This window comes from Lactuca serriola, chromosome 1 (genome assembly GCF_051521515.1).
Source record: "Lactuca serriola cultivar US96UC23 chromosome 1, Lser_US96UC23_V15, whole genome shotgun sequence".
Lineage (NCBI taxonomy): Eukaryota > Viridiplantae > Streptophyta > Magnoliopsida > Asterales > Asteraceae > Lactuca > Lactuca serriola.
The window spans coordinates 81,014,619-81,086,707 of record NC_136408.1 but is presented as its reverse complement, the minus strand read 5'-3'; the positions used below and the strand labels follow the sequence as shown (position 1 = coordinate 81,086,707).

Below are 72,089 nucleotides of genomic sequence, written 5' to 3'. Positions count from 1 at the left end.
CAGAATGTTATGAATGCGTTGTTTGTTGAGAAGAATATTGGCATCAAGTCTTATTCTTGTTGACAATATGCTTTCTCTCTTCCACTCATTGCTATGGATGCAAGAAGAAACCATCAATACAATGAGTCTAACTTTCATGTACTGACTCATAATCTGATAAACCTCTAGTACCCTCATATTGATCATGCCCTATCGATGGTTACACAAAATAGAGCTTGTTAATTCATAGGTTACAAAGACTGGTTCCAGTTCTTGTCTTGCTCTTAGTGAACATAATGCTTGGAATCTATCTTCAACATCTCAACGATTAATGGCTTCATCACTCTTGGTTTGTAGTGAGTTGTATTGTATATTAATATGTTTGTTCTTGGTTGTGTATTCTTTTATAGCCAGAATTGAAGGATAGATATCTCAAAGAAAGGAAATTGATTAATGAGTATTTATTTTAAAAGATCTCTCTCTTTGTGATTCTACTCAAAAGATTTTTTTTGTCTTTATGATTCTAGTGATAAAGGGCTACGTCCCGGTCTTCTGAAAAAGCTGCAAAAATATTGCTTTTAGAATATTTCCTTGTTTGACTCACTCTTTTTTTTTACTCTTATATTATTTTTATTTTATCTATTGCCATTTTAAATGAATTGACGGTGAACTTCAAAGTTCTAGACTACAACTTAGCTCTATGATACAAACGTTTAACCACTTCTTATTGATAAGTTGATGTCGTTATGATATACCACACACTGATGAAAGTCTGAAACTCTATGTTTATGGTTAGTCTATGTACCGTAGGCTATCACATGCGCCAACCCCTTCTTGCTATAAATTATTTTTTAAAGATTTATGATTCAGCGTAATGTACCATACGTTGATGAGAGCTTGAAAAAATATGTGTTGATGATTAAGCTAAAACACAATAGCTTATCATACGCACCAACCCATTCTCACCATATATTCTTCTTTATAATTTTATGAATCGGCATATGAAGCCAAACGCTAATGAGAATTCGAAAAATCTATGTTGACGGGTATATCATTGTCCATGATATATTACACACACCTACCTGTTCTTTCCCAACAATTCTTCTATTAAAGAGGTTAATGATTCATTGTATTTATTATAAACTAATAAAACTTCGAAACTTTATGTTAATGGGTACATTTCATACTAGAATGTATTACACACATCATTCCATTCTTGCCCTAATTTCTTCTAATAAAAGTGGTTAACGAGTTAGCATATAAAACCATATGCTAATGAGACGTTGCAATTCTATGTCAATGAATGGTAGTTTAATGCCATACTATCAGGAGACATCACAAACTCACTAGATTAACAGTTGCAACTTTGATATGCTGATCACTTTCTTTAGTACCATATATGTTGCTGATGTTAAAAAGGGGGAAAGGCATTTATTTCACATTTATCTGATCTAAGGAGGTGTTATATATGACATGAAGAAGAGCTAAATTTAAGGGGGGTCATATATCTACCGAGACTCATGATACACTTGTAGTTACGTAGATGGCTTCTATTATTACTGCTTACACTGGTTGTTACATTGGTTGTTTATACTGCTACTACTACTGCTGATTACCGAAATCTGGGTGGTTATATATTATCTCAGGGAGAGCATTCGTTGAAGATAAAAATTTCTCAAATGATGACCTTGATGACTTCGTCAAAGATTAGTTTTGACATCATCAGATAGGGGGAGACTGTAAGGTCACATCTTATGATCTGATGAATGAAACACTTTACACGTTGACCACTAGCGTCAATGCCAACATCAACACCAGCGCCAACGCCTCAAGACCTTATTAGCGTTAGCATGAAGATTATGATCTTATGTAATATTTGTATATTAGGAAATTATACAGATATCCATAGCATAGATAGCATATCTGATATCTTGATGATACGAATAAATTCTTATTATAGATTAGGTACAATCCCTTGATTGAAGAGATTAGCTAGAATAGTTTCGTATATATTCACCATTAGGGTGAAACCCTAATGTAAGTCTTGTTGAATGTCTTTATGACTTTTGTTCTCTTGGTTAGAACACCCCATTCCGGGTGAAATACATCTTTATGATTACTCATATTCATTATTTTTCTGTTTGATCTTTGTTTAGTTAGTTTTTTCTTCATTAATTATACTTCAAGTGTATCCAATCGATACAAACCTTTAGCTTGTTATTAGTGAACGACTCAAATTCCAATTTCACACCATTTATAAATGGGGTTTCGACGTTTCTTGTTTAGATTTTCTGAATTCTTTTATCTGAAGAACCCTAACCCTAAATATTCAACTTTTTTGAAAAATTCATATGCTCGATTTACCATCATGTCTCAAGCTGATTAGTTCAATACTACTGATGAAGAAACTTTTTTTCATTCGATGAAGATCCAATCCAAAAATATTTTGTTTAACTCATATATTAGTGCTTATCTAGAAGAACTTGAAATGCTTCTACAGTGTATGAATACTTTTGTTCTTCATCATGAATTAACTTCTTCTTTTGCTATACTGTAACACCCGAATTTTTAACACAAGGTACACCCAAATTTTTTCACTTTTTAGTTAATAAAATGCATTGGTGTACGCTTACATTAACAATCCATCAAAATAGTTATCAATAGGGTCGGTTCAAAGAAAATTAAATACAATGATCCGAGTCGGATATCACAAACTCTTTACTTATTTCCTTGCTTATATAAATTTACCTACAAAACAGACATCACAAAATGCATAAGCTACAAAGAGCTTAGTGAGGAATCCCTATTTCAATTCACCATATAGTTCTAACTTGACCATTTTCTTTAAATACAATAGTAATGGACTTACAACTACTCAAGCTGACATTTGACTTTCTATATAAACATACTCTACCTTTCACAAACTCTATACTTATACTCTATATCTTTTATTGTATCTATAAACTTTCTCTCTCTATCTCTCTCTCTCACTCTCTCTCTCTCTCTATGACGAATAATTCATACTCTATATCTCTCTTTTTATCTCTCAACATCTCTATCAATTTATCTCTTCCATATCTCTACTACTATCTCTCTCTTTCGATATGTGCATCTATATCTCTATCTCCATCTCTATCTGTCTCTCTCTATGTGTGTCTCTCCCTTATCTTTATGATCATCTCTCTCCCTAGCTCTCTCTCTCTCTCTCTCTCTGTCTCTCTCTCTTTCTCTCTTGTTCTCTCCCATATCTCCATCTCTACATCTCTATCTATTTCTTTCTTCTTGTCTCTACATCATTATCTCTTTCTCCCTCTCCCTCTATAAATCTCTATCAACTTCTCCATCTTACTCTCTACATCTCTAGTTCTATCTATCTCTCTCTCTCTCTATCTGTCTCCATCTCTCTCTGTCTTTCTCCATATCTCTAACCTTTGTCTCTCCACATCTCTAGCTATAACTCTCTCACCCTCTCTACATCTATATATCTATCTCTCTTCCTATCTTTGCATCTCTATCTCCTTAACTCCTATAGTAATATGTAATTATACATCTCAACCATGATCACATACTAACACATCATTGAATACTCGATTTCATATCTAAATTCTACACGCTAAAAATGTAATATTTTACTATGCATATCAATTATACTCGTTTGTTGACATAAATTGTATTAAAATACTACAATTTCCAATTACTCTATTTAATAACTTGTATTGTATTAAACAATTATGATTTTCAATTGTCATAATTACTTGACTTATATAATATTAAATATTAACAATTCAAATATTATACTCTGAGTACGCACAATTATTATCATGTATCTAAATAGTAGTAATCTAGAGAAAGATAACGTTATTCATTTGGTCAGTTATTGTAGACTAACTGTTATTCTGGCATCCACCTCAACGTTGCTTTCTAATCTCATCATTATATCCATAATAGTGATCAATTACCTGATCACTAACCAGACTCGGTAACTAACGTCACCCAAACTAGTAACGTTTTCGAATATAATTCACTAAAGACTTCACCCTACAAGTTGTTAATTAAATTGAAAAATCTCGGTAAATCAGGGTATTTATCTCGAAATGACCAGATTAACATTTAACAAATCATTGGGTTCACAATAGCACCACATCATGAAATCCTGTAACACGTACTCGGGTCTAACAACTCTTTACAAATATCACCTAATGTGACAACCCGAAATTTCTATTCTGTACAACCCTTCACTTCAATAGAAGTCAGAACAGTTTCTGCTAACTTTCAAGCTTTTTGGAATAAGTTTGAGTATTTTAGGATTAGCACTCTAGGAGAAATCAGGAGAGAGGATGCCTTAGGGTTTATTGTGCAACAATAAAGTTCCAAAAACTCCAAGAGTTTGGAGTTTACGGCCCAAATGGCTTTTGGACCGTAAACCACAAGGGTATATATATGGCAATTAGCCATTTAAATCACTTTTTCACTTTTCAAGATCTAAACTCAATTCTCTCTCAAGTAGCTTCGAATTTTCCTTCTAGATCTTCAACCTAGTAAGTGTTTCTAACCATTTTAAGTTTATATATCACTTAATCTAGTGTTTTAACACACTTCTATCCGAAAAATTTGTCCAAAAGGCTTAATCTTCAAGTTTCACCAAGAACACACACTAGTGCTCTTGGACTTTTGGCTCATTTCAAGCTTCTATATTGTAAGTACTTCTATCCTAGAGTATCATATAGCTTATTATACTTCCATAACTCAATAAAACACAAAGAAACACCAAGATCAAAGGTGTTTACGGTCCAAGAACTCCTTGAACCGTAAACCCTTCTTAAGGGGCCAAAGTGGCCCTAGTCCCTTCCTTCCCTTTGGAAACTAGTCTAGACTCACTCCTTAATGTGTATAGGACTTGAAAACATCAAAGTACCATGATCCATGAGGGTTTACGACCGTAAACCCAAAGGGAAATGGTCTTAGGGCCGTAAACTCCTCAAAGGAGGGAAATGGTGCCCTAACTTCTTCCTTAGGCTTATACATCAAGTAGAAATGCTTCTAGGGACTTATAAACCTTCAAATCAACAAATAGTCAAAGGAGTATGAGTTTACGGCCATAAACTCATGGGTTTATGACCGTAAACTCAATGAGTTGAGGTCACAAAACCGTAAACTCAAGAAAGGGGTTCTCTTGAACCCTAAACCCAATAGCTTTGTTCTACGACACTTAGATGCAATCTTTGGGACTTATAACACTTATATAAGGTGTTTATCATGCCCTAGGATGTCTTAACTTCTTTATTTAGTTGTTTAAATACTAATTGGTTGCATATATGTGATATTATGTGTTAACTAGGATCATAGAGTGTGTACAAGTCTTCACTTGACACTTAGCATCCTATACAGTCTGTTCATCCCAACCACTTGCTACAGGTGAGTTCATGCCCCTTAAACTGACCTTTTAATGCTTTTATGGGGGGGATACAAGTTGAATCATTCTAGTTATTATATCAATCACATGTGATTAATAAGTAGCATACAAATGGATTTACTACTCTTTTAGCTGTTTTACCAGACAGAATACTTCAAATGGCTTTCCAAAACATTTTTACTTGTTTAAAAATCTTTATCAAACTGTCTTACATACTGAATGTTTCTTTTCAAACTCTGTTACAATTGTGTTTTAAAACAAAGGTTTCCTTATACTTTAAACGGTTCTTATCAAACAACCTGTTTTCAAATCGTTTTACAAACTGACATCAAGTCATCTTTTCCTAGTTATAAAACTTTTCAAAGGTTTTACAAAACTTCTTTGATACTTTTATATTGTCAATTGCATGCCTATATATGTATAGTTATATAAGTAATGTTTAAAGGACTTAGGAAGGCTAGCTCGCTTTACCTCTTTTTCCTCGTTGGGATGTGGCTTTAGGGCATCGGTTATCCGTCCGAAGGTCGTCTAAATATTAGTTGTATATTATGTATACATATATAGACATAAAAGTTCTATCAGTTAATTCAATACCCTTGGGTAGCAGGGGTATACTTTCATGTTCATACGTACCAGTTATATTACTAGTAGACTACAATAGGCGTAGTTTAGGAAGTTAGTAATACTATTACTAGAACGTAGAATCATACCATGAGTCAGTTCATTCATGAGTCAATACTTTCTAGACAGAGAGAGAGAGAGAGAGCAAACATTACAGCTAGTACACACAGTACATTACTATAAATGCTAGATAGAGAGAGAACACACATTACAGCTAGTACACATAGTACATTACAATACTATACAGAGAGAACATACAGGCTAAACAGAGGGAGAACATACAATACAACTAGAATACATTACATATACATTACTACAGTTATGTGAGCCATTAAATGGGGCATGGCACTACCTGCCATGACCGTTTTTGTATCCAGAATCTCCTTAATTGGGGAGCGTATGAGTTTGTGTATAGATCTATACTGGATTGACTATCCTACACCTTGCTACTCGCTACAGTGGGACTTGCAAGTCTACGGGTGCCAAATGTCATTTTTCTCCGACATCTTACATTGCCGCGTACTATAGTCGGTAGTAGGATACAGGCCGGTCACATGGTACTTTAAATTCCAATAGATTTAAGGTAGTTAGTACGGTTGTAGTTATTTGATACTACACTATAGTACTATTTCATTTTCCCATTACATTCACTTCGTAAACATTCACACAATGCACGGTAATGTAGAAACTATATTTTTGGTTAATGATAGTCATATTTGGGAAAATACACACTCTTACAAGAGACACAGTCAGATACTAGATGCCTTGGTAGAAGGCTACTTTCAGTAGGAAGCATAGGGTTTTCTAGGATATTCAAAACTTTTACATAATCATGCTTACAAATACATTCTTACAAATACAGACACTAAAATAATTATGATCTCACCAGCTTTAAAGCTGATACTCTCTTTCAAAATAACTTGTATCCTCAGGTAGTCAGTAGACAGGTACCGATGCAAGGTTTAGAGAAGATGGAGCTCGTTCAAGACTCATCTTTCATTTTGATTTATACTTTAGTGTCTATTATAATTTGACAGAACACACTTGTATTAAAATTATATTATTAATGCAATGGATGATGTTGTTGCTTGTTTACTACTATTCATTGTTGTGATACTGTACATGACGTCCTCCGCCCCAGAACGTTTCTGCCATTCATGGTTTTGGGGTGTGACAGCTAAATGTATTTAAATCAAACAGGATAATATACCTTCGTTGATCTCATAAATAAATTCATGCACTCCTATAAACTAGTATAACTTCACCGATATAATCTCCAAAGAAGACTTCTCGAGCAGCATCTCCGATTGAATGTGTCAAAATCTCTCAAATAAAATGAGAATCTTATATTTATACTCTGCAATGCTCACTTCTTGTCAATAAAATGAATCCAAGTTTCACATGTGTCATAGTCTTTAGTTAAGTGTCCCGGTGACTTGCCTGATTTCATGTCGTGACATATCTACTATGATGTCGTTAAGATTGAATGGACTCTATCTCGCTACGTGTCACTCTCTAGTTGAAACATGTAATTACATATTCACTAAACATACCCCCATGTCAGGGTGGTCAAAAGTTGATTGTTGACTGTGACTTCCATTGACTTTCTCAAAATAGCAACATACTTTCATCTCGACTTCAAACGACCGTAACTTTCCCATACAAACTCTGATTTTAACAAAATTTGAATCCACCAAACCTTCTTAGAGCGAACTATCATTATCTTTCAAAAAAATTTGTTTTAATTCTACTCATTTTCTGATATAATACAATAAGTACAAGATCAGACGTATTAAATCACTAAATCATCATCAATTTACTATTTTAATTTTACTCAAAATCAAAGGTATACCAAACACATACTTTAACTCATTGTATGAGATCTTTAGGTCAATACAAGTCTAGTAATAGTTCCTATTATGAAAACAGGTGTTACAAGTTCTCCCCTCCTTAAAAGTATTCATTCGTTGGAATCTCTTCGGATTCTCAAGTCACAGTCACATTTTTTACAACATTTTTTACAGGACTCATTAGTCTTTTCTCAAACACTCTTTAAGTCTCTCAACCTAGTTTCATTCTCATTTTATAACTAAATTTTGAAGTGTCTTAAACACTCTTACTCTTTTTTTTTTATACCATATAAAAATCATAGGCATTTTTATTTCTATTTCTCTTAAACTTTCTCTAATTACTCATTAATGATTTATCTCTACCATAATAGTACCTTAATTAAGTCCTGTATCGACTCATCATGTCGATTACCATAAGCCTACTATAGTACGTTGAAAACTCTCACAATTTGTTATAATGTAAGATTTTCACATGTATCTCAAACATGTTTATAATTCTCCAACTTTGATCATTAATGATCATTCTTATATTAAAAGCATATTAATTGCTAAAGTGATTTTCAAGATCTCAATGTATGTGCTCTCTCTAACTTTAACTGTCTCTACTGATAGTATTTTACTTACTACCAATCAAAAATCTGAACTCTTTTCAACTAATAGTATTCCTTTTACTACTTTTAACAATTGACTATAGAATTTAGCTATTCTCAACCGTAGTATTTCTCTTATTATTAGCAAAAAAAATTAAACTATGATTTCCTTACTCCTCTTAGCTCATCATCTGATTCTCAATAAGTCATAACTCATACTTCTATTTTAAAAGGGCTCAATACCATATTTCTTTTATAATACTCATAATAAGTACAAAAGATATTAATCACGTACACTTTCAACTCTTAACTCAACTTTGTATCATATAATAGTCGAATAACTCTCCGATTCTTAATAATGATATCAATCCTCTGATGATATCATATTCTCTACCATTCTCTCACACAAGTTTTAATTCATTTCTCTTTATATTTAACCAATAGCTTGTCTTCCTCCCACATCCATGACTCTCTTTTCAATCTCATTTTTCTCATGTCATATTATTCTTTTTTATTTACTAATCTAGGTGTTTTTCCCACACTCTAATTTACTTACTCTTTCTTAACCATTTCTTATGTCTCTTATGAGTTTAAACAACTCACATATTTATGTTTAAACACCTCTTGTGTCTTAATTTACCATTCCTTTCATCTAAATCTTTGGTAGCGATTGATTTTAATTGCTATAGAAAGTGGCCTCGACAATTACAAATCGAAACTTTTCACTTAAGGTGTCATCAAGTATAGACTTCTAATTTAATATCTCTACTCATCCAGTTACTCTAATTCTAACTTAAGTATATCCATTTCATCTTTTATTATCACTATCTCTAGCAACTACAATTTCTCATCTCACTTCCAATTCAACACGTTTAATATACGCTTCTCAACTCTATTAAGCATCATAATTTATTAGTTATACTAATTAGATACAAATCATCTCATATACAGTTTGTGTATAATGTAGTTACACAATACATCAAAAAATATTATAAATTATAAGTTATTGCACTTATTCTCACATATCGGACGTCACACGAATCTGCTCTATTCGTATCGTGATATTCTAAAATATCTTGCTTCCCTTAATTCTACTATTATGATTGTACTTTTTACAATCAAATTTCATTATTAAATCATATTTCAGATATCTAGAACACATTCTCATTAATGCTAGTTTTAAGGATATTAAAATTTATTCACACATTCATGGAAATGACTAAATCACATTTATAGTGATATTTGTCTTTCAAAATCACTAACACATAAAATACACATAATTATAAGCAACAACGCTATAATGCTGAAAACACATTCATAATGATAATAGTTTTACAGCTACTCAAGAAATCATTTTGAATTAACAAACCTCGGAAATGGACTTACAGCCACTCCAACTACCATTATAATCATCACAATATACTCACTATGTGACATCAGTTCTCTCGTTACTCAATATCACAATAAACTCAACATGTGATATATTTAATAAATCTACATCATTATGCACAATCTCGATTCTCTATTATCAATATATACAAGAGCTATAGTCAACTCTTTACATTATATAGCTGTAATATATTTAAATCACACTTACTCAAATTATTTTACCAAAAAATACTCATTATTTGATTTACAATACTCATTATTTCTACTCAAATAATATTGTCACAAAAATCTCATATTGTGACTCACCATACTCTATTATATTAATAGTTAAAACTCTCACTCTTGTTACTCAACTCTTACATACATGACATCATTCAATTATAAATTAAGACATGAACTCCACAAAATTCTCTACTTACATATAACAGTTAACTAACTTAAACTCGAATACACGCAGTGGCCTGATCCCATCTACACCACGGTCTTGTCTCCATAATTAACCATATAGCAATGTACTTTCATTTCACGTCGCAGGAAAGCTCTATCGCGTCGTGGTATCTCTAAGTATGCTTTATATATATATATATATATATATATATATATATATATATATATATATATATTGTTTGGTCAAAAAATGAATAATCAATAATCAACCAAATTATATGGGAGGCTGTGATGTTCGAGGTAAAACATGTATGAAATGGTAGACAAGGTTACACAATTGTATACAAGGAAATCCCTTGATCCTTGCTAGGATCTTCGACACAAAACCTTGGGAGGTGATAATGATCACTTGCCTGGATAATTTTATTGATGTAAAATGTTAATTACATAGATGAATGTGTAAATGCCAATATAAGTATCATAGATGAGCTAATTGTGTGTCTAGTTTGTGTAATACAAGTGTTATTTCTACTATAAACTAAGCAACTAGAAGTCTGATATTCTCGGGATCCTCTGAGATCAGCATAGAAATGTTGTTCAACTTGGTATTCCGGGGCTTAAGCTTAGTTGAGATGATTCTATGTTGAGAATAAGTCTTTCATGGACTAATTATGTACACGTTTCAATAAGAAATGAGATTATAACCATTATATGTATTAGTAAATAATGATAATAATAATAATAGTCGGGAGCCTTAACAATTGCCCCCAAAAATATTCCCGCGGAATATTAACGTTAGTTTATCCAATAATTAAAGGGGTAATTTAAAAAATAAATAAATGAGTTAAGAGATTTGAATTTCAAACCCTAATTGGAAAGGATTTAGCCGATCAATAGTAATCATCACGCAGTCAAATCATATCCTCTTTCTTCTATCACTAGGTTTAATAGGGGTAATTAACTGATTTTCTATACATTCCCCAAAATTTCTTCCAATCTTTTCCGGTCATCTCCAAAGGTAATTTCTTTTTCCCCTCTTCCTTTAGTTATTCTTTTCCAATCATGGGTAAGAAGGCGACTCGTTCTCGTGCCAGTATTACTACTCCTAATGAGAATGACTTCGTCGATCAAGGGATCCTAACCTATGTGAGGTCTATTCCTTTGCCGATGAAGATATACAGTTCCTCAGAATTGGAGGAGCTTTTCCTTCTAAAGTAGTTATTAGATCCTTTGAAGTTTCCATTCAGCCTGATTTTGTTTCGTCTTCTTGGGTATGTTTCCCTGAGTATCCCTTTTCTTTGGGTTTGAAATATCCTTTCTCGGGCATTGTTTCTGAGTTTTTTCAAGGCACTCAACTCTCATACATTCAAGTTATGCCCATTGTCTGGAGGATATTATCTTTGATTGATTAAGTGAATCATACCCATAATCAAGAGATAGGTCTTCCTGAGTTGGCTTTTGTTTATGAACTTTCTACCTTTGGAAATTCTCGTTTCTTTCCAATCAGTCTCCTCTTATCTTGAAATTAAAACACAATGATAGATCCTAGAATGAAAATTACTTCTTCGTGAGGCGTGATTCAATCGTTGGAGGAGATCTTTTTCCCAAAGCTTAGGTTAGAAAGGGTAGGATCTATTTGTTGATTTTGAGCATCCGTGGATTTACTTTTCTTATTTTATTTGTTCCGATGTAGGTTTAAAGTTTAGAGAATCTTTTTCCATTGCTGAAGATACTGAGGATAAGGTCTCGAGTTTCCTTGTTTAACCTATGGATGTTCAATCGTTCAAGTTCGAGTGCCCTATCCTCCAAGAAGGTTCATCTACTACAGCTTCAATGGCCACCGGTAAGGACCCTTTCTAGTTTATCTATATGTTTTATAATCTTGAGCTTATAAGGACCCTGCATAATTTGTAGGATCTAATTAAGCTACTCGCTCCAGTGCTCAGTTTGCTTTGGATGATCTTAAGGATGATATGTATAGTGTCCTACTTGTTGTGAAAAAGGAAAAGATCCCTCCCCTTCTCCCTCCTAAGAGGACTCAATTTGATCTTGTTGTGAAACCCCCCTGCATCTTGCAAGAGGAAACCCTCTGACGCCTGGGATCTTGAGAATCTTGGAACATATGAGGCATTAAGGAGGTTTATCTCTTTCTCTCAATCTGTAAGCGCTTTTCCCTGTTTGATTTTACTTTTAACTTTTTACTTATCATCATTTTTCTCAGGTTGCTAACCACGTCTCCCGTTCTACTAAGGATCTCAAAGTCAAGCTTGCTCAAACTGAGCATGTTTTGAAAGAGCAGGAGGAGATCAACAAGGAGCTCTTGGAAAGGGTGGAGAAGTTATACAAAGAAACAGCTGAGAGAGATGAGGAACATGAGGCTGAGATGGATGAGGTCACAACTCAGGTGAAGGCTAGTGTCGTGATGGCTGTTTGGGATGCGAAGATAAAGCTTTCGGAGGATCTGTGGAACACAGGATCCTGGAACGTGGCTGGGTGGCGCGAGGCCCTGACCAAGTTAACTGGCAAGCCTGTGAAAGACATTCAAGATCCTGTTCCGTAGCCGAAGAAGGGAGGAGAGAAGGATAACACGAAACTGGCACCAGGTGATGGTGATCAATCTACAGCTTAAGATTGATTTAGTTTAAAAACAATTTTAATAAATTTGGGCATGTAAGACAATATTTTACTCTCTTTTTTGTGGGTTTGGTGGACAACCCTTTTAATCTATGGTCTCTTTATATTTGTATCTGCATTGTTGACTTGTTTGAGGGACATATAGTATTAGGATCTTCAAATAATTAGGATCCTTAAAAGTTTAGTTCCTACAAATAATCTTAGGAAATCACTAGGAATCTGATAATTATGAAAGATTAGATTTATCAAGTAATTCTTAAATTAATTTTTTTTTCAGAAAGTATCAATTTAAAACTTAAAAATCCGATAACGAGGAAATATTATTTGTTTAGGATCTTGAAGAGTTTGGGATCCTCAAACTTTATTTACAAAAGTTTAAATATTTCTCAAAAGTTTAAAAAAGGGATAGATAGAACCTGGTTGTTGCCCTTTAAGTTTTTTCTTATGCTTCATGTCACTTCCTTGTTGTTTTCCTTAGAAAGGATTCTCAAACTTCAGCTTTAGAATTCAATAGGAATTGATACCAACTTAGAAAAAACTTAGGATAAGTTCTTTATTTTCGTGGTGTCTTTGATAACTTCTGATGAGGGGATCCAAACTTTAGAGGTTCATCAGTAAGGATCCTCGATTAGCCATAGCTTGGTGATTTTTGGAAAGGATTTTTAGTTAGAAATTATCTTGACTCAGAAAGTATCTGAGAACAATGATAATTTTGTATGCCTTGCACACTATCTGGGGATGATCCCAATTTAAGTTAACATTTTGGTGTTATATGCCTTGGTAAATTACTGGGGAGAATCGCAATTGCGTGATAGCATGAAAATGTTATAAACGTTAGGTATTTCATGGGAAGATCCCAACTTGAGATAACATGTCAATGTTATAAACCTTAGGAATCATCTGGGGAAGACACCAACTTGAGATAACATGTCAATGTTATAAACCTTAGATTTTAACTTTAGGATCTTAACTTATGTTCAAAAATAAGAGGGTTTCCAAGTTACTACAGTGTGAAATGATCCCCTTATTCACATCCCATAGTTAGATAATGTATGTCCAAGTGACGCGTAGAAACTTTAACTCGTATGAAAGAGGTAAATACCTCTTTAAACCTTAGAGGGGATTAAGTACCCTTATTCGTAGGAGAGATGATAAGTCTCTATTATTACTTACTAGGATACTTGCGTATTGCAATATTTAAGAATCATAGAACGTTGTAGCTATAGGACTCTTAAGTGCTAGGATCCTCAAATGTCAAGATCCTTGTATGTCTAGATCCTTGAGACCCTGTGCACAACAAACATTAACTAGGGGTGGGAGTTATTCTAGCTAAAGCCCCTATGATGCTTAAGTTAGTAATGCATTCAAGAAGAGTAAATAATAATAATAGTTAAGGTACAGATTACATGCACATTGAGTTTGTTGAAGATGACTGATCTTACTTACATATGATATGATTTAAGATATATAGCACTCAAGGATCTTGGCAAGATATTCCCATCGAGAGTAGCTAATCAATATACCCCCTTTCTTGCTTCAGCACCTATGAGATATGGTCCTTCCCACTTAGGTGCCAATTTACTTGCACTAGGATCCTTGGTGTCTTGGAATGTTTTCCTTAATACCAAGTCTCCTATCTGGAATCTTATGACTTTTATATTCTTTTTGTATGCCTTGGTGATTCTCTGTTGATGAGCAGCAATGCAGGTATTGGCAAGATCCCTGAGTTCATCGATAGTATCAAGATCCTGGGCCAAGATCTTGTCGTTGTTTTCTTGACTTTAAAGTAGGTATCTTGTTGTCGGTATCACTGCTTTAGTAGGGATCATTTCTTCTACTTCGAACACCAAGGGATATGGAGCTTGGCATGTGGCTACTTTGGAAGTGGTCTTATATGTCCATAGGACGAAAGGAAGTTCTTCTGACCATTTTTCTTTCTTTTCATCTAACCTTTTTTTCGAGTTATTGACTATGATTGTGTTGATAGATTATGCTTGACTATTGAGTTGAGGGTGAATAGGAGTGGATATTATCATTTTGATTCCCCAACTCGTGAAAAATTCTCTTTTCCTTTTTTATGAACTGGGATCCGTTTTCGCATATGATTTCAGCAAGGATTCTAAACCTGATCAAGATATTGCGTTTAATATATGAGACTACCTCTTTGTCTCTTACCGGAACAAAAACTTCAACTTCTATCCACTTCAAGAAGTAGTCGGTCATCACTAGCATGGCGACTTTTTCTCCAGGAGCTACCGACAATTTTCCCACTATATCCATCCCCCACTTCATGAATGGTCAAGGGGAGATGATGGGATGTAGAGGATCTGTTGGTTGATGTAGGATGTTGCTCTGTCTTTGATAAGCATCACATTTTTTATCAGGTAAGAAGGAATCTTTCTTCATGGTTGGCCAGTAGTATCCTGTTATCAACACTTTGGAGCATAAGGATCTGCCCCAGTGTGATTTTTGTAGTCTCATTCATGTATATCCTTTACAACTTCTGCAGCTTCATGATCTTCTAAGAATCTATGGTATGGACCTGGCATGGATTTTTTATATAATTTACCTTGGATTATTAGAAACCTTAAGACCTTTTTTCTGAATGCTCTGATTCTTTTTTCCTCTTTGGGGTCCGTACCATTCTGGATCTATTTTATAATAGGTTGGATCCATGATTCTGGATTTCTTTGAGGATCTTGATCGTCGTGATCCCTTTGAGGAGGGATATGTGGGTCAGGATCTCCGATAGCTGCTATATTCATTGTTCGGTCAAGTTTATTTGGTTTCTCGGAGGGATCTTCTATTTCTGGAGTTAGTATGTGGGTTATAGGGATCCTCATTCCTGGTGGGTTCCTTAGAGAAGACACTAAGTTATCCAATGTGTCTACTTCAGTGTTTTATTCTCTAGGAACTTGATCTAGCCTAAAATTTTCAAATTCGAAGGCTAGGTTTTTTAGGATCTCAAGATATAGTGCTAATCTTTCGCCTTTTACTGCACAGGATCCATTAAAGTGATTAGTCAATAATAACGAATCCACGAATACCTAAAGATCCTTGATTTGGAGATCCTTAGCTAATAGCAATCCCATGATAAGTGCTTCATATTCCGCCTCATTATTGGATTCATTGAATTCACATCTTATTACCTGGTGTACGATGTCCCCCTGTGGCAACTTTAGTATGATACCTAGTCCAGTTCCTCTTTGGTTTGATGCTCCATCCATGAATCGTGTCCATTTCCCCATGGTTTCTTCTTCTAAGAGCTTCTTATCTTCTACTTCTACTTTAGTTTGTAGATGATCACCGAAGGCAACCACAAAGTCTACTAATGCTTGAAATTTTATAACGGATATTGGCTCATACTTTATGTTGAATGTGCTGAGCTTCACACACCACCTTGCCATTCTTCCTGACATTTCTAGTATTCTCATCACATTCTTAATAGGATAGTTAGTCTTTACATGTATGGTATGTGTTTCAATGTAGTGTCTTAATTTAGTGGAAGAAAATACCAATGAAAGTATTAACTTTTCGAGATGGGAATACATGGTCTCAGGATCTAGGAGAATTTTACTTACATAGTAGACGGGATTTTGGTCTGCATTGAGATCCTTGGCTAGGACAGCACTCACCAAATTTGAGGATACTAAAAGGTAAAGGAGGAGTGGTTCCCCATCTAGAGGTTTCACCAATAGTGGTGTTGAACTTAAATATCTTTTAAGTTCATGGAAGTCTTCTTCGTTCTCCTGGATCCATTCGAATATTTTATTCTTTTTCAAGATATTGTAGAAACATTTGCATCTTTCTGAGGAACTTGAGATGAATCTATTGAGGGCTGCTATTCTTCTAGTCAGCCTTCGAATGTACTTTGTCGAAGATGGAGATTTTAGTTTGATTATTGCTTTCATCTACTCCGGACTTGCTTCTATCCCTCTTTTGGTTACCATATATCCGAGGGAATTTCCTAATCTCATTCTGAAATGACACTTGGATGGATTCAACTTCATGTTGATTCGTCCAATATGTCGAAGGCTTCTTTAAGATCCCTGAGATGATCTTCGACTATCATAGACTTGACCACCATGTCGTCGATATAGACTTCCATGGTGTCCCCCGGTTTCTCCTTAAACATTCGGTTAAGTAACCTTTGGTACGTTGCACCTGCATATTTAAGACCTAATGGCATTGCAGTATAACAATATATACATGTTGTAGTTATGAATGTCGTATCTTCTTAGTCGGATGGTTCCATCTAGATTTGCTGGAATCCTGATGCAGCATCCATATATCTTAACAACTCGTTTCCAGCTGTAGCCTCTATCATGGAGTCAATATGTGGTAGAAGGAAAGGATCCATAGGACAAGCCTTGTTAAGATCTGTGTAATCTACACACATTCGCCATTTTCCATTCTTTTTTTTGTACTATGACCATGTTGGCTAGCCACCTTTGGAATTTCACTTCCTTGATCATCCCTGTTTTGAGGAGTTTCTCCACATCCTCATGGATAATTTGATTTCTTTCGGGTGCGAACTTCCATCTCTTTTGGTGTATTGGTCTAAAAGAAGTATCAATTTTAATTTTGCGAGTTATAATGCTTTTATCTATACCTACCATGTCTTCATGTTTCCATGCAAAAGCCTTGCTTCTAGTTATGAGGAAGCTCAACAGTTCTTGTTCGATTTGTTTGGGTATCGATGATCCTATGAGGACTTTGGCTTTAGGATCCTCAATGTTCAGGGGCACTTCCTTTATGTTTTGTTGTCTTGTTTCCAGTGCGTCTCGTGCTCCTTGCCTTAATTGCTATGCTTGCTGTGATTTTGTCATAGACTTCATCAAGGCATCGTAGCATTCTTTTGATTCTTGTTGATCTCCTATGATCTTCATTGTTCCCTATGGAATGGGCATCTTCACACATTGCTGGTATGTTGATGGAACCACCTTCATCTCGTGAATCCATGGTCTACCTAGTATAACATTATAAGAGGATAATGTTTCAATTACGCAAAAGTTTTGCATTGAGTTTATCTGTAACACCCAGTTCCTGGTACGTATTTCAATTCAAGTAATTTTATGTTTTGCTCTGGGACTCGGCGAGTTGGAGACCTAACTCGTCGAGTAGACTCAATTTTGTCCGGGTGGTTTGGTGACCTACTCGACGAGTCGGGAGACCGACTCGACGAGTAGGGCTGTCTGGATGAAACCCTAATATTTAGGGTTTGCACCCTATATAAACAACTTATCTTGCCTCAACCCAGCCTCCATTGTCCCTCCTAACTCAGAAAAGCCCTAGATTGAAACCCTAACCTTATTTGAGTGTTCTTGAGCCATTTTTGTGTGTTTGTGGTGATCGTGATGCTTGAGAAGGAAGAAAGAGCTTGGACGTTCGAGTGGAAGCTAGTAGATCTAGAGGTTGTGCCCCATTCCCAGCTCACTTGAGGTATAAATTTGACAACTTTACCATCTATCTTTTAGATCTCAAGTTAGGGTTCATTTCTACCTTTTCAAAGCCTTGGAGGTGCCATACTCCGAATTTTGTGGTTCATTGAGAATATAGCTTCAGATCTGGAACAATTGGAGGTTCTTATGGAAAAAAGGTGCCAACTTTATTGCCATAAGCACCACATGCATCTTGTAGACTTCATTCTAGAGCCATTTGGGCCAAATACCTCATGTATTGACATCAAGTCTGGAACTTTACGTATAATATGGACCCTAGGAGGTCATAACTATGGTTTGGATGCATTAAGGCTGATTAAAATCGACTGTATAGTTTTGGAAAAAGAGGAACTCAGTGACTCGCTTAGGTGACTCGGCGAGTCGGGTAGCAGTTTCCGCCAAACGTCTTCTGGAAATGGTCTTTGGTTGAGTGGAAGGAAAACTCAGCCTATTGGGGTCTGTTATGGACTTAAAGATCAAAGGACTCGACGAGTTCAAGGAAGAACTCAGCGAGTTCAAGGCAATGTCCCAACCACATGAAGACGGACTCAAAGAGTTCAAGGAGAACTCGACGAGTCATAGAATAAACACCTTCATACAGATGAAGATGAACTCAACGAGTTCAAGGATGAACTCAACGAGTCAGTTGAAGAAGGTCCTGATGTTTTATTGAAGGAGAACTCGTCGAGCTCTTGCTAGGCTCGACAAGTAGGGACAGGATTGTAGCATTTTGTGGACATGGGGACTCGATGAGTTGGTGGACCAACTTGGCGAGTCTAGTCAACCAAATGTTGCCTTTGACCAAAGTTGACCTTGACTATGGTTTTGACCTTGACTTTGACTTGGTCTTGAGTTGACCCTTGTAGGGGTTATGAGTATGAAATGGTAATGTAGAAAGGATGTTATGTAGGGACTGAGGAGTCAAGAAGAGGTTATTTCCATACTAAGGATAGTGAAAACACTACACAACATTAAGGTGAGTTACCTTCCAGTAGAGGTGGGTTTACGACCACAATGCTGACCCACCAGCAGGGAATATTTTTAGATGATTTTCTTTGTGATAATTGTCTAGGTTTGCTACTACCTGATGTGTTCTATGTGCCAGTATGTTATGTTATATGCGATAGTGGTAGTAGGAGGGGAATAGTCCCCTGATTCGGTCGTTAGGACCGAAGGGTAGGTCGGACACCCCAAATATGTTTGGCAACATGATTTTGGTATGTTATTATGTGATAGTGGTAGGGGTGAAATAGTCCCCGTGACCGGTTGAGATAGACCAGAGGGTATACAGGCACCCCAGAACGATCTGACATGGGTAGGTCAGCACTCCAGAATGGCTTGACATGTGTAGGTCAGCACCCGAGAATGGCTTGACAAGGGTAGGTCGGGCACCCCATAATTTCCCAACATTATGTATGATTGTATGGTATGTGGTATGATGGGGAAACTCACTAAGCTTTGTGCTCACAGTTTTCAGTTTGATTTCAGGTACCTCTTCTTCTAAGGGGAAGGAGCCGGCAGGGTAGCAGGGCTTCGCACACACATGATTCCGCATTTGAGATTTCTAGGATTGTACTCTAACATTATTACTATTTGATAATATGGTTTTTGAGACATGGAGCTATGGTTTATGAATTAATGTGATATTAGTAATATTTTCCTCAAACAAATTTTATAAGCAATATAATTAAAACAAAAATTTTTGGTCTCGATTTTTGGGATGTTACATTATCCCCTCTATATATAGGTAGCTTTATATCTCCGACCGTATGTTTCATCTTGCCATTGAACCCTATGAGGATCGAGCATCTTTTGATTATTTTAGACTCTGGGATGTTTATCCTTTTCAATGCATCCAAGAGTATGATGTTGATTGAGGATCCTCCATCAACAAGAATCCTTCTGACGAAGTGGTTGGCGATGTAGAGTATGATTACTAGTCCATCATGGTGGGGATTGAGGTACCATAAAGGTGATCTCCTTCTCGTTTGTGATTGAGGTATTCTTTCGTGGTCTTTCTTCCTTTTCTGCTTTCAACACCTTGGCGTGCCACTTAGGTTGAGAATAAGAGGTATCACAAATGTTAGAACCTCATGAGATGACGTTGATTATCTTGATGTCTGCAGGAGGGGATCCTAGTTTTTCTGGGATCTTGTAACCATCTTGACTATTCTCCTTGGATTTTTCTTTCTTTCTTCCAAGGATCTCTTTGAGGTGTCCTTTGGTCAGGAGGTAATTGATTTCCTTCCTTAGCTATGCAATCTTTTGTTATATGAACGAAGTCTTCGTGATATGCACACCACTTAGACTTTTTCTTCCAGCTGGTGGATTTGTCTCCATTCTACGACCATCTTGCATTATCTCCATGATCCTGCATAGCATATATCAGACCTGAAACATTCATATAATAACAATAGTTTGTGATCTTAGGAAGCTCTTGTTCCTCTCCTTCATCTTCAAGGGCATTAACCCTGTGATGATCAGGTTTGGAATAGGGCTTTGATTAGTATGCTCTTTGAGCCGAAGAGTCGGCCTTCCTGTTGGGAATCTTATATGAGCTTGGTCGGTTTCTCCTCTTTTAGATATCCTTGTCTCCTTTGAACCTTATGAATCTTAGTACTCTGCTGGGGATACTCAACTGCAGTTGCCATGTCAATGTTGGGGATACTCAGAGCTTCCCTACCAAACTTGTAAACAAAGTCTATAAGTTGTTCTTTAGGATCCTGAACCACCCGATAGAGATCACTAGTGATCTTCTCGAATGTTTTGCTACAAGAAAATTGATTATTAAAGATGTTAACTAAATGTGCAAATGATGTAATAGAATAAGGAGGGACATTTAACAGCCATTTAAGACCTAATATTGTTAGGGTTGAACCAAATCCCTTGTATATCAAGCTTCCTTCAAGTGTGTCGGGATGGGAATGATCCGTAGTCCCATTATAACGCTTTATGTTCGGAGTTTGGAAGCACTTTGGAACATCGGTGTCAGCTATTACATGAGAAAATCTCGAGATCCTGTGGCTTGTGGGAGACGCGTCCGGTATAGGTTGAACTACCTCGGGCACACTTGAGATCATTTTCCATAATTGCTGAAGTTCCTTGGCCATAATTGGACTCATTCCTACATCAAGGTTCATAGAGTTAGTATTAAAAGTATTGCTATTTATGAAGTTACTAGTATCGAGAATTCAATTTATCGAGATCATGGATCATAGATGTTCGATTATTTGGAGTTGTCCCCCAGGGTGATGCGGCAGTTGCAGGAATCGTATTCCCATGTTGGTTCCCTGAGGATCCTACGATATCAAAGTTCAGGATCTTTGGCTGCATGATTGTCAGTGTTGTCTCCTAGGATCTTTGGATCTCGGCTTTAATCCTCTCTACTTCCTTAAGTAGAGTCATGTTTTCCTCCTATTATTATGAGATCTATTGTGTCATTTTCCTCATCATGGCGAGGAGCTCAGTATTGGAGGCCATAGTAGGAGGATCCTAAAGTCCTCCGGATCCTAAACTTCCTTGGCTGGCGACCGAAGAGGTGTTTCTCTTAGAAGTGTTGGGTGCTTTCCTCTGACTACGGGTCTGCTCGGAGGAGGTGTTAGGTTTTTGGTTGTATTAGTAGGAATGGAGGATGAGGATAAGGTTGGTTGAGTAGACATGATTTTCCAAAGGTTACAAACACCATGGCCCTACAGTGGGAATCAAATTGTTTTGGTCAAAAAAATGAACAATCAGTAATCAACCAAATTGTATGAGAGGTTGTGATGTTCGAGGTAAAACAAGTATGAAATGGTAGACAAGGTGACACAATGGTTTATAAGGAAAGCTGTTGATCCTAGCTAGGATTTCCAGCACAAAACCTTGGGAGGTGATAATGATTACTTGCCTTGATGATTTTATTGATGTAAAATGTTAATTATAGAGATGAATGTGTAAATGCTAGTACAAATATCGTATATGAGCTCACTGTGTGTCTAGTGTGTGTAATACAAGTGTTATTTGTAGTCTAAACTAAGTAAAAAAAAAGTCTGATATTACCGGGATTGTCTGAGATTAGCATAGGAACATTGTATGACTTGGTATTCCGGGTCTTAAGCTTAGTTGAGATGATTCTCTGTTGAAAATAAGTCTTTCAAATACTAATCCTGCATACACGTCAATACGAAATGAGATTATAACTACTATAGGTGTTTGTAAATAATGATAATAAAAATCATTAGGATCCTGAAGTGGCTTAGGATCATAAGTGCTTTTTGAGATCCGAGATCCTTAGAGGATTTAGGATCTCACCTCTAACATATATATATATATATATATATATATATATATATATATATATATATATATATATATATAGGGCTAGATTATTTTGTTTCTTACATTTATTGTGTGCTAGAATGCACCAATAGGAGCTTAGTAAATTAAATAATTATTTAATTAAATAAATATAAATATTAAATGATTTCCATAATTTTATGTATACTAAATGATATCTATAATTATAATTCTTTTTTTTTTATGGAAACTAATTAAATCTGTCATTAATGTTAGCAATAACATTCTTTGAGAATGAATTCGTATCTAGGTTTTTATATACGAGTTTGTATTTTGTTTCAGGACTCACTCACTTAAAATACAATAATGTTGCATGGAATATGAAGAACAAGAGTGTATTATAATATAATACACTCTCATTCTGCTGGAATACACTCTCATTCTGCTGGAATACATTCTCATTCTTCTAGATATCAATTTATTCTGAAAAAATATTATTGTTGACATTAATGACGAATCTAATTAGTTTCCATAAAAATGAGTTATCAGTATACATAGCATTTAATATACATATAATTATTACTAAATTCTTATTGGTGCATTCTAGCACACAATAGATTTGAGAAACATTTGAACCTACCTCTCTCTCTCTCTCTCACTCTCTCTCTCTATATATATATATATATATATATATATATATATATATATATATAGCTCTTGTTTCCCATATATTTTAGAAGATGAACCACCTCTGCTATTTTCTTCTTGAAATTTATTATCATGTTTGCTTTTTATGTATTTATAAACATTATTTTTCTAGTCTATAAGGTTTATAATTTATTAATTATTTGAAGTGGTAGTCAGGTCACTATTTAATTATATAGAAGAAGATGATATTGAGAATTCAACAAGTAAAAAACAGTACTCTAAAAGGTAAAACAAAGGGTAATAATGTAAGTAAGAAAAGGAAAACTGGTGTACTAACAGTAAAGAGAGGACTTACTAAGGAAGAAAAAGTTCATTTGATGAATGAAAAGAAACAACAAAAGGAGGTATGTGTTTAGTTATCTTAAAAAAATATAAAATTGTATTAATAATGTTTTATGGATATGTAATATGTATATTAAGTTGTTGATAATGCATATTTACACATGTTTAAGTAAGATAAGTTACAAAATAAACAACTAGGTTAAAGTCTTATGTTAATTATAAAGAAATTAAAGTTGCAGGTTGTTGAGGAGAAGACTACTACCAACTAGGACAAGTGAGTTCTTTATCGACCATTTTGATACATAATTTAGTTAAATTGTATTTGGATTTACTTAATTTCTTTCATTTTAAGTAGTTTTTGGTATGAAGGAATCATAAAAGGGGTTGATGTAATTCAAAGTTCTTGGGTGGTACCCTGCAACTGTGTTTTGCTTATAAAGGCGATTGAATGCAATCATAGAACGGCCCATGGAAAGACCTAGAGACCATGAAGTTTAGACTTTAACTTCCTTCCCAATTAAAAATATTACATCTTTTTAATAAATACTATATATGTTGTTAATTATGGTGTTGTAGATGGTATTTAGTAGACACTAATCTCGTTTTCATCAACTATAAAAACATTGCTTCCAAAAAAGACCCTGAATCCAACAAAAAGCAAGAAGACGGCAAACAACCAAGTCTCCTTCCATTGTAAGAAAAACTAAGGCCAAATTGGTTCTCCTAATTCCATGGGATTGAATGTGAATTAGATTCCAATTCCATTCTGATCCTTCTTTTATATGCAAGAAATCAAACAACACAAATGTATGGAAAAATGCAAAATATGAGAGGAAATTTAGAATTATGGTACATTATACTTTGAAATCAAATATCAATCAATGTTAAACTTTGATATTTGATGTTTATGGATGTTTTGGTAAACTTTGATGGTTAAATTTTTTTGGTATTTTAATGTTAAAGTTTGGTTTTGGACTGTATAATTATTGGATGTTTTTGGTATTTAAATGTATATATTTGGTTTGGATTATATAATTATTTGATGTTTTTGGTATTATTTTGTTTTAGATTCATAACAAACAAAAATTTGATATTATGAATTAGCGAGGGATTAGCTACAGAAAGGAAAAAATTCACATCTTAAACTTGCAAGGGGTTAGTGACGGAAGGAAAAAAATCACATCTTAAATTTGTGAGGGATTAGCGACGAAATTAAAAAACAGATAAAGCGGTTTGCAAGGTATTAACGATGGAATATTATTATTAGGTTTTGTCGCAAATGTCTTGAATAACAGTATTAAGTGTCAACTTGCAATGGATATTTTGTCACTAAGTTCGTGGCATGTGGCATGAGAAAACTAATATCTTTCTAGATCCTTCGCTAAGTCATTAGCCATGCTTTAATTGGCTATGGAGTAAGTCTGTGGTTATCCGTGGTAGATGATCTTTAGCGACGGAATGGCGACGGATTCGTCCATCTCTAAAACTCATGTTTCTAGTAGTGCCCCCCCCCCCCCCCCCCCCCTTGCAATTTCATCTTCAATATCATGCTAGTCGGTGCTCAAAGGGTACAAAATATTTTACTTTGCTATGGTAATTCTACTAGTTTTTGGTGTTAAGAAACTATCACTACAAGAAACACGAGCATTAGCGGTGACAGACGTCGCCGATAAAAGCTAGGTATGTCGCCGCTAAATCCTTTTGCGACGATGTGCCGTTGTTGTTGCCTCGTCGGTGATGTTGTTTGGGTCGTCGGTGTGTTGGAAGCTTCAAAATTGGTTAAAGATCATCGCAGTCGCAACACTTTGAGTTGAAAAGGAAAATGGAACGCAAGACAGAACGGGGAAAGAAGAAAGGGTATTATCTGCGAAGCATTAGCAACGACGCATCTTAGCGGTGATGGCTAACAATTGCGGTGACGAGAGGCGTAATAACAACGGAGATGTGTGAGCATTAGCGGCGAAACACATTTTTATCGGCAACAAGTAATGCGAAAGTTGTTTGTCACCATTAAATGTATGCGTGGCTATTAATCTCATTCCTTATAGTGTATCATGGCATCATTTTTTAGTTAAAAAAATCATGTAAAGATTACTTATTATAGCTTCCCTCTGTTTAAGTCGGTTAGCTAATCGTTTTAAAAGCACCTCTTTTTGGCTTTGTCCACTATATAACCACGGGTTTGCCTAGCCCCTTGGTAGTTTGCTAGTTCTTTTTTGATATATTGTTGTTCAAAAAAAAAAAGTTTGTAAGTAAATTTTATCATTTGTTTGTTAGTATTTATTTATTAATCTTCGGACAAAACATCTATTAAATACACATGCTAAACGTCTTTTTTATTGCATAATATAAATAAGTTCTAATCAATGAAGCAAACTTATTTGAACAACAAAATGACATCAAGATTAAAAGATAAATAAAGAAAAGTCTGTGAAACCCTTTTGGGTTGCATTATTGCGGAGCTGATAAATTTCATGATTATTGTGTGTTTTCTCCGGTGTGAGTCAGAGTGATGTCAGCAGTACTACAAGCACTCAATAGGACCATGCACCCCACACAGAAATGTTAAAAAGCAACTCCAACAATGGCAGCAAGCAATGTGACATGTTGATCAAAGTCGCGAACAGCTACTCCTTTGCTGGCAAATGTTTCCATGCTAAATTATCAATCTAACAAGATATGTTTTCTTCGAGTCTTTTCACTCATGTCATGTCTCTAGAGTTTTGATGACTTAATGCTGTATTCATCTGTATCACGTTCTTCTGATTGGAATTTGTTGGTTTCAAGATTCCTGTTTGGACAATGGATAAAAGGTTTCCAAGAAACAAAAAAAATGAAAGATATCGCACTTACGTAGATCAGCAATCTACATATATATTTAGGTTTAGGAAATTAATATTATTTTCTGTAATGCGTAGTACACTTCCAAGATGAAAGACAATTCTCATATATGCAACACTGAACTAAAAAAAAAAAGATGATCATCAGTACTTGTATGTTAGGTACATACACATGAATGCATAATTTTCATCAATAAATGAATATATATTTTTTTTTACTTTTTAGAATTTTTTGTTAGCACATATATATATATATATATATATATATATATATATATATATATATATATATTTGTGTGCAAGGGGGAAATGGATATGACCAAAGCGCTTTAGGCTAGCGGTGAACAATGACTCTCTCAAATGAGAAGTCATGACTTCAAGTCTCACTAGGAGACATAGGTGGTGTTTATGATTAGATTAGGAGTATGATAATCAAAACATGTTTTACAAATATCTTTTTTTTTACAAGAACTTATGGCAAATCAATAACATTTTCTTTACAAATTTGACTTTATTATGAAGTACTCCTACTTAATTTATATGATTTAAGCATATATAGTTATTACTATTAGCACTTGATGTAGTCTGTACGGAGACCTATGTAACCACACATCAAACAGGTGAGATTGTTTTTATCACATCCTTGTTCACTAAAAGTACTATGGGTAAGATATACATCACTAGGGCTTTTAATTAGCAAGTTAGTTAATATGAATAAGTTAATATCAAATTTACTTATCACATAAAATGTAATTTTCCTCATCTATATATGTTCACTAATCCCAGCATTCTCAAGTTGTGCAGATTATATATATATATATATATATATATATATATATATATGATGTACTAAATCTGCATCGGTTGCCGTATTTGATCATTGAGTCATAGCTCAAAGCCAAATGACAACAAATAATCCTAATTATAGTTTTTGTTATCTCAAGTTGTCTAATCCTAATGTTAGATGACTAGTTTCAACAAGATACATAGAAAATTCAAATCGATCGATTGGAACCCTGAAAAAAAAGAGACTCCTGATGATGATATTAACTTACCAAATGAACTCGATTTTGTTGTGTATTATGAAGAACCATAGTTTCATAGCTAGCTAGGAGTACATGGCCTCGAATTCCCAAACCACATTTTGTTGATTATTGGTATGTGTTATTCATAAGATGTTAATTTTGTTGTCTAAATTTACCTGTAAGAAGAACAATCAATCATAGATCTGCAAAAATAGTTCAAGTACAGTCTAGTGTGCCAACAAAGAAAGTAAAGACATGCATCAGCAGTTTCGAAACTACAAATTTTGGACTCTTTTTTGTATAAAGATTGCTGAAAGGATAGACCAATCTTGTGGCACAGTGAAAGTTACAATCTTTACTAATTAAAGAGAAACACACACAGAAAACAAGAACAAAATACCCACCTGATAACCAGTTTTGGAGATTTGGAAACTGACACATTTGATGAGTAAGTCAGCTACCGATACCATCTACAATGCAGAGAGTACAACTCTTGACGCCATCTAGCTATTGCACAGCCATTTTATTGCCGATGCAGCATCATCAAGATTCTCATCCTCAAAAAGCTTTTGCTTTTGTACGTGAATCTTGATGATGCCACGCCGGAAAACAACGACTTTAGGGTTTGATCGGAAAAATCCCTTGGCGGCTGATAGTAACCCTTGAAGAAGAAGAAGAATAAGAGTATGTCTTTTTTTTCATTAGAGAGCTTTCAGATGAAAAAATGGCAGAAAAATCAAACTTCGGAGGGGGTCTTCATGGGGTCACTCTTAATAATTAAGGCCACGAGCGAAGATGTGATGTGGCACCTCAAGATTGGTCGAATTCTAAAGTCACTAAGGAGAGGTACCACATAAAACCAAAAGATCTACTCCAATAGCAACTCCTTTTCAAACAAAAAAAATAAAAAAATATAAAAAGAACAAAACCCTATTTTTCTTTTCCGATCTCGCATACGCTTTGTTATTGGTCGGAATCTAATGCGCGGTTGTGATCGGATTTTTCATTTCCGATGCAACGAAGGGACATGATCCACATGATCATGTGTTCAGATTCTGACCTAACAAACCGATGATCTGATGTTCAGAAAAAGAAATTAAGACGGATGATCTAGAAGACTTAGGCGGTTACATCTACGAATACGAAAAGAGAGAGTAGATTTGATCGAAACCAAAATCAGAAACCTAAGTAAGAGATCATCAAAACAATATAATCAACTGCATAAGCAGATATGTAAACGTTAGATATTTCGGATACCGGAAAACAGATAAAACTCTGAAATCAACCGGCCGGAGGGAGATCTGAGTTTGGTAGGAAAAAAACATGAATTAGATCTTCAAGGAGAGGATAGAGATGAGGAGTAGGGCACTCACACAAATAGTGGGAAATGTGGCGTTAAAAGACACATACAATAATATATATATATATATTCTTAAAACCATCACCTCTCGTTAAAAAAAAAATGCAATCACTTTATTCATATCAATATCAATATAATAATATCAGCATTTATATATATATATATATATATATATATATATATATATATATATATATATATATATATATATATATATATCCGTTGTGAAACTTATGTATTATATAAGTTAATTTAAAAAAAAAAAATTCAATATAAAAGTCAAAAAATTTAAGAATTTTAAATTTATAAAAAAATAAGAAATATAATGATTTATTATAATGAAAATGTTTTTTATCTTTTAAATTTAAATAAAGAAAAGAAAATCATAAGTTTTAATTTTAAAAAATTTGAAATTAAAAATTAAGTTTACTACAAGAAATTCAGTTTTTAGCGGCGACATGAGTCTTTAGCGGCGACTAATGAAATAGTCCCCGCTAAAGAAATAGTCGCCGCTAAAGACCAACGTCGCCACTATTGGTGTCGCTGCTAAATGCTGAATGATACGGATCCGCTCTTTGACGTTCTGGTAGATACGAACCATCCAATCGTGGTTATAATCTAACGGCTATCGTGCTCGTGGAAGGGATAAAGGAAATACCAGCGACTTATGTCGCCGCTAAAGATCGAAAAATGACGCGATAATAATTTTCCTCCTGATAGTCGTCGGTAAAGGCGTCGCCGCTAAAGGTCGACGCACTTAACCCCATAAACGTCGATCTTCTCCCATTTTCTCTTCTGTTTCACTGCAAATCCCATTTGTTTCTCTCGTCTGCGTCGCTTCGCTCGTCACTTTCGCCGATTAGAGTGAGATATTGTCATATTTATCAATTTTGGGTGAAGATACCATTGGTGGGCCAGGATTTTTCGGTGAGGACCAAGGTTTTTCCGGCGAGACCAAGGATTTTCCAGCGAAACCAAGCTTTTCCAGGTCAATTTCCAGTCCTTTTTCTTTTGTAATATTGATTTTAAGCTTATTGGAGTGGTTAATTGCAAAAAAATTTCAATTTCAGTTTTGTTGATTATGTTCCTGACCACCACCCACCACTACCGCCACTACTGGACCACCACACACCACCACAGGTTCTATTACTCATATCTATTGTGAAATATTAGTTTAATTGCAAAATATATGTAATTGTATCAATTATTTGAAAATTGTCATATGTACGCGTATTTGATATTTGTATGTGATTATATGTAAATTTGGTGTGTATAAGTCAATATATGCGTGTTTAATGTATATGTGGTATATGAGTATTTGGTAGAAGTGTCACACCCCAAAACCGGAACGGCGGAAACGTTCGGGGGTGGAGGACATCATGTCAAGTATCACGAGATATGTATATGGTAAGCAAGTAATGAACAACCATTTCATTTAAAAAGAAAGTGTTTACAATGTATGTGTTCACAAAACATAGAAGTCATAAACAAATAACAAAACAAGACTTGAAGCTATAATGCTCCATCTTCTGACGTCCCAGCACGAGTACCTGTCTAATAGTCTCTTGAGAATACAAATTATTTGAAAGAGTTGATCAGCAATTAAGCTGGTGAGTTCATAAGATTTTAGTGATGTTAGTAAGCTGTAAAAATGTGGTTGAAAATGTATATGTAAAGTGCTGTAGGCTGTAAGGTGTTGTTTTGTAAAGTTTGTCTGTTCCTCTAGAAAATCATATATTTCCTACTTAAAATGGGAGTTGAGTAAAATGACACTACAAGCCTTTCTATGCGTAATAAGTGGGTACAAGTTATATATACTTGGAGTAAACAAACAATCGATTGTGCGCATCTGCCCTCAACCCACAACCCGACAGGGTACAGCAAGTAAGGCGGATAGCACACATTCCATTGGTTGTTAGATCGTTGTCATATATAACCTTGGTGTATTCACTTGATACTCATGGAGTTATTTGTAATGGTTCCTTTATATCTAATTGAGAGTTCCTTTTCAAGAAAACCTATATTTCTTATAGTAAAATATTGACTATGGTGATTACTTTTATAATAGCTTTGTTTATACTGCTATATATAATTTGATATCGGGTAGATAGTAGATTGGGCGACCTTGGTGTAAGCCCACATCCAACGGGAACAGGACGTACAACGAAGAGCACACATCCTATTAGCTGTCGGATATTAGTTTTATATATAAACATGGTGTATAAACTAAGGTGTTATAGAGTTAACTCACTTAAAGTCTTTAAAATTATACCGACTTAATAAAATGGATTAAGCCCTTAACTAGGAAATCGCTAGTTTTGTACTAGAAAAACTGTGCATTGACCCTGTGTCCTATGACCTGATCCATACCTGGTACCCTTATGATGACTTAATGTATACTAAGCATAAATATATATAGATTCGGGTAGATAATAGATTGGGTGACCTCGGAGTAAACCCACATCCAACGGGAACAGGACGTACAGCGAAGAACACACATCCTATTAGCTATCGGAATCTACTTAGCATATATGTATTCTATAGTGTATACATTAAGGAATCATAACGTTAGCATCATGGTCCTAACTTTTAAAAGTAGCCTTCTACCAAGACTCGACTGTTTTGAAAACAGTCTTCTACCAAGACTCTACTGTTTTGAAAGCAGTCTTCTACCAAGATTCTACTATTATGAAAGCAGTCTTTTACCAAGACTCTACTGTTATGAAAGCAGTCTTCTACCAAGACTCTACTGTTATGAAAGCAGTCTTCTACCAAGACTCCACAATTATGAAAGCAGTCTTCTACCAAGACTCTATTGTTCCTTTGTCAAATGTAAAGTATATTCTCCCTAGTTTATAACCTATCTCGAATAGAGAATAGAAATGAGTATCCTGATGTCGATTATAATGACATACGGAGGTACTATCAACCTAAAAACATATTTGTTTTATTACGGTCATAATATGAAAGCTGGAACCCCTACTAACCGCTCTCATGTATGGAGATTGAGGGAACAAAACGCGACCCTAGCAAATCCATGCAAGCCGTGTAATTCACATTAAAGTTATATCATCATGTATACCCGATATAACTATCACTAATGCGTTAGCGATTCATTGGTATAATTAGATCATGTATGCGTGTTGTCATGCTATAGCAAATTAACTTGTTAGTTATGTTCTGTTCTGGTGTTGTTTGATTCTCTTCACTGTTTGTTTTGTTCTGGTATTGTTTCTTTGTGTGCTTCATTGTACTAGAAGTAATGAATAGTATTCACCTAAACTATACCTATAATAGTTTACTAATGTTCTAACTGTACTGATGATGAAAAGACTCATTTGTCTACCAAGTTATGCTTATACTTTAAAAACGGAGTTATGTACAACTATAAAGTAACACAACCTTTAAAAGAGTTTTGAAATGTAAAGACGACTTATAAATGACATAAGTAACATTTTGAAAGATGTTTATAACAACATTTACACAATTTTCATTGTGTTCAACTTGTATTCCCCCCCCCCCCCCTTAAAGCAGTTAAAATAGTTTAAAAGATTCATTACGGGGTATGAACTCACCTGATGTGGGTGATTCAAACAGGTATGCACGTATTTATGAGAAGCTCCACGAATGAAGTTCCGAGACACAATAATTCCTAAATGATATTTAAGGACACATAATGACATGAATATAGTGTTTATAAACAACTATATTAAAGATAACACCTTCCGGGACTAGGAAACATCTTGGCTAGGTGTTGGAATCACATGTGATTCAACATAGGAAGGTATAAGGCACACACATGAGTTTACTACCATGAGTTCATGGCCCAAGGGAGTTTACGACCGTAAAATCATGGTTACTCATGTGTTAGTGCAAGTTTGAAGGCTAGGGGGTGATTTAGGGACATTAGCTCTACCCTAGGATGAGAAAGACCACCTCCTTTGGCACTTTTGGGGTGTTCACGGCCCAAATGAGTTTACAACCGTAAACTCATGGCCACATATGTTTATGAGGGTCCTAAAGGTCATAAGGAAGTATCCTTAATTCAAGTCTATGCCTTTGGAAGTGTTTGTGGCATCAAAACACCCCTAACTTGAGTTTTCGGCCCTTGGACCATTTTGGCTTGAGCTTGCGGCCGTAATCACCTATGGGTGATGATATTTTGATTGTTTTGAGTCCTAAACACATCAAGGTAATGTGATAGGATAGTCTGTTGGCTTAAGGAAGACATTTAGGACATTTTGGCACCCTAAAATGGAGTTCACGGCCCAAGAACTTCCTTGGTCGTGAACTCACTTCTAGCCTTGTTTCTTAATGTTTTTGGGGTCTAAAACAAGTAATGTTAGTCTCTAGGTTTAGTCCCAAGTCTTGGAGGGACATTAGGCACATTTTGGCCCTTATAAAGGAGTTTACTCTCCAAGATGTTCTTGGGCGGTAAACTCCCAAATCTTGTTGTTTTGATATGATTTCTATGTTTTTAGGCACTTAGTAAGCTATGTAATACAACTAGAGAGAGGTACTCATGATTTGGGATGAAAACCCGAAGTTCCGTGAGAGAGAAAATGGCTTTTCTCTAGTTGGAAATGTAACTAATGAATAAATTTGGCTCAGAATCCTATATATAGTCCTGGGATTTTTGGCAGAAAATATTTTATTCACACAATAAACTCTAATATCATAGAGTGTTGGAATAACAGAGTTGCACAAAACCCAAGTGCATCATCTCTCCTAATATCTCGTTAAGTGTAAATCCTGAATTGCTCAAACTTATCCCAAAAGTTTGAAAGTTAGCAAAACGGATTTGACTTCGATTGTTGTGGATGGTTTTACTAAATGGAAACTTTTAGGTTGTCACATCATCCCCCCGTTAGAATGAATTTCGTCCCGAAATTAGCTCTCTTAATGTTACTACTGGGTTTGCGCTCTTCTGATTTGCAAAATACTCACTCGTAGACCTGGCAACTTGCCCTGGTGTTCTTGATAGGATTCATACTTGGTCCATCTATCATTACCTCGCATATACAAGCCGTATATGATTAAGATTAGTAGGACTGTCGGATGTGCGACTCTGCCCCAGGTCCACAACCCAAGGGGAAAACAGGAGATAGGGCGGAAACACACATACTAGGTCTGCGTAATCACACCCATATACCACCCTTGCGTATACATTCGAAAATAATAGGGGGGTTGTATTCGTCCATAGCCTCTATGCTCGAACATTGGTCTGCTGGACGAGTGGTATTTCGTGCCGGTCTGCGGACGTTTGACGATAAGGCTTCAGAGGACAAAGTACTCTTCGCACGAGTACTTCGGGGTTTTAGAATGAGAAAGATAAAGTTTAGGTTTAGGTCGGACCTTCGATACGAATGACGAAAGTTTCGAGAACCTTCCGATCGAGGCGATAGAAACATATGAATTCAGTATGGTGAGGACCACGCCAACTCATGACAAAAAAAACAACGGACTCTATACCGAACAAAGTTTTGGTCAAATGAAAGAAAAGTCTGATGAACGACGATGTATCCTTGGTATGCTTGGTACTGTACTCTTAGTATGTTCAACAATGTACTCCTTGTAACTATTCTCGAGTTTCCTGTTTTCTACTTTGAAATTAACACTCCTATGTATCGTACCGCTATGTGCGCATACATACAAATAAAAGTGCTTTATTTACTGAAGGGATACTTTTATGCCATGATCCCCTATGGTACCACTACTACCGCCCGTCATATACAAGTTGTGAATACTTAAGATGAGCCAGGCAGTCGACTGAGCATCTCTGCCTCAAATCCTCAACCAATTTAAGGAAAAGGGGACCTAAGCGGAGTCACTCACTCTAAGTCTGTGAAATCTCAGTTGCGCACAACCCTGATGTATATGGTGAGTCATAATAGCTTCTCTAAGGGATCTTTTAGTTCTCTTGAATATTACGACCTATTTCATCATGTGAGTTGTTATTGTTACTTTTAAGTGTCATCCCTAATTTTAATCTTATATGAATATAAATAAATTTTTAAAAGTAAGTACTATTTTGAAAACGTACCACTACTCGTCGACGAGTCCGGGGTAGATTCTCCTGCGGTGATCATCAGAATACGTCCATCCGCGCCTGAGTTCTTGATTATTGGGCAGTCCCTCTTAATGTGTCTATTCTCACCACAGCCATAACAGGCTCGGTTTTCTTCAGCTCCGATGACTTGGGAGATCGGTTAAGCCGGTGCCCTGCAGTAACGGACTGTGTGTCCTTTTCTGTGGCAGTTTAGACACTGCATTTCTTGGCACACTCCAGTGTGGTGAAAGTTGCACTTTCCACACTTTGGAAGGTTTCCAGCATAAAGACTAGCAGATGCTGAAGCAGTAGGTGTCGTTGCGGCGTACATAGTACTCGCTTGTTGCTCTTGGGGGTGTCTTGTGTTGTCCGCTTCTTCTTTCTCTTTTTCTCTGGCTCCTGATTATAGTCCTCTTCCCTTGATGACTCGAGAATAGGGACCTTTACGCTGTGGCGGACTCCATGATCGATGAGTCGTTGAGCCAAGCGTTTAGCACTATCGAATGTGGCTGGGTTAGAAGACAGTACATTTCCTTGGGTCGGAGTAGTCAGACCCCAAATGTATCTTTCTATCTTCTTGCTCTCTGAGGTAACCATCTCGGGGCATAGAGCTGCTAGTTCGCTGAACCGGTCGGTGTAGGTCACTATGTCTGAGTCGACCATAGTGAGATCCCACAACTCTTGTTCCAACTTTTGAATCTCGACTAACGGGCAATATTCTTCCCGCATTAAATCCTTTAGGTTTTCCCAACCTATGGAGTTTGCCACTGATAAGGTCAGTGACTTAACATGGATATTCCACCATGTTAGGGCCTTGCCATCGAAGGTGCAGGCAACAAACTTCACTTTGCTTCCTTCTGGGCATAAACAGATTTCGAAAACCGACTCTGTTTTCTCGAACCATTGCAGGAGGGCAATGACTCCTTCAATCCCTTTAAAGGACAGTGGTTGGCATCTGGTGAAGTCCTTGTAGGAGAACTCTCCCTGGTGCACAGGTACCTCACCTTGAGTAGAATCAGTAGGCATTTCGCCTCCACCTATATTGATGGGGTGATATTGTGCCATGGCTGTTGCCACAGGCGCAGCCACTGCAGCGTTCAGAGTTGCTGCATCGATTTGTGGAGAAGGTATGGGAGTTATCGGAGTAGCGTGTCTGGGTGATCTGCGAGGAGGAATCTTTGCTAAAAGAAAACAAAGATGAGACGGAATAAGTCTATAGCAACGGACACAAGCCGAAAGCTGAAAAGACAAGGTTATCCTAGTTTTGGATGTATCGGGTCCTGACTTCCACAGGGTTCTAGGAACAATTCATAAATGAGTCTATACCTAATAAACTCTATGAATTTGAAATAACTATCCTCGAATGAATATCTGTTTCCTGAATAACTGTTACCAGTTGCATGTATGAAAATAATTCTAACACATGTAATGTGAGCAGTGTTTCCACTCGCTCGCTAAATTAACCTAGTTAATATTTATTAGTGTGACGCGTAAGACGTTTTTGGTTACTTCGGATTATCTTTCCTTGAAATCTTCTCATTGGTTTGTCCTTGTTCCTCCTGAACTCTTCTATTGTCTACTATGAGGAAGAGGTTACGTTTATCTGGGCTTGTCGTGCGAGAATGAAAGTGACTAAAGAACCTATGAGCTTTAAGGTAACTTTATGGGGGTGATCCTTACAGAATCCTCCTATAATTGTACAAGGTACACCAGTTTGTATTTTATATAATTAAAGATCAAATAGACCTTCGAACAATTGATCCCACCTCAACACTACTTCCTTAAAAGGAATGGATAGCGAAGCGTCGGTCACAGATTCTATGTTTATAAGGTCTTGATTATATATAAAACTTTATGAGTATACTCTGTAATATTTTAGACCTATCCGCAATGGTCTTTTAAGTTATCATATAAGTTATGTATCTGGACTAAAATACTCCTATAGTATCCTAATGTAATGTACTTGTTATGCTCTAGACTTGTTATCGCGCTATCGTATCATAGAATACTCCCATAGTACTCTAACTCTAATTGTACTTGTTCTGGCGTTCTCTTGACTGGTGTTCTGGTAAGTTTTAACCCTGTTGCAACACCACATCATTCCCAAACACATGTTGGTCACATCTCGAATGAATATAGTTGATCAGGCTATATTGATCCTAGCTATGATTACATAACTGTTCGAGTTGACGACAGTGCCCAACCTTTAAATACTTTTAGTTCTGTTCTCCTCGTGATACTAGTTCTATTATGTATGTGTATAAGCAAGTAGTTATATTTTTATAACTTGAAGTTATACTCTAAAATATATCATTATCCAGAGCACTTAAGCCCCATTGTATTTATAGACGTATATCTTTTATCGGTTGATATACTTAGTTCACTATAAACAATGCTCTGATACCAATCTGTCACACCCCAAAACCGGAACGGCGGAAACGTTCGGGGGTGGAGGACATCATGTCAAGTATCAGGAGATATGTATATGGTAAGCAAGTAATGAAAAACCATTTCATTTAGAAAGAAAGTGTTTACAATGTATGTGTTCACAAAACATAGAAGTCATAAACAAATAACAAAACAAGACTTGAAGCTATAATGCTCCATCTTCTGACGCCCCAGCACGAGCACCTGTCTAATAGTCTCCTGAGAATACAAGTTATTTGAAAGATTTGATCAGCAATTAAGCTGGTGAGTTCATAAGATTTTAGTGATGTGAGTAAGCTGTAAAAATGTGGTTGAAAATTTATATGTAAAGTGTTGTAGGCTGTAAGGTGTTGTTTTGTAAAGTTTGCATGTTCCTCTAGAAAATCATATATTTCCTACCTAAAATGGGAGTTGAGTAAAATGACACTACAAGCCTTTCTATGCGTAATAAGTGGGTACAAGTTATATATACATGGAGTAAACAAACAATCGATTGTGCGCATCTGCACTCAACCCACAACTCAACAGGGTACAGTAAGTAAGGCGGATAGCACACGTTCCATTGGTTGTTAGATCGTTGTCATATATAACCTTGGTGTATTCACTTGTTACTCATGGAGTTATTTTTAATGGTTCCTTTATATCTAATGGAGAGTTCCTTTTCAAGAAAACCTATATTTCTTATAGTAAAATATTGACTATGGTGATTACTTTTATAATAGCTTTGTTTATACTGCTATATATAATTTGATATCGGGTAGATAGTAGATTGGGCAACCTCGGTGTAAGCCCACATCCAACGGGAACAGGACGTACAGCGAAGAGCACACATCCTATTAGCTGTCGGATATTAGTTTTATATATAATCATGGTGTATAAACTAAGGTGTTATAGAGTTAACTCACTTAAAGTCTTTAAAACTGTACTGGCTTAAAAAAATGGATTAAGCCCTTAATTGGGAAATCGCTAGTTTTGTATATCAGAAGTACTGACTTTGAAACGGAAGTTTTGTACTAGAAAAACTGTACATTTACCATGTGTCCTATGACCTAATCCATACCTGGTACCCTTATGATGACTTAATGTATACTAAGCATAAATATATATAGATTCGGGTAGATAATAGATTGGGTGACCTCGGTGTAAACCCACATCCAACGGGAACAGGATGTACAACGAAGAACACATATCCTATTAGCTGTCGGAATCTACTTACCATATATGTATCCTATAGCGTATACATTAAGGAATCATAAAATTAGCATCATGGTCCAAACTTTTAAAAGTAGCCTTCTACCAAGACTCGACTGTTTTGAAAGCAGTCTTCTACCAAGACTCTACTGTTATGAAAGCAGTCTTCTACCAAGACTCTACTGTTATAAAAGCAGTCTTCTACCAAGACTCTACTATTCCTTTGTCAAATGTAAAGTATATTCTCTCTAGTTTATAACCTATCTCAAATAAAGAATAGATTAACCTTCAAGTGTTACCGACACTTTATGAAAGTAATGGGAGAAATGAGTACCCTGATGTCGATTATAATGACATACGGAGGTACTATCAACCTAAAAACATATTTGTTTTATTACGGTCATAATATGAAAGCTGGAACCCCTACTAACCGCTCTCATGTATGGAGATTGAGGGAACCAAACGCGACCCTAGCAAATCCATGCAAGCCGTGTAATTCACATTAAAGTTATATGATCATGTATACCCAATATAACTATCACTAATGCGTTAGCGATTCATTGGTATAATTAGATCATGTATGCGTGTTGTCATGCTATAGCAAATTAACTTGTTAGTTATGTTCTGTTCTGGTGTTGTTTGATTCTCTTCACTGTTTGTTTTGTTCTGGTATTGTTTCTTTGTGTGCTTCATTGTACTAGAAGTAATGAATAGTATTCACCTAAACTATACCTATAATAGTTTACTAATGTTCTAACTGTACTGATGATGAAAAGACTCATTTGTCTACCAAGTTATGCTTATACTTTAAAAACGGAGTTATGTACAACTATAAAGTAACACAACCTTTAAAAGAGTTTTGAAATGTAAAGACGACTTATAAATGACATAAGTAACATTTTGAAAGATGTTTATAACAACATTTACACAATTTTCATTGTGTTCAACTTGTATTCCCCCCCCCCCCCCTTAAAGCAGTTAAAATAGTTTAAAAGATTCATTACGGGGTATGAACTCACCTGATGTGGGTGATTCAAACGGGTATGCACGTATGGATGAGAAGCTCCACGAATGAAGTTCCGAGACACAATAATTCCTAAATGATATTTAAGGACACATAATGACATGAATATAGTGTTTATAAACAACTATATTAAAGATAACACCTTCCGGGACTAGGAAACACCTTGGCTAGGTGTTGGAATCACATGTGATTAAACATAGGAAGGTATAAGGCACACACATGAGTTTACTACCATGCGTTCACGGCCCAAGGGAGTTTACGGCCGTAAACTCATGGTTACTCATGTGTTAGTGCAAGTTTGAAGGCTAGGGGTGATTTAGGGACATTAGCTCTACCCTAGGATGAGAAAGACCACCTCCTTTGGCACTTTTAGGGTGTTCACGGCCCAAATGAGTTTACAACCATAAAATCATGGCCACATATGTTTATGAGGGTCCTAAAGGTCATAAGGAAGTATCCTTAATTCAAGTCTATGCCTTTGGAAGTGTTTGTGGCATCAAAACACCCCTAACTTGAGTTTTCGGCCCTTGGACCATTTTGGCTTGAGCTTCTAGCCGTAATCACCTATGGGTGATGATATTTTGATTGTTTTGAGTCCTAAACACATCAAGGTAATGTGCTAGGATAGTCTCTTGGCTTAAGGAAGGCATTTAGGGCATTTTGGCACCCTAAAATGGAGTTCACGGCCCAAGAACTTCCTTGGCCGTGAACTCACTTCTAGCCTTGTTTCTTAATGTTTTTGGGGTCTAAAACAAGTAATGGTTTAGTGCCAAGGCTTGGAGGGACATTGGGCACGCTTTGTCCCTTATAAAGGAGTTTACTCTCGAAGATGTTCTTGGGCGGTAAACTCCCAAATCTTGTTGTTTTGATATGTTTTCTATGTTTTTAAGCACTTAGTAAGCTATGTAATACAACTAGAGAGAGATACTCACAATTTGGGATGAAAACCCGAAGATCCGTGAGAGAGAAAATGACATTTTTCTCTAGTTGGAAATGTAACTAATGAATAAATTTGGCTCAGAATCCTATATATAGTCCTGGGATTTTTGGCAGAAAATATTTTATTCATGCAATGAACTCTAATATCATAGAGTTTTGGAATAATAAAGTTGCACAAAACCCAAGTGCATCCTCTCTCCTGATATCTCCGTAAGTGTAAATCATGAATTGCTCAAACTTATCCCAAAAGTTTGAAAGTTAGCAGAACGGATTTGACTTCGATTGCTGTGGATGGTTTTACTAAATGGAAACTTTTGGGTTGTCACAAGAAGTATGATGTTATTATCTATATATGTGAAATTATGTGTATTTAGAATAAGTAGGATATTATTATATGTGTATGTGAATGTATGTATGTTTGTTGTAGATTTGGTATATGAATGTGAAATTTGTGTATTTTTTATAAATAAGATGTTATTATCTATATATGTGAAAGTATGTGTATTGGTATAAGTAGGATGTTATTATGTTAGTATGTGAATGTATTTGTATTTGGTGATTAATTGCAAAATATTTCAATTTCAGTTTTTGATTGACTTTTCTGGCCACAAGTTATATTTACTTCAATTTATTTTGAACATTAATAATTTTTGGTGTTACAAAGACTTAACCTTAATTGTTGTATGTGTTGAATGAAATAAGCAACTTGTTAATTATTGTATATTTATTTTACTACATTATAAAGCAACATTATACTAGTGAAAGTATATGTTGATTGAAATAAGCAACTTGTTATCTCAAACGTCCACAAATGTTGTGTTTTGGCAAATGCTTTTATTTGTAACATTTTACTTTTATAGCATCTTGCTATTATATATATATATATATATATATATATATATATATATATATATATATACCCTAATAAATGAGAATGATTTTGCAACATTTCATTCTCTCATTCACTTGGTCACATGTCATTTTGTCATAATTTTGAGATATATTTATTTTCCACTTGTCATTTATTTTAATTTTCATTTCCAATATATCATTAATTTAGTTCCCATAAATTAAACCTCCCATAATGACTAGTTTAGCACACGAGTATATATATATATATATATATATATATATATATATATATATATATATATATATATAGTAAGATGCTATAATTTAAACCTTTGTGTTTACCATTTTGTTATAATTGACCAGTTTAGTACTCGAGTCTGATAACTAAACTCATAATTTTTATTTATTTATTTTTTGATGTTTTTTCTCATAAGTTTCACTTATTTCAAATTTCAAATTCAAATAAATTTACTATTTAATCGTTCGTACTTGGTATTTTGTTTTAATCAATCCGTATAATATACGGGTTTGACAACTAGTATATATATATATATATATATATATATATATATATAATAGTAAGATGCTATAAAAGTACAATGTTACAAATAATTTTTTTTTAAAATTGTAAGTCTAATAGGAAGATGCTATGAAAGTACAATGTTACTATTTCTAGGCTTATGTTTGTGTATACTATGGTTGTTGTTATGGGCCATGGACACGAGGGTGGTGGAGCTGAGGACCCACCTCTCCTAGGTGGTAGAGGTGCTGGTCATCATGAGTAGGACTGTAAGTCTTATTATGAATTTTTATTAACTATTTATATTCAGTTATTATAAATTAAATACCGTTTCTAATAATTTTTAATTATATTTTTAGTTGAGCAATGTGCACGTAGGAATGTCCGAGGCAAAGCCAAAAATATAAAGCTTGAAAAAGCGCTCTTACGGAACCTAGGCAAACCGATTAGTATGGAATATAATAGGGTTATAACATTTGATCCCGTAGGAGAGCCAAAAGACATGTATTCACAAGAAGTTGGAAAAACAATGTGGCAGATGGTCCCTTTTGATAAATGGACTTGTAAAAAAGTCTCGCATGCAATAAAGGACATTGTATTACAATCCTTAGGGGTAATTATTTATTTAAAAATATTTTATATGGTTAACTATGATTGGTTTTTACTTGGTTAACTCTTTTTTTTTGTAGACAAAGTTTGATTTGGATCAGATGTACTAGGATATACAAGCTAATATGTTGACAAAGGGTTTTCAAGCAGCTTTGTTAAGAGGTTATCAAGAACGTAAAGCTGACGCAAAAGAATATTTTATGTTAGTCAGAGGGTATGAAGATATCCGGAGAGCATTAGCCAACCCTCCAGTGGGTATGGAGGTTGATAACTGGAAGAAAGCAGTTGAGTATTTCCAAATGGACGAACACATAATTGCTTCAGACAGGAACAAAAAAGTCCGTGAAATGCAAAAAAATTAATCGTGGGGGGTCGAGCTCGTATAGCAGTACTTGCTATAAGAAGGTAACGTATGATACATGTAATTATTTATTTAAAGTATAATCTAATTTTTTAAGTTAAACAGAACATTAATAGAGTGGAAACGTTTTGCAAAGCTCATACCGATAAGGATGATGTATTTGTTATTGTTGAGGCAAAACAACAATATATAACTATTTAATTATAATTTTATCATATAATTAAATGTTTATTTATACTTAATTGTTACTCACTTTTGGGAATTACAGAATCGTTTAGTCGAAGAGCTCTTAGAACAAACCCAAAGTGAAAGTGAGTTAACACCCTCTTAAGAAAGAGTCGCTTTTGATAAAGTACTAGGAGAGCGACACGGCCATATCAGAGGCATCGGCCGTAAACCTTCTGCTCTCCGCCGATTTCACAGCCGTCGCAACCACCACCACAATCATCACAACCATCACAGGTAAAGCAATATTATTTAAAAATAGCGATAAAATGCATGTTGATTTGGTCATTTTGGTTTTTTGGTGATTATTTGCTAAAAGCTTTGTTAATTGGGTTTTTGTCCCAAGTGCAAGAAAATAGCAATGTACTTTGGTTATTTGGCTTAGTTTAAAATTAGAAATGCCGTTTCGCATGATAAAATGTATGTTGACTTGGTCATTTTGGTTTTGTGGTGAGTATTTGCTAAAAGCTTTGGTATTTGAGTTTTTGTCCCATGTGCAAGAAATAACAATGTACTTTGGTTTTTTGTCTTAGTTTAAAAATGGCAATGTACTTTGGCGTCATAAAATACATGTGGATTTGGTAATTGTGTTTTCATCCCAAGTGCAATAAATAACAATGTACTTTTGGTATATCTTGTATTTAAGTGCAAGAAATAGTAAGGTACTTTGGTAGTTTTTGTTTATGTTTGATAATTAAACTTATAATTTATATATGTTGTTATTTATTATGTAGTTGGAAAATCTTCGGGCATTGCTCAACGACCCGACATGTAGGGAGGAGCTTTATTTGTTTTTTCAATCACAGAATAATCAAGGAGGAAATGATGGGAACAAAGATGATGATATGTAGGGAGGAGCTTTATTTGTATGTAATACTTGTTGTCACACTTTGCTACTTGTTAGAATTGTGAAACTTTTGGTTGTTTTATTTTGCTATTAAATTAATTATAACAGTATTTAGTATTTAATTTGATGTTGTTATTTAATTTTTGGTATAGAATTAATTATAACAATATTTGGAATTAATTCTACCGGCGACGTGTCGCCGCTATTAGCTTTAACGACGACATCTCAACCCTTTACCGGCGACTTTTATCGCTGCTAATTGCTGATTTCCTTGTAGTGTTATTAGTGGAATTAGTATTTATTTATTACTATATTTATTGTAATTATTACATTAAAATATTATGTGAAATTTAATAAAATAGAAAAACTAATAAAGTTACATGTGGAAAACAATTAATTCAAAGTAACCACAAAATGACATTTGACAAATTGAATGAGAGTGTGACAAGTGTCAAAAATAACTTTCATTTATTATAGAAGATATATATATATATATATATATATATATATATATATATATATACAGAGAGAGAGAGAGAGATAAAGGGGGAAGAGAAAGAAGAAGATTCAAAATATAACTAAATAATATCGTCTAACCACATAACAAATTTTTAACCTTTGGATCATTGTGTGGATTAATTAGATTAACAAGATGCAGCCATAAAGTTACACTCGCACAACGGAGAATCACAAACCCCAAGGGCATAATGGGGTTTACGCGTCTACATGACTACACCACCAGGTAACCCATCTAATTCACAAATCTACCCAGAAAAGAAAAGCATAGGAGCGTCCTATATATCCGACCTAAAACATACCCAATCCGGATTCCACCGCCTTCCTCCATGATCTCGTTCACCATCACCTCGCCTTACTCTGTCATGAGCTTGATTCTCCCACTTTTGCCGAAGATTGGTTATTAATCTATGATTCTAGAAGATTCTGACGATCGATTTCAATTTCCACAAAACCAACATGATTCCCAACAAGAGCCAACCTAATTGACATATCGATCGACTAATTGAATGAGCAGGAGTGAAGGAAGCTCAAGTCTAGTGTTGCTCCGGCGAAGAAAAAGGACAAGCGAAAGTGACATGGACCTCACTGATACTTTGGCACACTTAGAGAATGATGTTGTTGCAGTGAATAAGCTTTTTGATTCATGATCGGAATTTTGATAATCTAATTCCTCTTTATGTTGTTTGGCTTCATAGATTGGTCGACCTCATGGCATATGGTTGAGTATTTGATAAATCATCTTGACCAGTGTCTACTCTTGCTGGACCGACCTCATGATCGAGAGAGACAAAATAAGAAATTTGATCAATAGACATCCATGAGAATCGTTCAATCATCCAAATAGGTATGTCATTCAATTTCGACACCAACTTTACTATGATAATGGATTAAGGAACATTGATTTCATGATTGGCATAGACATTAATTAGTGATTGTGAGAATCTAATTAATCAACAATTATGATGATCTATATAGTTATATTGATTTCATATATGTTCATTTTTATGTAATCTTATTGTGAGTTTGATGATAAATCACTGGAGTAGGAACATTGATTAGGTAACAAAACTCTCTTTATGATCGATTAAAACATGAGCAGTGAAGACACACACAAGGTACTTGTTAAAATGCCAACAAGAGTTGTTTATTGTTGGATTAAGGTGTCTATGTCAATAACTAAAATGATATATTCTTGAATTAGAAGCAAAGTCCTTTTTGGGTTGCCCTCAAAACTATTAACTAATTAGAATGATAGTTGGAGATAGAGGATAATTTGTTAGTTTACTATACGAATAATAAACTAATTAAAATGAAATATATGATTTATTAATATATTATATGATTAATATATTAATTAGAAATAGTAATGATAAATTGATTAATTAGAATTAATTTGGATTTGATTCTAGGATTAATTAGAATCAATCATTGACGGACTCTTTAGTTTCCATGGAAGTTTCCTTAAGCAAGTATAAATAGGACACCATTTCATCCCACCTTTACTTGCTTCATAAATTCGAATTTATCCCCAAGCCTCCTCTCTCATCAAGTCTTCTTACTACTAAGGTTTGGGTAAAAGCCATTAAAGGCATCCATTCTTTTGGTGCTAGCTTTCGAAGATCTAGAAGAAGGATTCTACTTTGATTATTTACAATAATAATCAAAATGTATGTTACCCTAATTTTATGTATGAATTTCGATCTCATAGCCTCTCTCCTAGGGTTTTCTTAATATTCATACTTAGTTGCTATTAATTGGTAAATAACTATTTAATCCATGGAATTTAATTCTTAATTAATTGTTTAATTGGTAAATAATATGATTTAAATTTATTTAATTAAGATAAAAGATTAAATCATTATTTAGTTTAAAATTAATTATTATTAATTGTTTAATTCGAAAGATTAATTTTAAACCCTGGTATTTTGAAAAGTTCAAAATACACCTTGTACGATATATATATATATATATATATATATATATATATGATTAAAAGTTTAATATATTATGTGTATAAGATATGTCAATCAAATCGCTAGTACACCGCATTCACGAAGCCATACTCTAAGGGGGGTATAAGAAAGTAGCCTATAAAATGACCGTTGAATGCATGTCCACTCTCACCCACCGCTCCCTTATATGGTGGAGGGTCGTTAGCCGAACACATTTGATAGGACATAACCTCTTAAAGGTATGATAATATAAAGTAACTAAACCTTTTATAAGTTCCATTCTAGTTACTTTTGGAAAAATGTGAAATTGTATGTTAATCCATGAAAACACACATTGTTTCCTTATGAGTCGTTAGTGGAGCATGTGTGGTTAACCAACACACTAATTTGGGACTATGAAGGTGAAATAATGAAACAAATCATGTTCATGATTGTTGATAGAGCGTGTATGGTTAACTGTCACATCAATGGGAGGTCATAAATCGATTGAGGGTGTTTGAGTTGGTTTGCATGGTTATTCATATCTTAATTGTGATCCTCGGCATCCCAATCACAATTGGTAAGAGCATAATCGAGATTAAACATGTCATTAATAAGATTTAATGAATCTCAAAAGATTTAGGAGTTTCATGTGATTGAAATTGGTGAGATGACTCTACCTACCTAAAATAGATTTGAATTTGATTATGGCATTCCTCTTCAAATGTCAAATTAAAAATATGGATCCTAACCTTAATTTAATTGTGGATTAATAATAAAGGATTAAAATCAACTAAACTGAATTCTTTCTTCTCTTAAATTTTAGATGTAAAATCAAGATAATAATGGTCTTCCTTATTTTTATGGAAATGGTTTTCGTCAATCTTCTAGAGATGGTCTTCCAATTTCAATTCAAAGTGAAATTGTTTTTCCTTCCTTAGGAAATGATGGAACGGGACATCATTTATATTCAACTCTTCCACCTCCTCCTCATGTGACTCTTCCAACATGACAGTTGAAAGATATGAAACAACTCAAGCCCTTTTGGCATGTAAACATCAAGATGGAAATTCTATGTGTGCGCACATTCTGAAAATGAATTTGTACATTGAAAAATTGGATAGGACGAGTTTCGTATTTCCAAGGGAGTAAGCCATTGATTTGGTTCTCATCTCGCTTCCTAAGTCATATGGTCAGTTTGTTGGGAACTTTCATATGAGGAATCTCGATGTCATCCTAATAGATCTGGCCCAAATGTTGGTGGTTATTGAGGCAGAAATGCTTAAGAACACATCTGAGCAGAGATACTTATAGGGTATGATTCCAAGGTTTCCATGGACATTGGTAATGGTGAAATTGGTGATTCAGAAAAGATTTATCTTCCCAGTGGAAAAGGGTCGTCTAAGGTAAAACTGTTTGATCGTATGGTTAAGAGAAAGACTTGTTCTTGTATCGTTCCATGTGTTAAACCTAAAGATTCCATTTGTTTCTACTACCAATTGAAGGGACACTGGTTGCGAAGCTGCCCAAAGTACCTGAAGGATCTTAGAGATGGTAAAGTCAATCCCTATGACTCTACTTTAGGTACATCCATTAATTAACTCCATTGATTTATAAGTTCCTATTCTTAGACTCTTGATACATAGTGTGATGATCACATTTTGATGGTATTGTGAGATCTAAAAAGAAGAAGGAAGCTTAAGTGAAGTGAGCTAAATCTGATTGTGGGAAATAGAATTTGGTCACATGGTTCGATGGTCAGAATTTGGAGCTATTACTAGGGAGTTAGGATAATTTAATAGATTGTTATTACTTTTCTGAAATATCTAGAAATGTAGTTTTTCATTTTATACATTGTAAGGACAAGTTCCATTTTTCTTTTAGCAGTAAAATGAAGTTTTGGTTGACATAGTTGCCTTATCTTATTTCCTTTCAATGGAATTAGTGGAAGTGTTGGTTATGTTTCTAATAATAGCAATATTAATTATGGATTTGATTCTTATGATATCGTTTGTAGTAATATCATAATTAACCAAGTGAAAGGAAAACTCATCACCAACTAGGTTGATACTTGGAATCGTACAATTCGAATTGTATTATATATGAGATTCTTATTCATTGGATAATTATGACTCAAACCATTGTTCACATGTTTGTGTCAGGCAAGTGAAGGACTATTGAATCTAGTAAATGTTGATATGCACTCTTTAGATCCACCACTAGGGATGATAACTCTATTCGTCATGATTTACGTATGTTTCAATAAATATGGTTTTGTTTATCAGGTTAAACATAATTCTAATACTTTTGAAAAGTTCATGAGTAGTAGAAAGAATGGAAGAATCTATGAAGCATAAAGGTAAAACATTCTCCAATATGAAAAGAAAGGAGAATGCTTTAGTATCATGTTTTATGATCATATTAGTAATTGTTGAATTGCATCACAATTAATCCTCCAAGAACATCTTAGTGCAATTGTATGAATAAGAAGAAGAATCAAACATTGTTATAAATGGTTCAACTATAAGATGAGTCATACTTTGTTCCTAATCAAAGTTTTTGAGCCATGCACTAGTAAATATGAATCATATCTTGAAACTCATTTCAAAACTAAGAAGGATAACAACACCTCGTAATATGTGGAGTAATAATGTTTTCTTACTCTAGCACATTTAGAATTGGAGTTGTGATGTTTTCGTTGATCGAGAAACAAAAGATAAATTGAAACCTATTCTATAAAGTGTTTTCTTGTCGGAAATCCACACGAACTTTTGAATATGTGTTTTACATCGTCAAGGAATGTTTCTTGAGAGAAAAACTCATGTGTTAAGAAGTCAGTAGGAGTCTTATTGATCTTGAGAGTTTCAAGAGTCAACTGACAATGATCCTTTTAGTTATCACTAGCATGCAACTTGAGGTTGATAACTTGTTGTGTTTTTTGTAATTTATGTGCACTACTAGTTGATTTGGAAACGCCTATGAGTTCTATGCTCTTCATTTAATTGCAAAAGGAAAAGCACGTTGGTTAGTGAAAGTACACCGATCAATATGGGTGAGCTGCTAACAACATGAAAGCACTGGTGGACTCCATGAGCTATCGTAAGGCAAGAAATTTAGATTAAGCGAAGTTAAGTCCATGAAGGAGAACTAAATGTGCATTTGGTTTGTCTTAAACCTTGTCTTATGACTGCAAGTTGGAATTGAAAGATTTAGATGGATAGGAACATATGCACCATGAAATTTAAATGGCTAAAGGTTTCGCTCTAATTCATGAATATGGTTATGAGGAAATACTTTTGCTAATAGATTCTAAAGATCTGATCTATACAAATATTGGTTGTATTAATTGCATTCTCAAATTCACAATATGATTATGACATCCCTCTTCATATTTCGAATTGCGAGGAATGACAAGGAATTGTTAAGATTTCTGGAGATCACGTCTTGAAAGATGCTTAACACATACACTATCTAGATAAAGTGCGTAAGCTTAAAAAGCCTAAGTAGAGGCTTGACGAAGCATTGCGAAATATGAATTTGTACTTCCATGAGAAAGTCAAAAGGGATTGATTTCTTGAAGCCTAGTTGATTTTTGAGTACCTGTCAAAGCTAGTGGGAGCATAATTGATATGGTTGGTATTACATGTTGACAATATTATCGATAGGGAACAATGTCTCTAATGTACAAGTTGCAAAAGTTGGGAACTGTTATGCTACAGTGGACATAAAGGAGATGGCACTCATACTTCGTTACGTATCTAAAGGTTTAGATTGTATAGTTTAATAGAACTTAGTCAATGGCACATAAGAATAGCATGTTGAAATGCTTCAACATTGGAGATTTTATATATGGAAATATTATAGAAAGAAATTGAACAACTATTAGACCCTTGTAATATTGAATTGTGTCCCATATGCTTTGGATATAGGATCGATTACATGTGTTATAATATTTGTTTAATCTAATTTTTAAAATGCTATAATCCTTGTGAGAAAAAAGGACCAGAATTTTAAGTGACTAGAGTTATTAAACAAAGTATGACGAACATTCTAAGGTTTACTGAAGATTGGTTTCTTGTGGACAGTTGGAAGTATGATATTGTTTTTGAAGAACCATAGTGACACGTTTTGGATTGATATGATTCTTGGTTAGAATTGATGGTCATATGGGAATATGGAAATGATTAAACAATGGGAGATGGGTATATGAAAATGTCTCCATAATAAGAGTTGGCTATAAAATCTACATGTGAGTTGGAAACTTTAATGTAAGAAAGGTGTTCAATGACTGTATCTTGAATTTGAGAGCTCATTAACATGAAATTATATCTAGTAACAAAGTTCCAGTGGAATGTTCTGTAATATCGGAGACTCAGTCTTTGATACTTTCGAATCACGATATCACAAGAGATCAATGTATGTAAAGTTGGAATTCCATCACATCTTGGATACCGATAAAAATTTAGAATCATGAATTGAGCATCATTTGACTAATGTCAAATCGATCTATTCATAAAGTAAGGACCATCGAGACGCATAATATACATGTTTAGGACTTGGCATGACTGGTGTTATCTAATTCAAGTGGTTAGTTGATTACTTGAAACATTATACGATGAATAAATTCATAATTGTTATGATGATTAAATAATAGAGATTTATTTATGACCAATGGGTATGATGCGATAGTTAATTAATTTATTATTGTGTTTCACTTTTTATGTTTTACTTCCCTGAGTAATGTAAATCTTATTCAAAATTCCACAGTCGTGCATACTTTGGAAGTAAATAATGAATTAAGACTAACATGAATTGATTGTAGATTGTTTATTGAGGTTAAGAAATTGTAACTGGAATTGCTACAGTATTCATGAATATTTTGAAAAAAAATAGAGATTTGAAGTATTGGATAAACCCACACTTAGAGATTACTTCATGGATCTTGTCATGAGTAATTCTAAGACAATAATATCTTATATTCTTAGACAAAGATATATAGTTCATAGTACATAGAAAAGTTGTGCATTGGTTTACTCAAACGCATCTCGTAACTGAGTGTTATAAAGGGTTATTCCATGTGTTATTTGATGTGTGAATTGTATAACTATATAGTCAAAATAATTCGTTTATTTTTCCCTAACACGAAAAGAGATATCATTGGACCCCTCGATGATTTCATGTTGACTATATAGTGTTGGGCCCAACCAAGATTAATTGATGTGTTCAATTTAAAGTCCAATCAAGTCTTTACAAATTGGGAAATCGAGAAACATAATTTTGGACAACGAGATTGATTTTAATCCATGTCTTGTGTCCTTACGGTATCTTGAAGAACGAAGGAATAGCTGATCACTTATCTTAGGGCCAACAATTGATCTGAAGCAGAGTTCGACAGTGGCTTTGGAAAGCACTCTTAGCTATTTATTTCAAGGTTTATACTTGCAATTGTATTTACAAACTTATCTAATTGGAATACTATTGGATTAAGGTGTCTAAAAAAATAACTAAATTGGTATATTCTTGAATTCGAAGAAAAGTCCATTTTTGGGTTGCACTGAAAACTAGTAACTAATTAGAATGATAGTTGGAGATAGAGGATAATTTGTTAGTTTATTATACGAATAATAAACTAATTAGAAATTAAATAAATGATTTATTAATATATTATATGATTAATATATTAATTGGAAGTATTAATGATTAATTCATTAATTAGAATTAATTTGGATTTAATTCTAGGATTATTCAGAATTAATCATTCAATGACTCTTTGGTTTCCAAGGGAATTTCCTTAAGCAAGTATAAATAGCACACCATGGGTGCCTATTTTCATACACCTTTACTTGCTTTCATAGAGTCGAATTTATGCACACTCCTCTCTCCTCAAGTCTTCTTACTACTAGGGTTTTGAGTACAAACCATTAGAGGCATCCATTCTTTTGGTGCTAGCTTTCCAAGATCTAGAAGAAGGATTCTACTTTGATTATTTACAATAATAATCAAAAGGTATGTGATCCTAATTTTAATTCTAACTTTCGATCTCATAGCCTATCTCCTAGGGTTTTCTTGATATTCATAGTCAGTTGCTATCAATAGTGAAAACATAGATCCTTTCTAGGTTGCATTTGAACTTAAGGGTTTAAGTGTTTTCTGTCACATGTAATTTTTGTTTATAATATAGAAATCACATCAATTTTATCATTCTCATTTGTCACTTGGAGTTTTCTATGTGTGTTAGAATAATAAATATCTAAGGTTTAATTCGTTTGAAAGATCCATCACAGGAATCCTTAGCTTAATTTTGCAATTTTGATGATCTAATGTTTTGTTGTGTAACCTTAAAACTTCTCCTATTTAGAATTGTTCATTTGCCCTTAAATTATATCTTAGAATATCCTTTAGACTTGATTCTTGTAAATAATTAGTTGGCTTGTACTTTGAAGTGGTTTCATATTAGAATGAGTGAAACTACTTCATACCAAACCAAAATAACAACGTGAATGTAAATCTTGTGTTCCGCTTTAGTGATTTACAATAAATTGTATCAAAAGAACATGTTTGTGTGGATTGCAGCAAACACATATATGTTCATCTAAGAACATATGTTTATTTATGAGCATACTTATAACTGAATATATATATATATATATATATATATATATATATATATATATATATATATATATATATATATATATATATATTCAAAACTTAAAAATACTATGTGTAGTTGGTCCTGAGGTTTGTAATATTTTGTAACTTTCATAATTTTGTTGGTCTTTAATGGCTAACAAATTAATATGCATGTAATATGTGAAGCTCATGTTTTTAATAATCAAATTTTTTCAGCTTAGGTTGTCGTTTTTATACATCATTTATGAATGTATTCTGTTCATGCTTTTAAACTTTTAAATTTAAGCTTATATGATACAAATTTATGTTCATTTATAAGCATATGCTCATATATAAACATATGTTAATCTATGAACATTTACGTATTTCATCATTTAAGAACATTTGTAATATGCATGTTTTTTTTTTTTTTAAATTCATATACATTTATGAACATTTGTAATATGCTAGTAATATAATGTCTTTTCAAGTCCATAATCATTTATGAACATATGTTCATTTATGAACATCGATTGAATGGATTGAAGCAAAACTGGATACTAGTAGTTTGATCTTAATTAGTTAAGTTTTAGTGGTATTGACAATCTTACCATTTTATCTTAAATCTAATATTAGCTCATATATATATATATATATAAAAGTTTTTTTGAGAACCAAAAGAGTTATGAGAACTTAAGAACTCCTAATTAGCACATCAATTTTCAACACCAAAACAATCAGTACTAACGAAATGCAGCGTCTAAGCCATATCTAGGCTCAAAAAATAGATCTGACAATTTCTTTTTTAGCCTAGATATGGCGTAGATACTACATTTCATTAATATTGGTGGTTTTGGCTTTGTAAAATGATGTAATGATTAGGAGTTCTCAAGTTCTTACAAATCTTTTGGTTAGCATAATAACTCAAACATATATATATATATATATATATATATATATATATATATATATATATATATATATATATATATATATATATATATAGGAGGATTCAATTGACAAAAAAAAAAGGTTGGGAATGGGGGAATCATTCTCAGTCAATCATTTATTTTTGCCGCAAAAGCCTCTAACGTACCGGCGGAAATGGGAAAGAAATGCACATGTGTTTTCCAACAAAACATATTTCCTTAAATTATGTTAATCATTACTTTAATATATACAAAAACATAGTTTTTTTTTTGGTTTTTTTTTTAATTTTTAGAAGCTACTTTTATCAAAAATTGATTTTAAATATACCAAAATTCATGATTTTTTATTCTCTACAGATACACATTCATATTGATATAGTTTTAATATAAAACAATTTTTTTTTTTATATTTTCAGCTATTGTTATTCATAAGTGAATAAAAATGCATCAGATTTTATTACAGTACATTCGTTATTCACTTATGATTTTTTTTTACAATTTAAGTATCATTTATATATGAATATAGCATATAATAAACATAGTATATTCATATTTTAATATTGGACGATGCATTCACTTGTGAATATTAACATAATATATTCACTTGTGAATATTAGATGGTATATTTACTTATGAATATTAAATAATATTTCATTTGTGAATATTACATAGTATTACATGGTATATCACGTGTGAATATTACATAGTATATTCATTTGTGAATATTAGATGATATATTCACTTATGAATATTACACAGTATATTCACATATGAATATTACAAGGTATATTCACTTATGAGTATTTGAAGTATTTTGACAAATATATATAATTTTTATATGTTATTCACATATGAATAACATACAGCCTTGCATATTTGTTAATAATCATATACTGATTCAGGTAAGAAAACATATTCATATGTGAATATAACGGGATAATTTAGTTTATGCATTTCATTAAACAGTTGGAGTACATATAAGTTAACTATTTTAAAAATGTTAAAAAAATCAAGTTATCGATTCCAAATCATCATATACTTTCGATTTCGGCTTCAGATGCGACATCCTATGTCTGATCGATTTCTCATTTTGATTTTGATTTCCAAAAATCCGATTGGGAACCTGTGAGTACCGATTCTGAGTCCTTCAATGTTGACTGTGACTGCGAGTCCAGAACTTCAATTCCAATTTCATGAAGGTTTAGTTGAAGAAACTTGGATGATTATTGAAGATTGTGGGAAAAATTTTGATGATGAACGAACTGTTATCGAACTCTCTCTCTCTCTCTCTCTCTCTCTCTTATATATATATATATATATATATATATATATATATATATATATATATATATATATATATATATATATATATATATATATAGAAAATATTCACTGAAATCATTAGGATAAAAAGTCAACCATTTAGACGGTGATACAATACTAAAATAGATGCACATGTACCTAGTAGAAAAATCCACTCAATTAATTTTTCTCTTTTTTTTTTTTTTTTTTTAATATTTAGACCTTAATTCTTATCGAAAAAATACTAAAAATTCCAAAATTCATAATTTTTGTCATTTATAAATAGATTTCCATATTGATATATAAAGTTTTGATATTTTTTTACATGTCCATATTCTTGATGTTTACGATGCACATTTGTGTGTACATATACATATCACTCAAATTTTTATTTTTATTTTATTTTTTTTATTTTTTACTTTTTTTTAATTTCAACGACTCATCTTATATAACATCTTAGCATATTAGTATGTTTTTTTTTTAAATTGACAAAATTTCAAAAGTTGTTCTTATTTGATATGTCTACATATGTATATTTTTGTTTGTGCATATGTACATATTTTTGTTTGTGCATTCATGCATTATTTATATTAAAATACTCACATATGCATATTTATGTTTTTTTACATATATATAGTGGTGAAGTATACATGTATATTTGTCTCTGTACACATAAATATATATATATATATATATATATATATATATATATATATATATATATATATATATATATCATTTGTAGAAGACATTTTTAAATGTTTTTTTTCAATAAATGACGTCTATAGAAATGTCTAACCATATTAAGACACTTTTTAAAAAAAATGGAAAAAGTTCATAAATACGCATGTGTATATTTGTGATGTTCACATATAAATATTTTTGTTTGTACACACATTTATTGTTTTTATGTAAAATGTGCGTATTTGCACATCATTCGAGAGAAAAAAATGAACAATGATTTGAAACGTTAGATGGGATGAAGATCCCTTTGGGAATCTCTAGACCTTTATAAGTTTTCAAGCTCCTTGCTTTAAGCTTCTATGATGATAAATGTATGCTTTTCTCCAATTTTCTTCTTGTGTGACCAAGTTATAAGGGAATGATTCCATAAAGTTGGCAACTTTATGGATCCTAGAGGTCCTTTTGTGATCATATGTTATAAAACCAATGTTCCGTGGTAAATGTTATCCTATGAATGATTTTGAATCCTATTTATCACTCTTTTACACATAAAATGGAGGAGACATGCATTGGACATGCATGTTGATAAATAAGCCGATGTTATGGCTCTTGGGGTAAATGAAAACCCTTCTGGAAAGTTTGGGCTTGTGTCCTTTGTGATTAAGGACTTAATGGTTGTGTTGTACTTATATTATGGAGTTTAGAACCTAGGTCTAGAGATCTTGTCTTAATGGAGTGTATTGATGTATAAAGTTGGAGACTTTATCCATCAAGACGTTAGGAAGGTGTAGATATGGGATTTTGAACCCTTGAAAATGCATTAAAAGCAGCTTAACTCGAATAAGTCATTCAGACTGGTCCCCACGGTGTGGCACTAGGCCGCCACAACGTGGCGACTAGGGATCAATCGACTGATTTGTCATTTCATGTCCACGGCGTGGCCAAGGTGTAACAACCAAAAAATACAGGCCAAAAATTTCGTTTTATTTGAGTTATTACATAAAACCATCAGTTTAAAACATTCATAATAATATCTCATGTCAGAACCAATGTGTGAATTATCAGGCATGTCATCATAAAATAATATTAGATATAATCCCAAAGACCTCCTATACGGAAAACATAGTGTGATGCGCTGCGATCGAGTCGGCTCCTTTCCTTTGAAAATGAAGTACCTGAAACCAAAACTGAAAACCGTAAGCACGAAGTTTAGTGAGTTTCCCAGAGCATACCACACACACACAATCCACATATCACATATGATGTTAGCTATAAAAGTTACATGCATATCATATATCCTGTTAGCTATAGAAGCTACACACATATCATATATCCTGTTAGCTATAAAAGCTACACACATATCACATATCCTGTTAGCTATAAAAGCTACACACATATCACATATCCTGTTAGCTATAAAAGCTACACACATATCACATAAGCCATGCATACATAAAACCTGTAATAGTGTCATGGGCTACCCCACATGGTCTTTACCTAGGACTGCTATGGGCTCCCCCACATGGTATTACATCCAATGTCATGGGCTACCCCACATGGTCTTTACCTAGGACTGCCATGGGCTACCCCACATGGTCTTACATCCAATGCCGCGAGCTCCCCCTAGGGTCTTCATGGAAAACACACAATCACATATCATATCAAAACACAAAATGGCTAACACATATATCATAATCGCGTAATAGGTCGACCTTGGTGCCTTAGACCCATGGGTATGGTGAGAAGACTCACCTGGCATTGCTGAAGTCCCGCAGATAAAACTCCAGTGTTGGTTGTCAGGTTCCCGAACTGTCAACATCAAACAATACCCAATTAATAATTGGGTTCCAATCCATAGGCCCAAGGTCAACTAGAAATCAAAGCCCAACATGTCGCCCAATTTTCCAAATTGGGTCCAAGCCTTTACGCGGTCCTATTCTAAGGACCAACATTATATAGTCATTAAGGACCAAACTATGGCCCATCTATGGCCCAATTTTCCAAATTAGGCCCAAACCCCTTATATGGGCCTTACCCTAGGCCCATTAAATTATTTTAGCCCATTTGCTTGTTCTTGGATGGTCCATTATTATCCCAATCATAAAAGCCCAATAAAAAGGCCCAACAATAAACCCAAGTGAAAACAAGGTTTCACATAAAATGACGATTAGGGTTAAGTTTTCCTACTTAACCCATTAGGGACTTAATCCACTAAGGACTTAATCCATTAAGTCCAATATTGCTTAGATTCATTTTTTTTCGCTAATGATTATTATTTAATATCTCTAGTTATTAATAATTACCGTGTGTCCCGATTAATTCCCCAAATTAGGGTTTTATTAGACCCATTAGGGTTTTCACTCAGCCCATTAGGCTTCATTGGGCCCATTAGGGCTTTCACTAAGCCCATTAGGGTTTCAAGAACCCCAAACGAATCACTCTCACAAGGCAAGCACACCGCCACCCAACACAGCGGCCGGTGGCGGCAGCCACCACCCTATGGTGGTGGTTTGAGATTTCTATTATTATTCCGGGCACAATTTACAATTTACAACTCCACAACACACACATGCACTCTAATATACACACACGGACACACACAACCACCCTTATGGTGGCCGGTGGTGGCAGCCACCATGGCTGGCGGCCATGGTGGTCCCTTTTACATTTTCATCCAAAAAAACACGCATACACACACATTAAAGTATCTTCTATTGCGGAGTAAACCTAGCCACCCACCTGGTGGCGATGGTAACACAAGAAGTCCGGCAGCAGCGGCGGTCGACGGTATTAGCTCCGCTATTGGCGACAACCACTATGGCCGACCGCCATGGTGGTGTTTCGTGACTCTTATTCGACAGGAACCACACGCACTCGCCACCTAATCATGACCTACGAACCACAGCGGTGGCTGACGGCAGCAAACGGCGTTGGCAACGGCTTCACGGAGGAACAATCGCATGGCGGCGTCCACAGAGATGAAACCCATCATCTGCAGCACGACCGGTCCTCCCACAATCGCAACGTCGGTCCCTGTGGTTTTACTTGGTTACGTATGACGTCCGACGATGGCTAGAAGAAGCTAAGGCAGCTGAGAAGAAAGAGAAGGAAAAGGGCGGCAGTTTCTGGTGGTCGTTATCGTCGACGGTTGACAATGGTGTTCCAGCTTCGACACGGTGGCAACGCCGGTGGTTGATGCTTGAACTCGTCAAAGTGGCAGCAGCCGGCGATGGAAATACAAGGTCGGAATCGGGGATGATCCATCATGAGGGTTGCGGCTGGGAAAGGGAAGGTATAAGGGTGGCGGCGATGTGTGTCTAGGGTTAGGGTTGTTGACAGGCAATCAACAGTTAAATACCTGCTCCATGCAAACATATAGAGAAAATGACAGAACTAGTCCCTCCCATTCCAATCTCTATAAACAAAGTCCAATAATTACCATTTAAACCCTGGCTCCTTAAAATCCTTTCAACTTTGATCCAATATTTTACCAAATGGCCCCCATCTTCTAAAATCTTTATAATTCAGCTCCCTATGTTTCCCCTTTTAGTCCCCAATATCTTAATCATGACATATTCAGCCCTTCCACCACTTTTCCTTTCAAATAAAATCCAAATAATTACCACGGAGCCCCTGTCTTCATAAATATTTACAAACTAGTCCGGAATTCACACTTTTAAGCCATAACTTATGAATTGTACCAATTAACTCCTTGAATCCACACCTCACTATATATATACTTACTGACTTTAGGGCTACTATACATTCATTAATTAATTTATTTATTTAATAAATAAACGGGGTGTTACACAAGGAAGGCCACGACATGGAAAGTTGCTGATGGAATTTTGACATTGTGTTTGACCATTGACTCCTTGATCTGAGTTGAATCTTGGTCAACTCTTACTTTTGGAAGGCAGACTAAGGGTTTAACTTGTATGAATATCTAGGTGGGATATTGATGGGTTCTAGCCATAAGAACTTTCCTATGTGCGCATGCAAAACCCTAATGCTTGGATCTAGGCTTTCTAATTAAACATGCTTTGAATCCAATACTTCTAATGACTAATTAGGTATAAGAACAATACAAAATCAGATCTAGAAGTTTACCTTTGAATCTCTTGTTTGATCTTGTTGTCTTGGAGCTCTAGAGTCACAATTGTCACTCCTCTAATGGCTTATAAACACCAACTAGCAAGGAGGATGATTTGAGAGAGAGAGGAGAGGGAAGATTCGGCCAGGGTTTCTTTTCCTTAGAAGAGATGCCGATTCCCCTTGCTCTAGGGGTCTATTTATACTTGTAGACTCCTAGGGTTTCACCTTTAAACCCTAGCTGGATAATCTTTACTCAAAGCAATCCATATCCTTACCATAGATAAGCCTTGGACGATTTTGAGCTATCCCAAGCCCTAGAATCCATCCAACCCTTATCCCTTAAGGATTTACAGTCTAAAGTGTAACTATCAAACAATTGACAGTTTATACCCTCTTATTTAATTAATCTCTTTAAGTCACCAAATTAATTCTAATTAATTCTATGGCTTATATTAATCAAATAACAATATTATTATTTTTTATATTATTCTCATAATATATTAATAATATTTATTCTCTTATAATAAATCATCCTATCAAGTTGCTATGGTGAAGGCAACCCAAAAGGACCATGCACAATCGGGTCAAATACTTGCCTAATATAGTTGCAGCCTTAGACACTATTCCAACAGATATTGCACCTGTGATTCGGCAATAAGAACAGTACCAGTTGATTATCGTCTGATAGGTGAGTCTCTTCAATTTACTTGTGGGTCGAACACACCAATGACTGCCCAATGGTTTATGTATGTAGGATGCTAGCTGTCTTTATGACTCTTGCATGTATTTGTATGTATGTCGGGCAGGGCCCAATGTATATCGTGTAGGGCCTAATGAATATCAGGCGGGGTACAATACTTGTATGGTATGTGGTATTTTTGGGAACTCACTAAGCTTTGTTCTTACAGTTTTATGTTTATGATTTCAGGTACTTCCTATTCTAAGGGGAAGAGCTCGATGTGATTGCATTGCATCTGCTGGGATTCGACAGTTATGTTATAATTTGTACTTTGATAACTATTTTATACATTTTCATACTTTATTGGGTTTTGAAATGAATGATTGGTGGTTTTGTTGGGATTAAAAAGAAAAAAGTTACTTAGTATTTTTGGGATGTTACAAGTTGGTATCAGATCCTTGGTTTAAGGGATTCGGGCATACTCCCAGGTGTGTCTGGAATCAAATTGAGGAATTGGTATTCTTTTTAAAAGAAAATGAATTTTTTAAAAGACTTTTATAGAGAAAATGGGGTATGATGCATGCAATCAACCAAGCTCAAGTAAGTACTTCCCAAAATAACAATATATGTTTATTTTTTTCATTATGTGTATATATGTATAGCATGCTAGATTAGGGCTAAATATATGATCATGATCGTATAATACGATGCTAGGAGAGATGCATTTGTATTCCTGTTGTATGAACCTTTAGAACTACATGCTAGTATGGATTTCAAATGATTGGTTAGAGTGGCCTGATTAGGCAGTGCACTGGTTTAGAACTCGATGCTCGAGTACTTCTTACTTTGTGCTTTTAGGAGCTTCCACTAGTATAAATTAACTATCAAGTGAATATGCTAGGTTACATGTTACATAAGTTATATAGTATTAGAAGAATATGTTTAAATCTATTGTGTAGCTCTTATTTGAGTCCAACCATTGTAGTGTGAGACCTTGCGGTCAAAGGATTATCTAGTTCATTTTTCATGTAATTATATATGTAAGTTAGTTAGTGGTATTTTCTTCTACTGCTGATGGTCGAGAGAGGTGTGATGGGAATCCTAGGAGAACCTAGGTAATATGTTAGTGTGCCGATTGCGTAGTTTAACAGAATTGCAGATTATTTTATAGTGAGGGAGTAACTTAGAGAATATAGGATGGTTCTTGAGGAAAGTACAAATAGGTGTGGAAGGTAGTATTAGGATCGTACTATTTAAAGCACATGATTTGTACTCGAAACAAGCGAAGTCACGAGGATACTAAGGAACTTGCTAAGTGTGGAATATTCTTTGAGTGTTTTCTGATGGTCGCATTGTTTCTTTTCAGTATGGTGGTCACTCGAGGTGGGTTAGGTCCTGGTGAGGGATCGGGTTCGGGCCCTGGAGCCGAAGACTCGGATGATCAGATGCGAGAGTTCATTTCGTCAAATATCGGTCGTAGTATTCTGGAGCAGACCCATATGATCTTTGTTACGATCAACGAGGGAATTATGGAGACGTTAAATGAGATTTTTAGCGCATTATTTACTGAGATTGTGGCTATGTTAGGGGTACTCACTCTGACGTTTCGAGAGTTTCGTGTATGTAGGGCTCCTGAGTTCTTCGATAAGAAGGACCCCATTGTCCATAGGCGATGGTTGTCGAACATCACGAACGCTTTCCTGACTAGCTTCTTCCCCAATGGGTTTTACATGTATTAACACGAATAAATCCTTAATGCTTATGGCTACATGCAACTTAAATGATCAAAGTCATAACACTATTGATGTAACATTCTATTAACAAAAAAACCCTAGAAAAACCCATGGTATTTTGAAAATCAGAATAAATTTTAGGGTTTACATACCTTGTTGATTGTTGTAGTAAACAATCAAGAATCCTTTCTTCTTTGATTTGGAAGCTAGCACCACAAGTGTCATGCCTCTGATGGTTCACACCCAAACCTAGCGACAAGAAGATTTTTAGAGAGGAGAGGGGATATGAAATTTTAGGCTATCTCTTGAGAAGGAGGAGTGGCAGAAAATTTAAGTCTAAGGGTTCCTTTAACAGTGTAACTTGGAAACCCTAGATAACCCTAATTTGAATAAGATATTATTATTTCAAATTAGTAATTATCCAGCTTCCTATTTATCTACAAGGAATATTCCGGATGTCCTAGAATACCCTAATTCCGTCCAACCCTTCCAACGAAGGTTTTGGAACCTCTCTTGTTCATCTATTGAACAATTACACTTTAACCCTTGTACTTTTAATTAATACAATATCTCAAAATTAGTTCCAATTAATTTATGATTAATTATTAATTAAATATTACTATTTTTAATTAATACACTATTTTCATAGCATATTAATAAATTCATTTATTGCTATTTATCAATCACATAATAAATCAATAGACCAGTCTCTCTCTAAAAGTCGTCATTTTTAATTACTAGGTTTGAGGGCAACCAAAAAGGACCTTGATAATAATTCAAGATTATATTAATTTAGTTATTGGCTTAGACACTTAATCCAACAGTCTCCTACTTGGATAAGTCCAAAACTAAATTACAGGTATAAGTTTTAAATTAAACAGCAAAGAGTGCTCCTATAGGAACTGTCGAACTCTTATCTAAATAGATATTGGTCCTAAGATAAGTGATCAAATATTCATCCGTTCTTCTATATATCATATAGACATAAGACATGGCTTAGAATCAATCTCATTGTCCATGTTTTGTTTTCTGATTTCCTGATTTGTGATGACGACATAAGACTTCAAATTGAACACATCAACTGAGTCTTGGCTCGGCCCAACACTATAAGTCAACACCAAATCACCGATAGGCCCAAAGATATCGCTTTTCCCGTTTGGGCAAAAGGAAGTAATCAACTTTGACTTATATGCTTGTATCCTATACTCATTAAATCATACATGACATAGCATTTTATAACATCGTGCTACTGACGCGTTTTCGGAACACCAATGCGTAACCAACTTGTAAATTAAAACTCATATATCTCCGTTTCAAGAATATAAGATATTATCATCTCAAAATTACTCATTATATAATCCATGAAGTAATTCTCTGAGCGTGGGTTTATCCAATACTTAAATATCCATTTCTAAGTACTCATGAATATTTTAGCAATACAATTTCTATGTCTAACTTCCTTAGACAATCTAAAATCCTAGTCATGACAGTCTTAATTCACTACTTACTTCCAAAGTATGAGCGATTGTAGAATTTGAATAATTAAATTATTCGAGATGTAAAACATGAAAAAAAAAACACAAGAATAAATAATTGACAAAGGCAATAAACAAACTCATAAATAATCTCTATTATTTAATAACCAAAAGTCAATTACATTTATTTTGTTACAAGTTTCAACCTAATCATCTAACTACTAAAACTAATATAATCTCTCAAACCAATGATCCTAGCATGCTTATTATGTTTAATCCTACTCAGAGCCTTCTTCAAAGGATCTGTTCGATTCTTTTCTGATGATACTCTCTTCACTATGAGATGACTTTCTTCTACACTATTTCTGATGTAATTGTACTTTCTGTCGATACGTAATGACTTTCCATGATATATCGGTTCTTTACTCAAAGTAACCACACCTTCATTATCGCAGAAACATTCCATAGGGTCCGGAATGGTTGGAATAACTCCAAGATCTTCGATAAAGTTTTTCATCCAAGCCGCTTCCTTTGATGCTTCACTTGCCATTACGTACTCTGATTCACATGTAGAATCATCCACTATACCTTGTTTGGAACTGTTCCAAGTATGTGCTCCACTATTTAATGTAAACACCCAGCCAGATTAAGAATGAAAGTTGTATCTATCTGTCTGAAAGCTTGCATCACTGTTTGCAGTCACTCTCAACATATAACTGCCTCCAAAGACTAGAATCATATCATTTGTTCTTTGCAGATACTTGAGAATATTCTTTACTACTGTCCAGTGAGCTCTGCCAAGATTTTCCTAATATCGATTGGCCATGTTTAAAGCAAAGGACACATCAGGGCGAGTATATGTCATAACATGCATGATCGATCCTATAGCAGAAACATAAGGGACTCGACTCATATTACCATCTCTTCATATGTATTGGGGCTTTGAGTCTTACTAAATTTGGCATTGCTCTGAATAGGTAGCTCTCATTTCTTGGAATTTTTCACACTAAACCGTTTTAGTACCTTGTCCAACATATGTACTTTGACTAAGTCCAATTAGTCTTTTCTTTCTATCTCTCAAAATTCTTATCCCAATAATATAGGCGGCCTCTCCTAGATCCTTCATACATAGGACTCATCTTCACTTCTATAGAAACCAAATTCTTTGACTTTCTCATGGAAGAAAAGATTCTAGCTGTGAGATGCTTGTAACAATCTAGAAATGGATTCCCTAAGCTTACACACTCTATTGGGAAATTTTGCATCAACAAAACCCTTTGGCTGGCTCTTGTAAACATCCTTAATCAACTTCCCATTAAGAAAAGCGGTTTTGACATCCATCTGCTAAATTCCATAATCATGAAAAATGGCTATTGTGAGCATTATCCTAATAGATTTTATCTTGGCTACTTTTGTGAAGTTTTTATCATAGTCAATCTCGGGGTTTGAGTAAAGCCCTTCACAACCATCCGTGCCTTGAATGTGTGAACAATTCCATCCATGTTGGTCTTCTTCTTGAAGATCCATTTATAACCAACTGTCTTCTGACCAGGTTCTTAATCAAACCACTTCCAAACTTGGTTGTAATACATGGACTTGATCAAGTTGTCCATTGCCTCTTTCCATTTGGTAGCCTCAGGGCCTTCCATTGCTTCCTTAAAGTTAGTTGGCGCATCCAAATTTATTAATGATTGATCCTTGATAAACGTATCACCATCTGCCGTTATGTGGAAACCATAGAACATTGGAGACATGCTAACTCTATTGGAATGACGAAGAGGTAATGAATTTTCAACTGGCTCAACTGGAATTTCTTCCTCTAGTTGATTGCTAATGTCTTCTAAGGTTCCTTCATTGGTTGACTCTTGAATCTCTTCAAGGTTAATTATTCTCCCACTATCCTTTTTCATATGAGCTCTCTCTCTCTCTCTCTCTCTCTCTCTCTTTCTCTCTCTCTATCTCTCTCTCTCATACGCACGCACGCACGAAAGACTCATCTTTGAGCTACAAAGACCATGTTTTCACTAGGCATGTAGAACAAGTATCCAAATGACTTTTGTTGGTAGACAATGAAAATATATCTCTCACTTCTGGCTTCTAGCTTGTCATGAGTCTCTCGTCTAAGAAAAGCTTCACAACCCCAGACTTTGATATGTGTTAAAGAGGAAACTTTCCCCATCCACATATCGTGAGGTGTTTGGCAAACTTTTTAGTTGGGACGAGATTGAGGATATGGGAGGCTGTCTCTAAGGTATATCCCCAGAAGGAAATGGGAAGAGTGGCCCGACTCATCATGGAATGAACCATGTCTAACAAGGTCTGATTGCGCCTCTCAGCCACACCATTTAGTTGTGGTGTTATAGGAGGATTCACTTGTGAATTATTCCACATTCCTTGAGGTAGTTGTGGAACTCGATACTAAAATAAACTCCTCCTCTATCAGATCGGAGCATCTTTAGTTTCCTACCTAATTGATTATCAACTTCATTTTTAAACTCTTTGAACTTTTCAAAACTTTCTGATTTATGTTTGATTAAGTAGATATAACCATACCTACTATAATCATCTATAAATGTTACATAAAATTTTAGCATCCCTTTTAATGGATATGAAGGGTCTACATATATATGTGTGTATAAGGTCCAAAAAACCCTCACCTCTTTCACAAGACCAAGTGAAATGTGATTTTGTCATCTTGACCAAAAGTCAAGATTCACATTCATCATTTGGCCTTAGATTAAATGATTCCAAGACTCTATCCTTTTGGATTTGGGCGATGTGTTTCTTGTTAATGTGTCAAAGGTGACAATGCCAAAAGCATGCCTTGTCTAAACCATTAGACGAAGCAATATGAAATACACTATTGCCTAAGATGTCAACACAACACACAATTTCATACACACCATTACAAGGTAAACCTTCAAATATAAAACACCATCTTTATAAACTAGAATTGAACCATTCAAATCATTAAAAGTGTAACGAATACCTTGTATGAACAATGCATGAAAAGAAATAATTTTTCGTGTCATTTATGACGATTAGCAACAATTAATCAAATCTAAACTGACTTCACTACTAAGTACACGACGATAAGTCCCAATCTTCGTACGAGGAGAAGATTGCTTATTTCCCATTATCATATTCATTCTCCCATATTCCACTTCTTGACTTTCTTTTAGTCCCTACAAATCAGAACAAATGTGAAAACCACATCCTATATCAAGGACCCAAGAACGAGTAGATTGTAAGTTATTAGTTTGAATAGTGTATATACCAGATGAAGAGGCTTTACATTGTTATACTTAATGTCTTGCAGGTACTTGGGGCAACTCCTCTTTCAATGGCCCTTGTCATTACAATAGTAACAAGTGGCCTCTTTGGGATCACTAACAGCTGGAATGTCTAAGTTGAGCCTTGCCTTTAGTCCATTTCCAGAAGACCCATCCTGGGCCTTGTTCTTCCAATTAGCTTTGGGAGCAGTCTCCCTCTTCTACCCTTTTCCTTTACCAATAGTGAGAACAAGAACATTAGTGGATGGGGCTGGATTCTTTCCCTTTATTCCTGACTCAGTAGTCTGTAGCAAGTTGTGGTGTTGGGCCAATGTGGTTTCTGTTTTGTTCAAATGATAAGCCAATATGAACTGACTACAACAACTTAGCAAGGACTTCAAGATCATGTCAATGGCCAACTCCTCGTCAAAGTTCACATTGATCCTAACAAGGCGTTCCACTTATCTTTGCATTCTCAGCACGTGGTTGCACACAGACTCTCATTCTTTCATCTTGCAAGCCATGAGGAACTTGAACACTTCATGTTTTCTTGACGAGCTCTTTTATGGTACTTTTCCACAAGGTATTTGTTCATCTCATATGGCCAATAGTCCTCATAGAGCCTCTGCAACTCAGGTGCCACTGTAGCGACCATGATGCAATATATATATATATATATATATATATATATATATATATATATTTACATATCGTAGTGTTTCTTGTAGGAGGCTAGTTGTTTTGGAGTAGCTTTGGGTTCATTGATATCAACGAGTTTTTCTTCAAGAACGTATTCTTTGCCCTAGAATTGAAGAGCCATCTTGATGTTGCGCATCCAATCATTGTAGTTGGTGCCATTAAAGGTCAACTTGTACACAATAGAGAGTAGGGAGAAACCAGAATGGTGGGTTGACGATGAAGGAGCAGAAACATCATGAGTACACGTCTATAGAGAAAAAGAAATAGTTTTAGTTACATGACAATATTCCTTTATATTTTAACCCATAATAAATGATTAAGGCTAGGATCTAAAATAACAATTCACAACTAAGAAGAGGGATGTGTTAATGTTATTGAAATTTTATAAAGGTAGGTAAAAGCAATTTAGCAATTTCAAATTATGAAATTCCTAGATCTTTTGAGATTCACTGAATCTGTCAATGACATGTTTAATCTCATATTACTCTCTACTATTTTTCAATGGGATACCTAGGATCACAAACAAGTTGTGAATAACCATACAAATATGTTTGGCACTCTTGATGTCATTTATCATCTCATATTAATGTGTCGGTTAACCACACATACTCCATTAATCAATGATAATTTTTTGAGATGTTATTATCACTCTTTATAGTCACTACTAGTGTGCCAATTAACCACACACACTTTAGTAACTACTATAAAGTATAATGTGCAATTTTATGGATTAGCATATTTTTCACATTTTTCCTAAAGTAACTAGGAGATGGATTTTATAAAAGAGTTCAGTTACTTTATATGATTATAATTATTAATGAAGTTATTGTACTATTAGATCCGTTTTGCTAACGACCCTCCACCAAACAAGGAAGTGGTGGGTGAGAGTGGAGACCCATTCAACCCCCATTTTATAAATTGTTTCCTTATACCCCCTTATACTTCAGCTTCATGAATGAGGCATACTGGAGATCCGGCTGACTTAATCTTATACATATAGTAATTAACTTTTAATATATTATATATAAGGTGTATTTTAAAGCTATTCAAAATACTAGGTCTAAATTAAAATTTTGAAATTAATCTAATTTAAAATAATCCAATGATGTTTTTAATATTTATCTTTTAATTAGTCAAATAATTAAATGTAATTCAAACATAAGGATAATTCACAAATTCAAGATAAGGATATCTGATTAGTAAGATAATTATTCAATTTTATGTACAATTAAAAAAACATTATCTAAAGTAATTATCGTAATCAATTTATGAATTAAGCAAAAAATTTCGCTGATCAGAGAGTCCACCACGTCGTGGCAGAATGGGAAAAAGATGTGGATTCGAAGATCACCACGTCTTGGCAGAAGAACAACACGGCGTGGCGCCGCAACAAAATGACAATTTTGTTTTCTCCAATCAAGTTTTGTTCAAGTTCAAGCAATGCACATTCAATTATTAGACAACCATATGCTCTGATACCACTGATGGGTTTTACATGTATTTACACAGATAAATCCTTAACACTTAAGGGTACATGCAACCTAAAGATCTAAGTTGTAAAACTATTGATGTAACATTCTACTGAACAACAAAACCCTAGGTATTTTGAAAACTAGAACAAAATTTAGGGTTTACATACCTTGTTGATTGTTGTAGTAAACTGTAACATCCATAAAATTCATGAAAAATTTAAACTTTCAAACATTCCAACACCATCCATTGTTTACAAATTGTTTTCAAAATAATCCAATATCAGAGTTTTCCCACAAAATCACAACATGAAAAACGAGGAGGTGCACAATCATGCCTTCGCCTTCCCACGATCATCCGAAGTACCTGAAACAAAATCCACAACTATAAGCCCCAATCCGGTCCACATCTCATGTCTGGATTGCTCCCGAGCCCACAACATAAGTATGGCTTGCCCTTTGGGCCCACAACTTATGTCTGGCTTTCTCTCTCAGTCCTTGGACTGGAATACAAAAGATTAGCCCATAGTACGAGTCTTGCATGCCTTGCCCGACCCTCAGCTCGTATCTCGAATGCTCATGAGTCCTCAGTATGATTCTGGCATGCCCTCCGTGGCCCTCAACTCATATATGGAATACTCTAGCGTTTGTTGGCTACCGCACGGAGCAGTACAACCTCAACCCAACCCATACAACATGTCGACATGTAACAGATAAATATAAATTCATATAATCAGACAGTATCACAGGTAGTCCTATAGATCTATCAGACTAGCATATCAAACTAGCACGCATATCTAACTCATACTCATCATATCTATTAGGATATCAATCCAATGGGCCGGCCTTGGTTCCTTTGACCCCTAAGTATAGTAAGGAAACCAACCTCACAAGTAGAGCTGAACCGGTAATATCAATCCTAACTCACAACTCCAACTGAACTGCCTACAATCACCAATGATTATTTCATTAAAATCCCAAAATACCCTTAAAAGTCAAACTTGGTAAACCATGGTCAAAGTCAAAGTTAACAGTCAAGGTTAACAGTCCATGTTGACCCAAGTCGTCGAGTGCATCTTCTTACTCGTCGAGTTCCTTCATGTCTCAGAAAATCGTGAAAAGTTTGAGGCAACTCACCGAGTTACCAGAGCAACTCGTCGAGTTCTTTTACATCCATAAGGTGGGAAAACCCAAACCAACTTGTTGGTTTGGCAGAGCAACTCATCGGGTTTTCCTAGCCTTAATGCATTCAGACACTTCCAAGCGAAACCAAAGCCCAAAACTATAGATGTAGTCCCTTAAGACTGAATTACCACATAAAGTTGTTAGCTTTGCGTCCATGCATGGCATCAAGAGGGCTAAAACACTCAAATAAAGCTTATCAAGGCACCTAGGGCATGAAGGAGGGCCAAGACTTGATAAATTTGGCAACTTTAAGTCCATGGAGGCCATAAGATGTCCAGATCTGAAACCATGGCTTCATAACATGCTCAAATCAGAGAATGGTCCCAAAATAAGCTAATAATGGCCATAACTTTCAAAGAAGAGATCTAGAAAAGGGATGATCAAGATAACGACTTTATACCTCCAAGTGGTTTAAACAACACTGAAAATCTCGAATCTAAAGCTTCTCCCTTCAACTTTGCACCACCAACTTCAAGTTCCTTCAAGAAAAGCACCAAAGAATACTCTTTAAGGTCACACACTCAAAATGGGGAAATAGGCACGATTAGGGTTTTCTCCGGACTGAGGGGACGATGAGGGAGGCTAACAATGAGAGTTAAGGCCTTTAAATAGGGTGCAAATGCTAAAAATTAGGGTTTTCCTATTTTGCCTTCAACTCGTTGAGTTGGGGCCTTCCAACTCGTCGAGTAGACATTGAAAGTTACGTGGGCATGAAATACTCTACACGACGAGTTGGAGCCTTCCAACTTGTCGAGTTGCCCTGAAAATATAAATATAAAGCTTTAAATTCATACCTAAAGATAGGGATGTTACAACTCTACCCCACTTGAACTAGGCTTCGTCCTCGATACAGATAATACTCCCGCATCTCGGCCTCCGGCTCCCTAGTCCACTCGGATCCCCTCCGCTACGGTCTAATTTTTTGGAGCCCAACTTTTCCCTCTTCCTTAAGCGAATCACACTCTTCCAGGGTGAGACCTTCAGCAACACCATGTCGCCGACCTGAAACTCCAACTCGGATCGACGCTGGTCGACATAACTTTTCTACCGACTCTGAGCAGTCTACAACGGCTGCCTGATCTGCTGAATCTTCTCAGTAGTCTACAGAACCACCTCAATCTGACCCATGACCATGTGGCCAACCTCGTCCAAATAGAATGGCGTACGACCCTTCGCCCATACAACAGCTCAAAAGGTGGAGCACCACTACTGGAATGAAAGTTGTTGTTGTAGAAGAACTATGCAAGGGGTAGGTAGGAGTCCCAGCTCCCACCAGAATCAATGATGCAGGCCCTCAACATATCCTCGAGGGTCTGAATGGTCCGCTCACTCTGGCTATCGGTCTGCGGATGATAAGTTATGCTGAAATGCAGTCCTGTGCCCAGTTCCTCATGGAACTTCTACCATAAATGGGAGGAGAACCGAACATCACAGTCTGAAACAATAAAGACTGGTACCCCATGGCAAGCAATGATCTCGCGGATATACAAATCGGTCAACTTCTCGCCCAACGAACTCTCCTGGATTGCCAGAAAATGGGCGCTCTTGGTCAGTTGATCCACGATGACCCATATGGTGTTAAAACCCTTTGCCGTTCTCGGCAACTTGGTAATAAAATCAATCATGATTTGCTCCCATTTCATCATTGGCACCTCCAGAGGCTGAAG

General features: G+C 35.0%; 2 long non-coding RNA genes across 4 annotated transcripts; one reads left to right on the top strand and one right to left on the bottom strand.

The window, feature by feature from the left end:
- The first annotated feature begins 11,343 nt into the window (after window positions 1-11,343).
- Window positions 11,344-12,957, top strand: LOC145069636 (uncharacterized). 3 transcript variants are annotated; one of them, XR_013689590.1, is made up of 4 exons: window positions 11,344-11,500; window positions 11,923-12,072; window positions 12,144-12,367; window positions 12,451-12,957. It is a non-coding gene; the product is annotated as an uncharacterized LOC145069636 (long non-coding RNA). The 3 variants fall into 3 exon arrangements; XR_013689589.1 differs by having other exon boundaries at window positions 11,344-11,844; XR_013689588.1 differs by having other exon boundaries at window positions 11,344-12,072.
- A 12,922-nt stretch (window positions 12,958-25,879) lies between these two features.
- LOC145093378 (uncharacterized) lies at window positions 25,880-28,815 on the bottom strand. The gene is made up of 2 exons (XR_013702844.1): window positions 27,839-28,815; window positions 25,880-27,610 (listed from the first exon to the last, which is right to left on the bottom strand). It is a non-coding gene; the product is annotated as an uncharacterized LOC145093378 (long non-coding RNA).
- Window positions 28,816-72,089: the final 43,274 nt, after the last annotated feature.